Source organism: Triturus cristatus, chromosome 11 (assembly GCF_964204655.1).
Source record: "Triturus cristatus chromosome 11, aTriCri1.1, whole genome shotgun sequence".
In the NCBI taxonomy this organism is placed as follows: Eukaryota; Metazoa; Chordata; class Amphibia; order Caudata; family Salamandridae; genus Triturus; species Triturus cristatus.
In genome coordinates, this window is record NC_140594.1 from 927,259,832 (window position 1) to 927,331,920 (window position 72,089).

Genomic DNA, 72,089 nt, shown 5'->3' on the forward strand with positions numbered 1-72,089 from the left:
TGCCTCCAGTGATACATCAGGATATACAGTCCATCAAGAAAGCAAAGACTCGCCTGTTCTCAGTTAATCTCCAGTGAAAAAATCCCATGCAAGGAATTTTAGGACAGGATCTTTTCAATATAGTGCAAAATGAGGTACACCTCCATAAAAATCCCCCCATCCAAGCTTTCATTGATGGCATCACTTTGCTTCTGAATTTTTGTTTGACAGTGCTAGATTTTGACACAAACTCCCCACCAACCCTCCTGTTCAGACCATGAATAACAAACTGATGTCTGCAGAAAAGTGGCAGACTCTGGCTGCCTTTAATCAACTCCCCACCTCACAATTCAAGAACCCTGGTCGAGGCCAGCAGCTTGGCTGGGTCCCCCTCTGACCAGCATAATCCATAATGAGCATCTTACTGACCCCACCCCAGCAAGAACCATCCTCCACATTCCTCTAATCTCTGGTACCTACCACTTGAGACATGATGGAGCTAGTTATCAAACAGAAGAACCTCATTCCAGGAGAGCGGCCTGCTACCAACTGATTCTCACTGATCACTTTTTATGAAACTGATTCAAAAAAGCAGCCTTGAATCAGATTTGCATTATACAAGAAAATAAGTGACACTCCGACCAGCACTCTGGCTTCCATCCTCACACTGGTACCGATCAGTCCACCACCCATCCCACCAATTAAGGTTAGAACAATCTGGCATGTTTGGAGGTACCTTTACTGTAATTCTACTCCAAAATGTCTAACATATCGAGCATAATAGAACTCTCCCTTTCGTATTGGCTCCTTCCATCACCAGCTCTAGGATGCCTCAGAGATCCACTTCTTTTCAGTGACCACCTTAGTCCACTGCCTGGTTCTGGCAACAAGCTACAACTTCACCAAGGAGACACAGATCACCCTGAGCCAGGGAAAGTTGACCCTCTTAGATCGTTCTGAACTACACTATCGCTGTGCTTCAAAAAACTACAGGCCCTTTTTATCCGCCATTCTATTAGTTAGAAAGAAGCTTCAACATGTTTTAAAATATTGTGTTTTGTTTTCATTGCAAAATTCATACATTTAATTCTCTTCTAATAAGCGAACATCTTTAAGTCCTTCCTAACTAGTTATACAGGTAAATCATGTGGTTACTTAGGATTAAATGTCAGTTTGGGTGGAAATTCAGATTTCTTTGGGACGTCTATCTCAACATAATACCCACTACTGAAAGCCTTTTTATAATTTTAGTTGATAAAATTGCATGCATTTATTGGTCTGTGTGGATAGATGCCGGTATGTCTGATACACTTGATGAAAATAAGTGGCCAGGGGTTTATTTATCTCTGTACCTACTGTTCATGTTTGGGCAATCATTTGATCTGTGTGCATGCACTATACTGAAACCCAGCCCTAATTGCTGCTATGCAAAACCACAGGCCAAAATAGTTCATTGACTGGCCTGGTGGCAATTCTGGGTGGACTTTGTGAAATACTCTCCAATCATATGCTCCTGTCCCTCAAGCTAATTGAGCTCCCTCCTCATGTTGCGGGAGAGGGGAGGAAACGGCATGGTGCTATTTCTAGTGAGAGTTCTTTTGCCCCACTGAAGATGGTATGTTCAGGTCCATATTGGATGATGTATGCATAACTAAGGGGACTAGAACAATTATTTCAGGATATTGCCAACCGTATTAGATCAGAAAATACAATGACACGCGCGCAGTTGCGAGAAACTGTTTACTGATTGTGATGACTGAGGCAATGTTTCTGAGTTATTGAGTGCTCAGCCTCCATTTTTATTTTTTAATCGTGCAGTGTATTTTAACTCCTTTTAATGTACTGATTGTTTTTATGGTGATCTCTCCTACTTACCTGTATTTTGCTTATTTGCACATTTTTCTTTCCTTTGCTCACACCCCGGTCCACCGCGGGTTCTCCGTTTGTTGTGGAGGGCGTGAGCAATCCCGGCAAGTCTTAGTTCCGGTGGTTGTGGGCGGAGGCTGGAGGTCAGTTTCCCAGTGCTCCCGCCTATTTAAATCCCATGCCTTTTCCCGCGCGCTAAGACCGCGTCTTGCGCCGGGGAGGCTGGTAAATTTTGTACCAGATCAAACCCCCAAAGTGTTACCTATACCAGAGAGGAACTTGTGGCCTCGGGGCAGGGTAGAGTTCCTTGCTTTCACATAATGGACCCTGATTTCCTAAGTGAAAATCATTGTTTTTCCTGCCCATTGTGTAATTTATACCTGGCACAAGTAGGTGTTGGTGTTGCTCCTGTTGATTTAAGTAAACCTATGCCATTTCTCTTAGAGCCTCTGATTCAGGGATACCTTATTAATGCAAGAGCACTGATTAAAAACAAGACTGCTTTCCGGGATTTTGTTTCTTTGCATAAACCTGACTGGATGTTTATTACAGAGACCTGGGCAAGGGACTGCTCTGGTCCTGATCTTGTTGAAGCCATCCCCTGTCGCTATAGTTTAGCCAGGCTGGATAGGTAAGGTAAAATGGGAGGGGGGTTGGGCATTCTATATAGGGATACATACACATGTCGTACTGAGCCACTAACCACACCCGCTGATCACTATCGGGCATTATATTTTTCAATAAATGTTCTCCCTACTGAAAGTTTCTCAGGGGTTCTATCCTATCGGCCTCCTGGCTCTAGATCCTCCTTTAGCCAAGAGTTTAGTGATCTCTTGGAACCCTACCTGTCAAGACCTAACCTGACAGTGTTGGGTGATTTTTAATTTTCATTTAGACAAACTCTTATGTAAAGATACCCATTCTCTTCTGGAAACACTAGGCTGCTGTGGGGTCTCACAGTTGGTTACTAGTTCCACTCATACTGCCGGGCATATATTAGACAGCATTTTTTCTAATGACCCTCGGATTGAGGTGGGACTACCTTTACCCCTCTCTTGGTCAGATCATTACGCGGTCCCTATTAAACTTAAGATCTCAATATTAAATGCTGCCTCTGCTGATAAAAGGACTGGCGAGGAAAAGAAAAATTTGAGTCATGTTAGTAAGGATGATTTTGCTAAATACTTTTTGAATTTCCAATTTTCTGACCACTCAAATACCAACTTAGCGGCAGATGAACTGTCTAGAGGGTTGATAAGAGCCCTAGATACCTTAGCTCCCATTACAAAACATTATGTAGCAAGAAAAAAAACCCTCAGCTACATGGTACTCTGATAATCTTAGAAAGTTGAGACAATCCTGCCGCACACAGGAAAGAATTTGATGCACAGATCTGGCGCCGGCGGGCAGAGAGCTACATAAACAAAGCTTAAGAGTCTATAAAGCAGCCATTATGTAGGAAAAAAGACTGTATTATTCCAAGATCACTGAATCTATTAAATCTTCTAGCGAGCTTTTTAAGGTTATAACTCCCTTGTTTCCACGCCTGTTGCTGACTCAACTGAATGTTCTTAAGAACTCTGTGACAGAATGGCCAATTTCTTCCTTTCTAAGATCACAGATATATATTCCCTGCTGGAGGCCCATAACGCTGGGAATGCTTTGTCTGGTACTTCTATAAATGATCGTAATGTCTCACCATCTATGGAAGATGAACCGGAGCTACTCACCTTCCCATGTATTTCATCCGAAATAACGGATCATCCATTAGAAGGAGTCACCTCTGGGTCACCTTTGGATGCATGCCCCCTAGAAATCTTAAAACTTGTAAGGGAGGCCATTGTTCCCACCTCACCTCTGTACTTAATATGGCCATTACTGAGGGGCAGTATCCAACCCTTTGGAAAACTGCTGTGGTTAGACCAATTTTTAAAAAGCCATCTCTGGATCCCATGGAATTAAAAAAACGAGTGTCCCATTTCTTTACTCCCAGTCCCAGCTAAGATTATGGAAAGATACCTGAATTCTCATCTTAGCGAGTATTTATTGGACCATCAGTTGCTTGATGGCTCACAGCATGGCTTTAGGAGCCATCCTAGCACTGAATCAGCGCTAACGGCGGTATTTGATAACATCCCGGTCCAGGTTGATGCAGGGCATACTACCCTGCTGATCCTGCTTGACCTTACCGCCGCATTTGACACCCGGTCTCCTTCGAGGCTGGTAGAACGCCTCAAGGAGATAAGGGTTGGGGGCATGGCCCTAGGGCTTCTTTCCTCTTTTCTCAGTGAGGGGGCACAGATTGTGAAAATGGGCCAGTTCTACTCAGCTTCCAACTCGTCGATATGTGGAGTGCTGCAGGGCTCCTCCTTAAGTCCTACACTCTTTAATATCTATGTTGCCCCACTGGCTAGAGTCGTGAGATCCTTTGGATTTGAGCTATTGTCCTACGCGGACGATACTTAAATCATGGTGTCCATTACTAACAGCATTAGTGAATCTGCTGCAAATTTTAAAAATTGCATGCAGGCAGTCTCAGCTTGGATGGTGGAAAATTATCTTAAGCTAAATGGGGAAAAGACAGACATCCTGATTTTTGGCAATCAACAGGATATTTGGTCTAATGGATGGTGGCCTGACACCTTGGGCAGTTGCCCTTCCCCTGTATTCCATGGGAAAAACGTGGGTGTTATCGTTGACACATCTTTGTCATTGAACCTACAAATTAGAACTGTGTCCACCTGTTTCGGAATAATTAGGGTGCTTAAACATTTTTCGCAGTCTCTCCTTTGCATCACGAAAACAGGCAGTTACTGCCCTGGTAATGTCCAGGCTTGATTATTGTAATGCCCTTTATCTGGGCATGAACAAGGGTCTGGTGCGCCGCCTTCAACTAGTGCAGAATGCGGCAGCAAGGCTGGTGATGGACTTACCCAAGTACCATTCAGTCTCTGCCTCCCTTATTTCATTGCACTGGTTGCCTTTGGATCGTAGAATCCTTTTTAAGACTCTTTGCTTGACCCATAATGCCTATTATGGTCTAGGCTCTGATGCCATTAAAGCAATGTTTCATCGCTATGTTCCTACCAAGCAGCTTAGGTCTGCCAGCAAGAACTTGCTGGTAGTTCCCAGGTACAAAAAGGTTAGATGGGGAGGCAGGGACTTCTCCACCGCCACTGCTAGGTTGTGGAACTCTCTTCCTGATGGGTTATCAGGCCTTGTGTCTCACTCTCTTCTCCGTAGGGCCTTGAAAACCTGGTTGTTTACACAAACTATGATATCTCTATTCGGCTGTGCACTAGTCCTCTGTAGCGCCTTGATGCCCTTGGGCTAAGTTTTGCGCTTTATAAATTTAATATTCATTCATTCATTAATTCAATGAGCTTATGAACAGCACACTTCTTAAATTGACTAGGCTCATACGCCAACATAGTTCAAGGTGAAGGCCTACCAGAGTGTAAGAACCCTGATACGAAAAATGATAGTTCACTGAAAGCACCAGAGAACAAGCATTTGCAATGCAATCGGTCTCGCCTTTGCGACCCTAAATGTATTTAGCTATGCAGCACATTAGCATGGGTGCTAAAACATCTACTGTTCTTTAACATGGAGGGAAAGTAAGCATCAAACTGCGTGACACGCCAGGTATGGAAACACATGGAGAGAAATATTGCCTTTCAGTTGGAAATGGTATAGTCCAAAGCTCTGTTTTTAATATAAAATCAGGGCTTTCGGTGTTCATATCACTGAAAATTCAAGATTTGAATAAGATATTATTGTCTACGGGTGCTCGTGGAAGACAATTTCTATGGACTGGAATCTGGAGAATGCTAAAGTGATTCTGGTATTTTACCGACCTCTGCTGGTCGTTTTCTATTAAGAAAGTTAAATCGAGGCAGTTGCAAGAAAAATTTAAAAAAGAAAGTCCCTCAGCAGAAAGCAATTCTGGTATTTTACTGACCTCTACTGGTCGTTTTCTATCAAGGCAGTTAAATAGAGGCAGTTGAACAGAAATAAAAGTCCCTAAGCTTGAGCTGACAAGTCCTAGGGCTGATCTTCAAAGCCCACAAAGTACATACACCTAGTATATACTAAAGTATATACAAGAGGTCTTGAATGCTCGACCTAAAAATGGATGAGTAAAGACACCTGATCCCTATTTTCCTAGGTGTGGGTATAGTTTTGCATGTAGTAAATGGGGAATTTTGGATTTTTTTTAAATTTAATATATTAATAAAAAGACCTGCTTGAGAAACTGTGTTCATGGGACTGACCTAAAAGGGGCTTTTTCTCTAAACACACCGTATAGTTAATTATATGAAGTTCGAGGCTTTGCAAGTGATGTGGATTTGGCCCTAATAAGGGATAGACCTGATGCGCACCCTTGTTTGAAAGGAGGTTGTCCAGAATATGATGATGCCCATCAATCTGCCCATCAATCTGATTTGCTGCCTTCCCTGAAGGCTTATTTGAAAGTGAGAAGCTTAAGATATGTTTGCATTATTGGACTGAGCTGAAATGGCAGATTACAGAGGCCAGGGAGCAGACTTGTCATCCTACATTAGTCTGCTAATAAGACTACGTGTAAATATAAACATGAGAGGGTTGAGAGGATTTTGGGTGCAAATAACCAAACTCTACTTCTTTTTTTGGGGGGGAGGGGATGTTGTTGAAGTGATTGAAGACTTGTATCATTCCTCACTTCAGCCATTGTCCTGAAACATAGTCCATCACGTCTCTGCTCAGACGAGAAGAGTAATTTGGTCTCCGAGTCCTGCTATTTATTAGCCCCAGTACTTCATTGAAAATCATGAGTAAATATTGTACATACTAAAATACTCTCATCACAATTTTCGTTGGTCTAGTATCGGACGCTTGTTTTGTTTTTGTTGTGTTGCAGACTTTTTTTTCCAGATATATTTGTCACTAAACCTTTTTCCCTCTTCTATCCCTCCACTATCCTTCTCAATCCAAATAACTGACTAACCTATCCACCACTCAAATTACTTTCATATTTTCACTACTAATTCACGATTAATCCTTTATGCGTTCTGGTGTAGCGTTCTACTTGCCGAAAAAGCTCTTTGATGCCTCGTCAGGGGTAGTAAGTGCTATATAAATGCAATGACAATACAATTACAATACTCAAGTGTGAGCCTGACCTTAAGTTGGCCACCCCACTAGAATGTATGTTTTTTCAGATCAGGGCAGTCATACCTCATAATGGTGATAGTCTTGCAAGATCAACCTTCACCTGTGCATCATGGGGGTCAGACTGCCTGATTTGCAACAGTGTTTTTGCTGCCTACATGGCTGGCAGCTCCTTTTCATCTAGTGCATTGGTAATTGCTCCTGTTCCTAATTTTCTTCTACCTACTCCTCGTTTAACTTTGCCTCAGTTAGCTACTGCTTATTGCTACTGACTCCTGCCCTCACCTACAACGATGCTACAGACCTCGCAAAGACCACACAGATGTCATGGAGCGCTGGCTGCGAATTGGAAGGCTGCTCCAGTTACCACTGTACTCTACTGCAACCGCTATGGAAGCAATCTGTATACTAAAAAGTAATAACAATTACTACCTGACCTCAAGCAGGGCCTTCCATTGTGTGCAGTACCTTATTATTATCTTGCTGTTGGCCACTGCTAACGAGCACTGGCTAAGCCAGTGGGTCTGGCTTGTAATTAAAATGCAAGTGAAGACTATTGGCTTAGCCAATGCTTGTTAGTATTACAAAGGTGTTTGGTGAATGAGGCATGTGCTGTTGTATTCAGAGCTAGAGAATCTAGCCAGTATCTCTGCAGAGGGTCTTCTTTCTTGTGATGCTCCATAGCAGGCATGGTCCCATAGGATGATTAAGATGTCTACAATGTGAAAATGGCCATACTTGCCACTAGCCTATCCTTGCAGGAATGTGCAATATTGTGGCCCTGTGATAGAAGGGAATGTGCAGTGTTCATCTCCAGAATTGGATAAGGTGTTTGCTATTAAATTTGGCAATGGATATCCATGTATGCTATTTTCTCCAATAATGGTAAGAAATATGCAGTGGGTCTGCCCTGTAATAGGATGGAATGTGCACTGTGGCATTCAGTAAAGGAAATGTCTTAAAATGTGCCATATTCCATCATTTGTCTTGGGAATAATTTTCTGGGTAGGCACAAAGTAATCACACATGTTAAGTTTGTCTCTCAACAATGTCCTTATTTTGATGTTAAAAATCTCTCTAACTTTCCTTGATTTTGACACTGATGAAACCTAGAATTATTAGTGAACCATGAGCAAGCCTAGACCATCCCCAAGTGTTGCATAGCTTGAGTGGTGATTGGCTATTGTGCGTATGACTAACATATGTCTGCCCCTTCCCTCCTACTTAGGTAAGCTTTCAAGGTATTTCAATGAGCGGATCTGAGAAAGAAGTGTTGTTTACCTACTTTGAACCATCCAAAGCTTCTGCTAATTGTCCACTCCAGATCCCCGAAAGATGGACAACTACAACCTCATTCCATTTGTCTCGTGTTGAATTTGTCACTTATTAGTGGCAAGGAGACCCTCTTTGTATAGTTAAATATCCAGAAGTCTATTGACATGATTCACAAAACAAAACAGTGGAAAAACACTCTTTAGGTTCACTTTTACATTTGGTGTGAAACTCTTCTCTTCTGAGGAGTCGCATAAAATGCCCAGGCTTGTTATAGGAAATCTACAGCAAACGTCAATTACCAGGAGCATGCCTACTGGGCAATCTTTACCTATACAGATTTTTCACAAAGTAGTAATCCTGCATGAGTAGATCATGCAGAAATTTGCAATTTTATAACTAACTTCAAAGTTTTTTTTTTTTTTTCCCAGAGGACATCTTATTTAGCCTGCAGAGAATCACCTTCGTCTACACCCCAGTGAAGCAGGAGAGTCTAGCCTTCCATTTCTCACCCCTGAAAGGCACTTAAGTCATGCCTTTCGAGGGGTAACGTGTTTTTTCGGAGTCCTGCGAAATGTTAAGTGAATAGTCAGACTTGGAGTCTGTGGGTGGTACTTGCAACTCTCCCACATAATGCCTTTTCTCCCTTTCATAACCATAAATTCATGAAAGTGAAAAAAAATCACAATAATGGAGTATTTGTATAAATGTTGCCATCATGTGCAATGTTGTATCCCAGAAAATTGAACCCATCATTTCTCTTTCATAATTCTTCCGGCTAGAAAGTCAGATGCGCATTGATTTACATTTAAGTCTGTGATTTCTTTTTATGGGGGGCGGGGGTGTCAGTAGCTTATAGTGATCCTGCTTGCATCAATTTCAACCTCAAATTATTATATATATATATATATATATATATATATATATATATATATTTAGATTTATATATTTATTTATTTTGTTTTAACATGCGCTGCACTGCCTGACATACATTTGTGATATTGTGTAATTAACTTTTGCAACATTTTTCCCTTTTAATGGGATTTATTGGTGACGAATGGTGATAAAGAAGGAATACTGCAGATATTTCCCTATATTTACAAGGTCCTTTCTCTGCACCTGCAGATGCAAACATGGCAGATTTACATATTTGCAAATTTAGGAGCAAGGAATGGAGAGTTCACGAGAAGAAGCCGAACCCAAATGCTGCTAGATACACAGCTACCAATATAAGACACATCTGTTCAACAAGAGAGGTGGTTTATTGGCAGCAATGTCAAATTGTATGGATGGACTTTATTACAGAATAAATGAAAGTGCAAACTCACTTTGGGTAGCCAAGGTTAGCCACTGCTACACCTGGCTTGTCCTCTGGCAGTGTCCTTGCTACCTCTGGCATCAATGGTTATGAAGGTAGAGGCAGAAAAAAGGTAAACCGGGCTGGTTGAGCTCTCCATACTCTACCAGTGGTTCTTGGCTTTATGCCTTCTGGCCACTTATCCCCAAACCCAAAGCGGTACTGGAAACGGAGCTAAGCAGTTTCCAAGATTTGAAACTCTCCACAATGCACAAAAATACAGGTAAAATTATACATCAAACAAATACAAAAATTATGAAAGTTTTGATGTAATTCACAAACAAAAATACAGACATTTTAATGAGAAAGCTTTTCAAATGTAGCTATTTCTACAAGATGAAGCAGTACGGTAGCCCCTACCATGTCTGTCTTTTTTGTTTCTAATACATGCTTTCTTTTGTCAGCACTTACTGAGGCCACTGATCATCCCTATTTGATTTTGTTTGCTTTCACTAGTCAAGCTAAGGAAATATAGCCACCAATACAAATTCCATAACATCTTCTCCGTTTTAAAATGTTCTCTATCATATATATATATATATATATATATATATATATATATATATATATATATATATATACACTGAAAAAACCATAGGTTTCACACCTGTTATAGTTAGCTGGACATTTCACTCGTACAAAACCATTGAAATTCCCCCGTTCTAGTTAGTTCAGCTAACTATAACTAGCGCGCCCGCAATCCACTGCAGATGACGTCACATATTACATCACTCATGACCTGGTCAGTGACATCACTCATGACATCACTGATGACATCTCAAATGACATCACGGATGACGTCATCCATTGAGTATGTGTTTCTGAACAATTTTAATATGTTTAATATATATAGGGAAAGGCCTGTTGAAGAATGAGTGGCTGTACAAGTGTGTAAATGGATGATTATCTTTGGTGCGTAACAGACTCTATAAGTGAGTCATTAACTGTATCTTACTGCAGACTAGTGACTAAACTGTGTAAATGTCTGTATGTTTCTGTATGTTGGTGTATAAGTGGTGGCATGGTTTTGTGAATACCTATATAAGTGTCTATACGAGTTATTGATTGCTTGTCTCAGTATCTGTATGGGTTCCTGAGTGTTTGTGTGGGTAGGGTGTGTGTGAATCTATGCATAGATGTGTGAGTGGGTGATTCTATGGGTGCATGGTTTTAAGAGTGCATCTGTGATGCACTGTATGGTTGAGTGAGTGTATGTATGGGTGTGTTAGGGACTGAATGTATATCTCAGTGGTGCATTTGTGACTAACTACATATGTGTAAGGCAGCATATATGCATGTAAGAGTATATAAGTGGGTATATGTGAGTGTGTGATTGTGAGTGACTGTATGGATGAGTGTGTGCTTGTATCAATGATTCTATAAGAGCGTAAGAATGTGATACTATTTTCATGAGTAAGTGAACTTGAGTGTGTATAACTGCATAGGTGAGTAAATGGGAGTGTGATTTTTTGCATGACTGAGTAGGTGTGAGAGTACGTCTATGGAGGATTGGTAGTGTGTGACTGTCTAGATAGGTGTATAAATGCATATGATAGTCTTGTATGGAGTGACTGTAAGTACGAGTGACTGTACAGGTGAATGAGTGGAGGTGTATGTAGACCTAAGAGTTTATAAGTGGGTATGTAGTTCTTGGTATTGCAGTATGTACGGTTTTGAGAATGAAACTCTTAAATTTTGAGTCGGTGTATCAAAGGCTATATTAGGGTGTGAGAAGATGTGGTAACTTATCGATTGATTGATTGATAGGCTTTATTTCGATACATAAAATATCTTAAAAGCAATTCAACAGTTAAGAAAAACAGCAGAAAAAACACTTTTCCAACAAGACAATAAAAACAATACTTAATAAATACAATTAGTACAGTAAGATCAGAATTAAATTGATACAGAAAGCCTTTTTGAACGAATCAACCAGGACCACTTTAAAAATTTAGACACAGCACAAACCACCAAAGTGGATGTGTCAGACAGTAAAATACGCAGGGCGACTGTGTGATTGCGAGTTCCCAACTGTCTACAAAGTGGTCTGAGCCAATACCTCCTGGGAGAGCAATAGTCAGGGCATTCAAAAAGAATATGTGCCACAGTCTCGACCCGCGTGGAGCAGAGGGCACAAAAGGGGGAGGGCTGAGGGGACAATTTCCACCGGGATATCAAATCACCTACAGGTAGGATCCCTACTCTGAATTTAAAATATAAGGCACTATCAAAAGGAATAGAAATCATATTGAGATATGGTTCGTAAGCTACCACGTCTTTAATCCTCAAAAAGGCTACAGTTGACTTACATTGGCGTGGATCAACAGTAAGTTTAAACGAAACCCAATCCCAATACAATTTCTTTAGAGTGGTTTTGGGAGGGGCAGATCGAGTAACCCAAGCTTCACCTAGGCCCAACTCCCCCAAAAGATGTTTAACGTCCCTCAACCATTTAATCTTACACCAGCCCCCCATAGACATCACTTCGGACAGTCCCTCCGCATAGGAGGCTAGTTCAGGGACCCTCCACAAGCGGGCCCACAAGAGCAAGGGACGTAGTCCAGCTTGGTCCACAATTGATCTACAGCCTAAGTCCAATAAAACTGGAACTGTGGGTGTACTCGAAGGGAGAGCCATCAGATCTTTCAAAACTTTGCTCTCTGATTTTGCAAGCACGTCAAGATTGCCTATGCCCCACAACTCTACCCCATATAAATCAGCACTAATCCCTCTAGCTTTATAAATCTCCACAACTGGGGCAATAAATTGTTTTGTGGAAATACGATGTTCCCTGAGCAAAGCACCACCCACCCTTTTGTGGTTAAGGAGCATCTTATTGATGTGCGGAGTCCAACACATAGAATCACTAAGGCGGATTCCCAGGTAATCAAACTCTGATACCCTCTCCAGGTAAGCAGAGTTCAACACGGGAGGGCGCCCCAGTTTCCCAGGTGGATTCATGATCAAATATTTGGTCTTATCGACATTGATCACCAATCCCCTAAGGGAACAAAACTCCTGGAAGCGTTTAAGAAGTTTTTGGAGGCCCTGGGGGGACTTTGCAAAAAGGAGGGTATCATCTGCAAAAAGCAGTGTAGGGATCCGAGTGCCCGCCAGGGACGGTGCATCAGCAGGTTCTTGTAGCAAATACTCAACCACCCCATTCACATAAAGAGAGAATAGGGTGGGAGCTAACACACATCCCTGGCGGACACCCCTACTTACTGGAATTCTATCTGTTTTCTCCCCATTCTTACCCCACCGCACCTGTGCATAATTGTCCGTATGTAGTTTTATCAGAAGTGATAGGATATAGGACGGCACCCCCAATCCCTCAGGACCCTCAACAGTTCCTCCCTAGGTACCAGGTCAAAGGCAGTCTTGAGGTCAATAAAGGCCAAATAGAGACTGCCCTTGCCCAGCACCACCACCTTCCAATACAAGAGGGCCAGTCTGAAGACTTGCTCGATAGTCCCGGTTCCAGACCGAAAACCAGCCTGGAAATCAGATAAAATCTTATTGTCATCTACCCATTGGAGGATTCTCCCCAGAATCACCTTCCCTACCACCTTTTGGGATGAATCAATAAGGCTTATGGGCCTGTAGTTGGCGGGGTTGTCCCGGCATCCCTTCTTGAATATCGGGACAACCTCCGCCCCTTTCCAAGATTCCGGTACAGATGCTCCCCCCCCCCATAATTGCATTCAAAAGGGTGGAAACCAACTTCCCCCATTGCTTAGGATAAGCACGTAACAAATCACCGGGTAACTCATCAGGCCCAGCAGCTTTTAGGGGGACCAGGGACTTGATTACGAGCTCCACTTATCTGTCGGTAAAGGGATATGCCTCAGTGTCCACTGCCTCAACCATCAGGGTAAAGGAGTCATTAAGAACCCCCTCGACAGGGGTATAAAGAGACAGGAAGTGGCTAAACCAATTCTGGGCTGGGATATTACATGTCAGCAAAGTGTCAACAGGCCTATCCCTAGATCTTACCAAACTCCAAAATCCCCTTGCATTCCTTTCCAGGCTTGCAGCCAGGAGGTCCTCCCAGACCTTCTCCTCCCCCTCTCTTTTTGCTGCCTTTAAAGTCTGGGAGTAATCTTTCCTTGCAAGCCTGATAGCTACCTGGGATTTAGATTTAACAGCCCCTACCAGCGCTTTTTACTGGTAACTTATCACATGGATGACGTCATCAGTGATGTCATTTGAGATGTCATCAGTGATGTCATGAGTGATGTCACTCACCATGTCATGAGTGATGTAATATGTGACGTCATCAGCAGTGGATTGCGGGCGCGCGAGTTATAGTTAGCTGAACTAACTATAACGGGGGAATTTCAATGGTTTTGTACGAGTGAAATGTCCAGCTAACTATAACATGTGTGAAACCAATGGTTTTTTCAGTGAATTTCAAAGGTTTTTTAAATGCTAATTTTTTATTATATTTTTAAATATATTTTTTACAACAAGTTACCTATGTATATATTTATAGATTATCTGTATCCTTTAATTTGGAATGGCTCAGCTTTTGTTTTGTATTTGGATAAAGTTAAACAGCATAGTTAATATCTTCTATTAACATATACATTTTAATTCATTCATTTTTTTTTTTTTACCATGCGCGCTCGGCGCGCGCACCCAGTACGCATGCTTACGTTTTTCGTGTACGCATGCGTACGTTATCTATGTACGCATGCGTACGTCATAGTGCGCGCTCAGTGCGCGCACTAAGTACGCATGCGTACTTTGTGATCCTTTGTGATCCTTCAGGGACTCCCTGACAAAGACTAGGGGTTCAGGAAGTCTCTACCATGCCCCCTTTCCATGTTCTCCACCTTTGTTTTAAATTTAAACACATTTTTAAATGTTTTTTTTAATTGCAAATAAAATGGATTACATTTCCTAAATTTTCTTTCAAGATCTGAAAAAAAGAAAAAAGTATTAATATTCAACAATACATTTTCTTAAGCAGTACATATTTTTTCATATTTATCAAAGCAATTTTTTGCCCTTTTTTTGCTGTTTTCAGAATGTATTGAATTTCACTGAAAATAGTGAAATCAATTGTTTATCATTTAACAGCGGGCAAAAAAAAACAATCTGAAAGATTGTTTAAAAAAAGCCCTGAATCTCTTCTCACTAAAACAGACCTTGATAGAAATGTCACAAATATATTAAAAATACCTTCTAAGAACAATAACTATTTGCAATAAATAACGTCTGTAAATCTTGCTGCTTAACCACGTACACCAAAATAATATCTGTCAAACAAGTCCACAATTGTTACCTTTACCTTTCCTTGAGGCCAAATGGTAATTTTAAAATCCTTTGTAAGTGAAATATCCAATGTTAATCCTATAAAATTGAAATAATGGTTTCTTCAGATGCTGGAATTTGTATCTAAAATTTTGGTTTTAGAAAAATTAAGTAACAATTTGGTAAATCATAAGGCAAACGTTGCTTGAAAATCAATTGAGAATCATTACACAGTGTCCGTCCTTTTTCACATTTAAGAAAACTGTGTAATGACCAGAAGTTATAGAAGGTCCATCATGAAAAATAATTGCAACTGCAACAAAAGTTTTACCTGATATTGATAATTGATTTCCTACAAACTTCTTTAGTAAAGTTTCCATTTTAGTTCCATCTGCTCTACAACGTTGCATCATTAAAATTACATACTGTCCATATTTATGTAAAAATAACGTTGATAACATGTCTGATTTACATTGAGAACATTCCATGTTGTGATTTGCATCTTTAACTAATTTACTAAAAGTCACTGTTTTACTCTCTGGTAATGTTAAATAGATTAACCTTTCAGAATCAACATTACTGCTGCATGTGTTCATACAGTTTTCACAACAATGTTCCCATTTATATGAGACACCTAATATATTTTCTATTTCTACCCCTTCATCTTCCAGTACGATAAGCATATACATCAAGAATTCCTGTGCATCTTGCTGGACATCTTGTGTAAACTGTGTACATCCAGAACATTCATCTAAAAGATTTCTAACATCAGATGCACTTTCTATTTTAGTTTTATCATTACTCAGCTTCTCATAAAGGAGACTCAGCAGAGAACAGAATCTTTTTTCATGATTTACTATTATCTGCTCTTGCAAAATTTGAAGATAAAATACAACATTGAGCACTACATTTGCGTAGCAGTTGACACCAGAGCTATTTTCAAAATGACAACCAACAACCTCTTGAACACTGTCCTTTTTCTTTTTGCTTGCAGTCACATCACTCTTTTTGTTTTCTCTTCTGTACATCCTCATTACAGATATTCTCAAATCTCCTTTTCCGACAAACACGTTTTTCAAACACAGGATACTGACCTAAATTAGGAGCATAGCTTCTTCTTAATCTATTATACTCCTTTACACAGTTTGCATCAGCACTTACTTTTGAGTCATCAAAGTCTATCATGAATAAACCAGATATTTTTTTCACGCGTGACAAAGCAACATATGCCATACCTTCTTTAAACACACTAGATCCAATGTTTACAAATGCACTATCTACAGTTAATCCTTGAGATTTGTGAATAGTTACTGCATATGCTAGAGAAAACGGAAACTGCTTCCTACGTACATATAAGTCTTTCACAAGCAAGAAACGAACTGAACAACGACAAATTTCTTTAACCTCTTCAATCTGATCAAATTTGATTTTTTTAAAATTCAATTCCAACTTTTTTCTGGTAATTAACAAAACCCACAACTTTACCCATAGCTCCGTTCACTAAACCTTTTTCTACATCCAAATTAAGTCTTAAAATTACTCGACAGTTCATACATACATAAAGATTCTTTTCTAAACCGGCTGTTTGAGATGTTTTTCTCTAGAGAATCTAATTTACTTGTCAATTTGTTTGTCAATATAATAGTTATTCCTTCATGTTGTATTTTATCCACAGCTTCCAGTTTGACAATCTCTTAATTTTCCAATTTCAAAAGTTCTTGATTGAATATAGAGCATTCATGTAGTGTTGGCATTAAGCAGATTACAGTATTTTTTCCAGCAATGTTCTTGTATATTTTCTCTGGAACTATTTGTTCTGTTGGAAACACATTACATAGCAATCGACTCTGTAAAGCTTTTCTGCCATGTTCTGTGAGTAGTCCAATTCTGATATCTTTGAGAATACTTGCATAATCCTCATCATTGGCTTGCCGCATATTGAGTTCTTTATACTCAAAAGTATGTCCAAATATTCACATTACCTATACTTCCTAATGACCTTTTCGTGTCTTCATGTGTAAGGGTTTGAAATACTGGTTGTCCTTTAACTGGAGTAAGCTGCAGAAGATCTCCAAAAACTATAACATGTTTTCCTCCAAATAGCACGTCATAGTTTGTCTTTAGAATTTGCTGCATTCTTAAATGCACAAAGGCAAGCCTTAAGTTTGATACCATGCTTACCTCATCAATGATGAGAACTTTCATTTTTTTCAATACTTTTGCAACTTCAAAACATGCTTCTCCTGTTAGCTTGTGGTATTCTATTTTGTTCTTGTGCTCTACTGGTAACATTAGCAAACGATGGAGGGTAATTCCTTTTATGTTATATGCTGCTAACCCAGTTGGAGCAGTAACAACACAAGACAAAGTAGAATCTGTTTTTTGCTGTAGGTAGCTTCTAATTACTTTAATTAAGAAACTTTTTCCAGTTCCGGCTTGTTCACTCACATACATTCCGATTGGTTGAAACGATGTGCATGAGCACTCTTTATTTTCATGTAGTAATCCGTGATCAATTTTTTTTCTGACTTCCTCATAAATTTGTTGTTCATCATTCAGTTGTTGTTCCATATTTGGTTAGTTTATTAAATCTTCCTGAGCTTGATTCATAGCTGTTTCGACTTCAGTCATGGCTATTGCAGCTTCATTTTCTACGATTGGTTGTCCTAGAGGATCTTGACTGAACGTCCCAGAACTTTGACTGTCTTGAGAACTGTCTCTAGCTACTTCAGCTGCAATAGTTGCTTCTTGTTCAATTTCTTCATTTAACATTTGAACATAAGTTGAGAAAGTACTGCATTCTATGCTATCTTTGCAAGCATTAAAGGAATCTTCATAGCTCTGAAAATCTCCAAGTAGTTTGTCCTCTGAACGCCATGGTTTAAACAGCTGTAAAAGAGCCAAGTAGTAAAATTCCTTTTTGTCAGTAGTGTCACAACTCAGCTTCCGGTGATTAATCAAACTTCCTTTTGTTTGTTTTACCAAACATCCTTCCTCACCAGTGACTTTATATTTTCCATTGTTGATGTCTTCTGTGGTATTCAGTTTATAAATGTAGTTCTGCAGCACTTCATATAGACACATGTTCTCAAGATGATGACTTCTTTGTGGGTAATATGTGTCCAACATGTTTGTTCTTAAAATGTCTGTACTTTCAGGTTCGTTCTCTGCTAAATATTCAATTTCTCGAACAGATTTCAGTACCCGATTTCTGATTCCTGCAAGGCCTAAACTTACCTAAATTATTCTTCTGGATTTGGAGTACAGACTTGCAGATGATAACCTATCTGAGCATTCGTAGGATCCAATTTCTCAATGCGATAACATCTTTAAACTGAAACTATATAGCTTTTTACTGACAGTCTTCTCGTGAGAAATCTCTTACCACATTTCTTTCAATTCTGTTTTCTCAGATTTAGTGATGCAAGATGTGACATACCGAGCAACCGCAATAGAATTGTCAGCTACATACTGTATATCCATGTTAGCATTCCACATGGATAAAATGACTGGGTTGTAGTCATTTATATATTTTGACTCTTCTTTTCTTCTTAGGTTGTAGGTATTCTTAGGCGATTTTCTTGTAATAGTATGTCGCACAGCTGACATAAAACTGTTTACTCTTCCTTTTGAAAGAACAGGTCGTGGAAATCCAAATCGACATTTTGTGTAGAATTTATCTTTACTCTTGTACTTTCGTTGACCGTATTTTCCACACCGATGTCTTTGGAAACGTAAAACTTGCTCTTTTAAGTTTTTTTCTTCTGTGCTTTTAGGTATAGCACATGTTGCATATTCTTCAATTAATGATAAAACTGCATCATCAGATTCTGTTCCAAATTTTGGGGCATCCTTGATCCACAACAGCATATGAATATGAGGAGCACCTCTTGCTTGGTACTCTTTTCTCCAAAAGAAATCCACAACTTCTCCAAGAGGTGGATTTTTTTTTATTGCAGATGAAGGACATCATAGCCTCAAATCTACAATTGAAATATCTGCAAACATTAACCGGATCCAATGAGCACAATTCCCCTGCTGTCTTGTATTGGATGTTTTCAATATTTGAATTTGCCTCTCGAAGAAGATCCAGTAAATCATCCCAAGCGTACTCAGCACAGCTTAGGGTAAGGAACCATGTAGGAGTTCCTAAATTCCGTAACATACATTTCAATTCTCCATGACGTCGGTACCAATATTCATTAGTTCCTCGCTGACAAGCCATCAAATTTATCAATTGAGATTCCAAATGATCATCTCCCTGTTGCACTTTGTTCATAAAATCCTTTGCAGACACATTATGTAGATGTACTCCAGTTTTTAAAATGTGATTTACTGCGTAAGATAGTGCAGACAAGTCACTTTCAAATAAAAGATGGAACAAATATGGAATACTTTGACGAAATCTTGGATCTTCTGCATATAATCTTGTAGTCCGATACTCAGAAGCAGGAATCTGTACTAGACGTTCATCATATTGTCCACCTTTTCCTGTAGGAAACAGCTGGGGAAAACAACGAGCTTCCAAGCTCTCCTTCCCATACACTCACGGGACTTCCTTGTGCTTTTTTTCATCTGAAACAGTGTTTAGAATGAAGAGGATGTATGCTGAAATGTTCATAAATGTCTTCTTCTTTTGACTTATCCACTTTTTCAATTTGCCCAGCTGGTATTCCCGAGTCTGCTAGTAAAACTTTTTCTTCTTCATCCATATAAATTGTTTCATACCATTTATTATTTATTTTCAAATATAAATTTGCTCTTTGTACTTTTCGTACATCTACCAGCTCCTGCCAAATTTTCTTATTCTTTGTTGGTACTCCATTAACCAGAATAACTAATGGTTCAGTTTCCAATCTATCTGCATCAATTGTTTCCATATGTTTTTTCAAATCCAATGGCAAATAGACAACTCTTCCTTTTTAACCTCTTTGTAAATCCAAAGGAGGTAATTTACCTGTTTTTGGCTCCATACGCACTATGGTCTGAAACGGATGGACACGTTGAATGAGTATAGACTCATACGTATTTAAATCGGAGAGTTCTGCAGGAATATCAACCAATTCTAAATTATTATGTACAGCTCTGGCTGGCATTCTATTTTCTTCTAACTTGTTATAACAGTATTTACAAATACGCTGATCTTCACCCAAATCAAAACAATTTTCCTGAAATATAGATGTTGCTAAATCCTTCCACTTATAATTATCTTCATTTTCACTTTTTTTATACAGATCAACATTCCTCGTTTTAATTTTGTCATGGCTTCTCCGGCAACAAATACAAGTAATATTTGGTCTTTCATTAGAGATGATAGCAAATTTTGTCATTTCATCTTCAAAAGTTTTACTAACAGTGAGTTCTACATTCTCTTCCACATTTTCCTCAATAACTGTCATTTCCTGCACTTTCTTCCTCTGGACCAAAGTAACAAAACTGAGTATCATCAGTAACCTTCACTACATCTGATACAGATCCACGGAACAGAGCACTATTCAACTCATTTAACTTTAGTGCTGGACTTTTAGCAAAATACAATGTTCTCACAAACTTTCTCATTTCAGTATGAAGAACAGCCAGCATCCTAAAATGGTGAAAAACACTTTGGCAAACTTTCCTAGATTGACAAGCAAGAGAATGTCCTTGCAAACCAGTATTCTCTCTCACTCTGCATGGGTCTAGTCTTTGAAGCACCTTAATCTTCTGTTTAACACTCTTTTTTACTATAGTCTCTTAGGAAGTCACGTAATTTATCAATAGATTCCTGTCGCACAGTGCAAATACTACTACAATTCCAAGTGTACACTGGGGCTTTAGGACGTCTCCCCATAACCTCATCAGCTAACACTTCTTCCTCATTTCTTGGAACCATTTTCTCCTTTTCCATTACACAACCATCTTTAACTTCATAAGCTCGACCATCGGTGTCAACTGCATGCAACAAACTATTACTTTGAAGATAACTCTCTTCATTATAAAATGGCTCAGTACTTGAACTATGCTTCCATTCTCCTAAGAACACTTTACAAAAGTTATTTTTTTTCACTACTCTTTTCCTTTTGCTTTGTGACTTCATTGCTTTTACTAATTTTTCTAATCTACGCATCCTGTTCAAAATTAAAATGAATAGTTTTCGTTTTATTTCCAATGCCTTAGCAACAATTGTTTCAATATATTTCTTTTTTTATAAAATTTGGTTTTCTTCTTATATTTTTTCACATCCTTTAGCAAATTTAACATCCCTCTTCTCTGAAACATTTTTCTACGAATGTTTTTAAAATCTATTTTTTGTGTTAAGTCACTCTTTCTTACTTCTGATTCAGCATTGGCTTTTCGTATTTTCTGTCGACTGTCGTTGTTTTGTACTTGAAACACTATTTGCAGGGCATATATTCATAACATTTTTTCTTTGTTTGAAGATATTTTTTAAAAAAATCCTTAGTCTGCTTACCAGAAGACTCTCTTTTTTCCAACATGAGGTTCTTCAACTATTTTTTTTTTGGTCCAGTTTTCTTCAAATAAAGATGTTGTTGCTGTTCTTTTCTCTTTCTTGACTTTATAGGCATCTTTAATTAATTTCACTGTTGTTCAGCAATACCTGAAAGAAACTAAAAAAAAAAAATACCTTTATGTAATTTTAATACATTACGATTTTTTTTCAGAGCTTTTCAAATCCTATCACATGACCTGTCCCTTTCCTACAACTGCAAGTCTGACAGAACAAGAGCAACACGTATTAAATCTGTAACATCAATTCCTGAGTGCACACAGACTCCTGGTGTGATTCTAGGCAAAAAACGATTTTAGTTTGGCAATTTCAAAGCACATTTAATACTGGGGAAGAGTAAGTGATAATTACTATGGCAGCCTGACACATTTTCCTTTATATTTTAGAGAGGTAGAAAAGAGTACACGTCCTAACAGCTACTTGAGACCATCAGCATGTGTTACAGGGTGAGTGATTAGAGTAGAGCAAAGGAAATGAGCCTTGGTGACGTTGAATAGGTTAGCATTACACACTGCTATCTGAAATACCACACAGAGCTGAATAGTAAGCATGAGAGTGCAGGAGAAGCACCTGTCTGTGTGCTAAGGGCGTGCTTCTGGAGACCATGTATTGTCAGGTGCAACACAGATCTGCATGGACGCTTGCACAACTGCATGAAGACTGCAGATATGTATGTAAGAGTACATGTGTGGTAAAGGTTAATTGGAGTTTTAAACATGTAGGATCTACCTCACCCATTGCAGGAGTGGAAGGAAAATGTACCATGCTATTTTCAAATGTGTTTGCATTTGCCTTTCATTTATGAGAAAGTGATTTCTGCTGAATGCTAACCATCACAGTTCTTGAAAACAAGCTTCCCCTTTCCTGCGAGTGAGAGTCTAACAGAGCAAGAGCAACACAAATTAAATCTCTGAGAAGAATTCCTGTGTGTACACAAACTCATGGTGTGATTCTAGGCACAAAACAGTATTCCTGGGTGATACCTGTACACCTTAACTTATGGTGAAGACATACCCCATAATATCTGTCATGTTCAAGGCAGTTAAATATCTTCCTTAACATAAAATGTAAAACACAACTTTATAAGAAGAATCACATTTCTATTATTTTTACCCAACTACACCACATACATCCCCTCTCAAATTCATAACTCACCTTTAAAAGTAGTTAGTTGAGAAAGAATTGTGCCACTCACACAGCAGATTATCAGAGCCAGAATCTCTGAACTGTACACCTCTCAGCAGAACCAGTAAATGGCAATGTTTCCCTCTCTTTTTTCACACATATACATGTTAACTTCAAATCACAGTGTTTCCCACATTTTTTCAAATGGAATCACACATTTCTATTGGTTGCAAATTTCAACCCTTTTCCAAATGATCCCTTCCCCCAACATGACTTCTGCCTGCTACCATAGCAACAGCTCATGGAACACTGGTGTGAGCAGAGAGGTCAGAATTTCAGCACACAATGTTTCAAATCCAAAGAGCAAGAGTGCTTGACTTTTCAAACCTAACAGCAAATCCAAACTAATGTTCTGTGGGAACATATTTTTCTGAACCAATACAAAACACTTTTTAAAAAACTTAAATATACAGCCTAGTTTTTAGTGTTGAATGGTCTGAAACAGCCAATGATTTCTTTTTATTTTGAAAAACGTATGTAAGCCTCCATTTTACAACTATCTTTCTTTTCATATTGCCATTCTACTGAAAGACACCTTCTGAGTGCATCCAGATCTCCTTGGAAGATGTTCACAGTGTGGATTATAGGTCACAGCTATGTCTTCTGGAGTGAAAAGTTTGCAGAAAAAAGAGGTATTGTGAAAGATCTTGCTTTGCCAAATGTAGACATTAAATGGATTGGTCAGAGAGGGTTAAAGTGGCACCAATTAATGCCTTTGGTGAAAACCTTTCTACATCTCCCACAGCCTAACCTTATTATTGTGCACTGTGGTGGAAATGACCTAGGCACTTTAACTGGGGTAGGTCTGGAAATGCTTATTAAGGACACCTTTGTGCAATTGATGTCACTTTTTCCACAAACTGCCTTTGCATATTCTAATATATGCCAAAGGCAAAAGTGGAACTGGTCCAACCAACATTGTCCGCAGATAGACAAAGCAAGAAAGCACGTCAATAAGTCTGTTTCTGCTTTCCTCAGAGACTATGGTATGGGTTCTATATACCACAACAACTTGCGTTACAACATGCAAGGCATTTATAGAGGAGACGGTGTACATTTCAATGATGAAGGGAACAGAGTCTTCCTCTTGAACTTTAGACTCTGCATCGGTACTTACTTGTAGGTACCCAAAAACACTCAATAAACACAACGGCTCTTTTTAGAGCCAACCAACATCCAAACACTTAGGTGCCAATTCCGATCCGGTAAAAACCGGGTACGAACCGTCGGACGGAGCCTTTTCTCCGTCCGACTCGTACCCGGTGCGAAATCCATCCGAAAATGCAAGTACGATTCATACGGAAACACCATTTCCGTACGATTCGAACAAAACACCGACCGAACAGAAACTAAACACAATTCCGATCCTGAAAGGAGCCGACGTGACGTCGGTACGCATCCAGCCTACGTTTCACGAACCAGGAAGTACGATTCGAACCGACGTCATCCCGCACGGAAAATATTTACCGGCTGCCAAAAACTGCCGGGAAATCAGGACGACACACGCAAGGAGCAGCTGGACGCGACGAACAGACATGGACCCGAACCTACGTGCCATCCCTGCCCTCCTAGCAGTCCACCTGGCGTACAGGAACCGACGCAGACGCCGCAGAAGGTCAGCACAACAACCAGGGGCAAAGGGGGGGGCAGGGGCAGGACACACAACACCAACACATGGTACCAAATCACACATGGCCTGGACATACCTGACCATCAGGGCCTGGTCACTTCCAGGGGGTGGGGGCAAGGCCAGCAACGCAAGCGTCCGCCACAACGGAAGTGGATGGTCACGCGAACCGGTACGTACCCTACCCAGGCCGCAAGAGCGTGGGTACGGAACGTACCACGCGTCCCCCTACGTCACTCCAACAATAGCGGTACGGCCCGTACCCACGTCAGAAAGGCCTTGGTACAGCTCGTACCAGCATTGCTGGGGTCATGTAGGGGTACGCGTGGTACGACCCGTAGCCACGCCCCCAAGGCCTGTGTACGGTGCGGACCCCACGGCCCGCAACAATGGTGGGACGCACCGTACCCACACACCAAAGGCATGGGTACGGCCCGTACCCAGGCACGCAGAGCGTGGGCAGGGGTATGTACGGACCGTACCCCCACCCGTGGAAGTACGGCCCGTACCCCCACCCGTGCATGTACGCCCCGAACCCCCACTCGTGTATGTACGCCCCGAACCCCCACCCGTGTATGTACGCCCCGAACCGCCACCCGTGTATGTACGCACCCAAGCGCCACCCGTGTATGTACGCCCCGAACCCCCACCCCACCCTGGTATGTACGCCCCGAACCCCCAGCCGTGTATGTACGCACCAAACCCCCACCCCAGCCGTGTATGTACGCACCGAACCACCACCCGTGTATGTACGCACCGAACCACCACCCGTGTATGTACGCCCCCGAACCCCCACCCCAGCAGAGTATGTACGCCCCGAACCCCCACCCGTGTATGTACGGACCGAACCCCCACCCCAGCCGTGTATGTACGCACCAAACCACCACCCGTGTATGTACGCCCCCTAACCCCCCCCAGCCGTGTATGTACGCACCGAACCACCAGCCGTGTATGTACGCACCAAACCCCCACCCGTGTATGTACGCACCAAACGCCCACCCGTGTATGTACGCACCAAACCACCACACCAGCCGTGTATGTACGCACCAAACCCCCACCCCAGCCGTGTATGTACGCACCGAACCACCACCCGTGTATGTACGCCCCCGAACCCCCACCCCAGCAGAGTATGTACGCCCCGAACCCCCACCCGTGTATGTACGGACCGAACCCCCACCCCAGCCGTGTATGTACGCACCAAACCACCACCCGTGTATGTACGCCCCCTAACCCCCCCCAGCCGTGTATGTACGCACCGAACCACCAGCCGTGTATGTACGCACCAAACCACCACCCGTGTATGTACGCACCAAACGCCCACCCGTGTATGTACGCACCAAACCACCACACCAGCCGTGTATGTACGCACCAAACCCCCACCCCAGCCGTGTATGTACGCACCGAACCACCACCCGTGTATGTACGCACCGAACCCCCACCCCAGCAGAGTATGTACGCCCCGAACCCCCACCCGTGTATGTACGGACCGAACCCCCCCCCCAGCCGTGTATGTACGCACCGAACCACCAGCCGTGTATGTACGCCCCGAACCCCCACCCGTGTATGTACGGACCGAACCCCCACCCCAGCCGTGTATGTACGCACCAAACCACCACCCGTGTATGTACGCCCCCTAACCCCCCCCAGCCGTGTATGTACGCACCGAACCACCAGCCGTGTATGTACGCACCAAACCCCCACCCGTGTATGTACGCACCTAACACCCACCCCAGCAGAGTATGTACGCCCCGAACCCCCACCCGTGTATGTACGGACCGAACCCCCACCCCAGCAGAGTATGTACGCCCCGAACCCCCACCCGTGTATGTACGGACCGAACCCCCACCCCAGCCGTGTATGTACGCACCAAACCACCACCCGTGTATGTACGCCCCCGAACCCCCCCCCAGCCGTGTATGTACGCACCGAACCACCAGCCGTGTATGTACGCACCAAACCCCCACCCCAGCCGTGTATGTACGCACCGAACCACCACCCGTGTATGTACGCACCGAACCACCACCCGTGTATGTACGCACCGAACCACCACCCGTGTATGTACGGACCGAACCCCCACCCCAGCAGAGTATGTACGCCCCGAACCCCCACCCGTGTATGTACGGACCGAACCCCCACCCCAGCCGTGTATGTACGCACCGAACCACCACCCGTGTATGTACGCACCAAACCCCCACCCGTGTATGTACGCACCTAACACCCACCCCAGCCGTGTATGTACGCACCGAACCACCACCCGTGTATGTACGGACCGAACCCCCACCCCAGCAGAGTATGTACGCCCCGAACCCCCACCCGTGTATGTACGGACCGAACCCCCCCCCCAGCCGTGTATGTACGCACCGAACCACCAGCCGTGTATGTACGCACCAAACGCCCACCCGTGTATGTACGCACCAAACCACCACACCAGCCGTGTATGTACGCACCAAACCCCCACCCCAGCCGTGTATGTACGCACCGAACCACCACCCGTGTATGTACGCACCAAACCCCCACCCGTGTATGTACGCACCTAACACCCACCCCAGCCGTGTATGTACGCACCGAACCACCACCCGTGTATGTACGGACCGAACCCCCACCCCAGCAGAGTATGTACGCCCCGAACCCCCACCCGTGTATGTACGGACCGAACCCCCCCCCCAGCCGTGTATGTACGCACCGAACCACCAGCCGTGTATGTACGCACCAAACCCCCACCCGTGTATGTACGCACCTAACACCCACCCCAGCCGTGTATGTACGCACCGAACCACCACCCGTGTATGTACGCACCAAACCCCCACCCGTGTATGTACGCACCAAACCACCACACCAGCCGTGTATGTACGCACCAAACCCCCACCCCAGCCGTGTATGTACGCACCGAACCACCACCCGTGTATGTACGCACCGAACCCCCACCCCAGCAGAGTATGTACGCCCCGAACCCCCACCCGTGTATGTACGGACCGAACCCCCACCCGTGTATGTACGCACCAAACCCCCACCCGTGCATGTACGCACCGAACCTGCTATAAGAATGGGGTGTGCAAAACACCCCCAGCAGTGCCCAGACACAGGAGGGGTGGGTGCAGGGTCCTCCCAGCAGTGCCCAGACACAGGAGGGGTGTGTGCCTATCACTCCCAGCAGTGCCCAGACACAGGAGGGGTGTGTACCTATCACTCCCAGCAGTGCCCAGACATCGGACAATATACCCCATCAACAAGTTCAGTGACCTACAAGGGTGATACCCCAGATGCAGGCGGAGCCATCGCTGAGCCAGCATGGCCATATTGAAAGGCAACCCTCACACATCCAGGAAATGTAGACACAGCACAGCACAGCATTTGGGAGACACCCTGCAGGAAAAATGGCCTGGGCCACAGAGGACGGAACACACCTTGGGACAATGTCACCATACAGTGAGAGCAAACATGACCAAATACCATTTGCAGAGACCTTTGTGATGGCACGCAGATGGCAGGGTACACCCCATGAGCAGCACACTCCAACATTTCACAGACCCCTAACACATTATCACCACCCCAACGCAGGGAGCACCAGCACCAACAGCAAGTCCAGGAAAGCATCAGTGTGCAAAACAAAAAGAAAAGGCTTTATTCAGCAGGAAAATATATCAGAGAAAATGTCCACTATGTACAAGGGCCATGGGCCAGCCCAGCAGCAATGTCCGGGGGGGGGGTACACATCGGGACGTGTGTCCCCTAGCTTGCCTGCACAGTTCACAAGTCCATTTCATCCACAGAAGAGGGGGCATCAGGGGGGAGGGTGGAAACAGGCACCGCAGGGACAGGAGGGGAAAGGGTAGGTGTTGTGGGTGCAGGGAGGGATGAATCTGCCACAGGGGGGGTGCCAGCGCCAAAGGTGGAGGACAGAATGGCGCTGCACACGTCGGCAAGTTCCCCCAGCGACTCCCCCGTACCCAATCCAACCACAGGCCCCAAGGAGGGGGGGGGGGCAAAGGGATGGGTCGCAGCGCCACTGGGGGAGGGTGTGGACAGGGTGGGGGACTCAACTCCCCTGGCCGGGTCCCGCCTCCACCGCTTGCGGGGTGGTGTCATCCTGGGGCTGGGGGGCACACTCGCAGTGGATGATGCTGTCACTGACTGTTGGCCAGGAGAGCTAAGGGGAGTGGATTTGGAGGGAGTGGGTTGTGTGGAATGCGGACTCCCACTGTGGCTGCGTGTTCTACGTTTCCCCCCCGACCCAGTGGGTGTGCCTTCCTCACCCTGTGTGTGCGTGACAGGAGGTGTGCGCTTCGACTTCCCTGGTGGTGTGGTGCCTGTGTCTGTTGGGGTGCGTGCACGCTGACGTCTGGATGTGCGTGGGACAGGCACGGGAGTGGGAATTGTGGATGGGGCAGGGGTAGGGGGTGTTACGCAGCGCTGCAGGAGATCCAGTGCTGCAGTCAGTGTGGAGTCTATGGACCTCAGCAACTGCCGTTGGTCAGACTGCGCAGCCGACATGCCCTCCATGTATGCCTCCATCTGGGTCAGCACCTGGGTGTGGGCATGGAGGACATTTAGCATCGCAGTCTGACCAACCTGCAACTGCCTCAGGATGTCCACAGACTCCGCACTCACCGCAGCAGTGGTGACAGGGGCAGGGGGTGCGGTGCCTGGCAGGAAGGAGACATGTGGGGACCGAGCACGGAGGGAAGGGCCACGAGCATGTGGGAGGCCGGTGATGGAACCTGAGGTGGCGGGGGGATGTGGAGGGCTGCCATCAGCTGGGGGGGCAGACTCCGCCACCTCTGGGAGCTCAGCCTCGGACCCGTCTGCGTCATAGTCTGTGTTGGCAGTCAACAGGTCCTCCGCCTCACTCCCTTCGGCCTCCGTGCCACTCCATGTGCCAGACAGGACAGCACTGCTGGTACTGGTGCTCAATCTCTCCTCCCGGTCCGTGCTAGTGTCTCCTTCCGTGTCCCCCGGCGATGCTGTGGGCAAGGTGAAGAGACAGGAGAAAATCAGACACCTGTACACTTATGTCACATGAGTCAAATATACATAGGTCACATTGCATAGCCTGAAAAGCAACAGGAGTAACACCTACAAAACAATGTACACATGTAGGCCATGGAACACACAGTTTTTCTACCCACCATGCCACTGAGACACAATGGAGATCATGACACAACAGCAAATCACTGCACCTGAAATTTTAGAGAGGAGTCAGCCTCTGGGGACAAATGTGCACAGCACCTGCACCACACTGCGTCGTCAAAAAGGGATGAGCATGAATCATATCCATTTACTCTTGCCGCATGCTGCAAAGGCAATACATGAAACCAGGCCACACATGACAGGGTCACTGCACCTTGAGCGTATGTCCAGTCAAACATCACACACAGGCTAAACCCAGCAAGGAGGATGAAGCTTCTGACATGTAGGCCTTGTACGCACAAACCACCCACACCTGAGACAATCTCATTGAGACGGAGAAAGTATGTACACCTCTTACTCTGGGATGGAAACACATGGCCTCCACTAATTCATGACTGTAAACACACAGCCCCTGGTGGCCATGTCCACACATCATTGACAGGCAAACATCATCAGATTGTCTCAACAACACACACAGGTAATGCCCACTGTGAGTATGCACAAGCAAAATGGGTCCCCCTGTACAGTGGACACATGTAGCAACCTGTAGGTCCTAACAGTTGAGCCCAGGGTACAATGCCACCCTACGCAACCCATGGCAAAGACACAGTGAATGGCCATATTGTTGGATGACGCACATGATACCTAGGAAGAGGTGCCCCAGGGCACAGTAGTGCCCACACTCCTCCATGGTCCAGGATGGACATGACTGCAAATTAAGCAACCGTCCCTGCACTTAGCAGGCATCCCACTCAGGCACATCATGTCAGAGGGCACACAATTGGACATGCATGCTGGAAGGCTGTACATTTTGGAGACACACCCCTATGTCGTGATTCACAATCAGTGCCAAGTGACATGGACACCACAATGACTGAAATTGGCCATGGCACACGCAAGGTCCCCATACCTGTGGCACATCACCCCCACACATGATGCTGATAGCATAGGGCACCTGCATGAACTGCCTGCATAAATAACCTTGTGCAAGAGTGGCGACAGACCAGGGAACACATTGCAAGGAGGGGAAGGGAGGGAGTGAGAACAGCACTGTGCTACTTTGTGGAGAAGTTGACGCACTGCACAATCAAACCCTGGCAGTGTATCCATGCAACTGCACACTTACATTGGCTGGGGACACACAACTGACACACATGTACCTACCCCCTTCCTGCTGCTGCCTCTCCTGTAGGCGCCTGTCCATATCGGGGAAGACCACCGCCAGCACACGCTTCTGGATGTGGGTCAGACGACGGCGGCCACGGTTCTTACGGCTCTCAGGTGAGTCCCCCAGCAGGAGCCGTGCAATCCTCCTCGTCCAGCACCGGATGTCCTGCCAGCGTTTCCTCACCTGAGACAGGCTCCGCCTCCGACCCTCTGTACCCCTCACGGCACTGACGGCTTCCCTCCAGATCTCCCCCTTGGCAATGGCGCCTACCTGTGAGGATGCAAAAGAGAGAATACATTAATCCACATGAGCAAAGACACAGAGACACACATATAGAACAATCCTCATTATGAACAGGCCATGGTATGCATGCAACTAATTGCACCTTTGTCATAGGGACATTATCCACTGTGGAAGGCCAAATGCACTACGTGCCAGTGGAAGCACACGGGTGGCATGAGGGGTACCACACACTCACTGACCAGGGATCACACTGTGCCTCACAGGCTACACCAGGATTATGTACAGCACCTCACAGCAGTCACCTGCCCCAGCACACTGATGCTACCTCAGCAGAGTACACAGACACACACAGGTACAGGACAATCACATGGCATTGCCAACTGCGGGTACACACCTCACTCTGCCCATGTGCCAGTAGACGGGGGTGTCACAGGTGTGGGGCTGGCTCAGCACGGCATGCACACAGCACTGCTCCCTGCTCACATCCGATGGCCAGGCCATATCCATCCCTCATGCTGCTTGTGTGCAACACTCCCCATATGCACTCACCCACATGACAGGGGACTAACACACACACCAATGTGCAGGGGACGAACACGGCCTTTGGACACTCACAGCACAGGTACACTGAACAAACACACATCCATGGGTACTGACACCTGTCACACTGGGGGGAACACAGGATCACATCAGGACTGTGGAAACAACATCCCCAGGAGGAGTATGCAGGCAGAATGTGGCATGCACCTTGCATTCATTGTCACAGTAGGCACTATGCAAGTGAGGAGTGCACACAGGAAACACAGCATGCTCTGCATGGGTGACATGAGGCCTTCCACACCCTGGGACCCACTCCAAACAACAGTGCATGTCTGTCACACATGGACACAATGCCAGAAGTCACTGTCACACAAAAGGGGCACAGTCTAAGCTAGTGGAGTCTGCACTCACCTGAACCCCTGGTCGACCATACAGGCTCTGGAACTGTGGGAGGATCACATCTATCAGGGCAAGGTTCTCCTCCTGGGTGAATGGCTGTGACCTCTCCACAGTCCTGGACATGGTGCCAGAGGAATCACTATCAGCAGCAGTGGTCATGGATGAATGGATGTGCAGGCAAGTGCTCTCTCATGGGACCTGGCTGCCTTATATATGCCTGGCTGGCCTGTTCATGTATAGGAGTACAGATTGATTGGTCAGTCACATTAGCATCCTACGTTTCATCCAATCCCTTCAAACCTACCCCAGTGTGTGGCTTTGCATGGTTTCAGTTTTGATAATGATGTCAAGTCAACATCCACATTGCAACAATGTAGATTCTTTCAAACTGACTTCTGCTGTGCACCTGGTGCTCAAATTCAAAAATTTAACTCAGTCTCCATGGCAACCATCAGGCATTTCGGCCCTTATACTTGTCCCTCATGTGTCCCCTATGTGTTTTCATACATTTACACACAGGTACGGTGCGTTCCACGCCCTAGGGCACCCCACAAGCAGTGATACCGACCGTACATGCGCTTGTACGGTCCGGATCACAATATGGGCGCTGGCGTATGCGTACGCCACAGTAGTACGGACTGTACACGCGCTTGTACGGTCCGGATCACAATAAGGGCGCTGGCGTATGCGTACGCCACAGTAGTACGGACCGTACAAGCGCGTGTACAGTCCGTACTACTGTGGCGTACGCATACGCCAGCGCCCATATTGTGATCCGGACCGTACAAGCGCGTGTACAGTCCGTACTACTGTGGCGTACGCATACGCCAGCGCCCATATTGTGATCCGGACCGTACAAGCGCGTGTACAGTCCGTACTACTGTGGCGTACGCATACGCCAGCGCCCATATTGTGATCCGGACCGTACAAGCGCGTGTACAGTCCGTACTACTGTGGCGTACGCATACGCCAGCGCCCATATTGTGATCCGGACCGTACAAGCGCGTGTACAGTCCGTACTACTGTGGCGTACGCATACGCCAGCGCCCATATTGTGATCCGGACCGTACAAGCGCGTGTACAGTCCGTACTACTGTGGCGTACGCATACGCCAGCGGCAATATTGGCCCAGGGACCCTATACACGCGCTCCGAGCGTATGTACGGTGCGTATAACAACTGTCAGTGGTGACAGGCGGCACACAGACAGGAATGGAGCGGACAGGTATTGCCAAGGGTGGACACCAATGCATTGTCTGTGCAATACCACCTGTGTGTGACACAGGTGTGTCAGAATGTGATGTGGCACTTTACCCCTGAGGTGTGGGCAAAGCACATGTACGATGAGCTGTGTACACATGTCGTGTGTGATGGTGCGCATTGTACCACACATCCCCTGCACTCCTTTGACATGTGTGCATGTCGTACACACTAGTGGAGCCATGAGTCACTTGCATGTCCCAGTCACGGACACCCGCACCTGTCCCCTGATGCCAGGTACACGGAATATTACATATGACACGTGTATGGCTGCGTTGCATGCTGCAACCATGTCATGTGTGTGGCATGTCTTTCCATGATTTTGCTGTAGGTGTGTGATTCAATGTGTCAGCAGTTGCTGCTGCCAACATGTGTCTGTGTGTCGATGGGCATGGCACACTGTTCCGCACACCAGCCCACATATGTGATTTGCCATGAGGTGTGTATGTATCCAACTACACGGAGTATCAACACAAGTACATATCCACATGCTCCCTATGTATGTTCTGTCTCGACATGTACTCCTCAAAGGCAATGTGTGTGGCCTGTCCTATTCCTATGACATGTGACCAGTGCATATCGCATCCAACTACCTGTCTGTACCATACGCATACTACTTCTGCACATGTGTGGATGTCTGTGAATCCTGTGATGCGTGTGCATGTTCACTTACACTGGCCCACAGCTAGTCTCATGCCATGTCATCGTGATCTTGCCCCCCTCCGTTAGTGGCTGTCCCTTGGTAGGAGTGTAACCTGACTGGCGTTCGTGTCCAGGAACTGTGGCACAGACCTGACTCACAACGTGGCATATGTGTATTGGCTGTGTAACATGTGCTCAGTGCATTGACGATGTTGTTGTACAGTGCTCACTCTTAGGTGTTCCTTCCATTTCACTGCAGGGCTCCGCCTCTCCCTCGACGTATGCCAGACATTGCTGCCCTGCATGAACGGGACTGTATACGCCGCTACAGATTCAGCCAACGGTTGATTGATGAGTTGACTGGCCGGCTGGAAGCACAACTCCTCCCGCGCCACAGGTATCCAAGTGCACTGACACCCAAGTTGAAGGTGATGGCAGCCCTACATTTCCTTGCCACGGGTACGTTCCAACATACCATTGCTGATGTCGGGGGCATGTCCCAGACGATGTTCAGCCGTGTTCTGCATGATTTCTTAGAGGCCATGTTGGTTCACCTGGATGAGTACATTAAATTCCCAAATCGTGAGCAGTTGACAGATGTCAAGCGTGAGTTCTATGCCCTGGGAGGGATGCCCCATGTCATTGGGTCCATAGATGGGACACATGTTGCGTTGGTACCACCACAGGCACAGGAGGTGGTGTATAGGAATCGCAAACATTATCACTCCATTAATGCCCTTGTGGTGTGTCTGTCCAACATGGTGATTTCACATGTCTGTGTTCGCTTTCCAGGATCAGCACACGATGCCTTCATCATGAGGCGTAGCAGGGTGCCAGAAATGATGCTGCAGCTGCGGAACGAGCGAGCATGTATTGTTGGTGGGTAGACTCTGGCAGTTCAGTGTTTGGCGTCATCTTCCAATCTCACTGCCTGTGCTGACACACTTCTGTCCATGATGTTTCCTTGTAGGGGACGCTGGCTATCCCAACATGCCATGGCTGATGACGCCTGTCCGCAACCCCAGCACGGCTGCCGAGCACCTCTACAACAACGCACATGGGCGGACCAGGAGAGTCATTGAGAGGACGTTTGGACTTCTGAAGAGCCGATTCCGGTGCCTCCACAAGACCGGCGGAGCACTCCCATATGCCCCGGTGAAGGTGTGCAAGATCATCATCGTCTGCTGCATGCTGCACAACATGGCAGTGGAGGAAGCTGTTCCACTCATACTGGATCAAGATGACCAGGACCATCCACCCGTGGAGGATGAAGGGCTTGGTGACGGGGCAAGTGATGTGGAGGAGGAGGAGGCTGTGGAGGACATGCGGAGTCGGCTCATACGCAACTTCTTTGCTTAGTGGTGAGTTCCAGTGTCTGAGTGTGCACGCATTGGGCCGTGTGTGGCATGTGTTGCAATGTGTGTGTCCATCTGCATGTCTGCCAAGTGAGTCAGTGGTGTGTATTGAAGTGTCACTCAAGTGATGGCGCAATGGAAGGATGTTGTCTGAGGGTCATCATTGTCACCTGTCATGTTAACAACATGATACGTGTTAAGTACATGCTTGCGGATGTGCTCCTTTGTGCTGAATCCTTGTGTGTCTCTCTTCCACAGGTCCATGTGCATGCTGTCTGCTGGTGGCATTGTTGTGCTCCTGCTACTCCTCATGAACACAGCGACATGTGCTGATTCAGCGTCACATGCACGGGCAAGTGTTGAAATCTCCTCAGGGTAAGGGATGCCTCACGTCGTTTTGGGTGTGTGAATTGTTTGTAGTCTGTGTGCACTTCTCCGGTTCATGTGTGTTCCATTTGCATACATGGTGATCCTACATGGGGAACATGACATGGGGCAGGCTTCACCTGGAGCCATGCTCAGACTTGGTGACTGTCATGTGGCAGGGGATTGGGGATTGTGATGAGGCCATCATTGTGTGTAACACTGGCCTCGGAAACATACAGGTTGCACCGGGTTGACATGGTGTGTGATTGCCCCATCAGGGCCTCAATGGTGTATAGCGGCCTCTCCGTGGCAGCAGGGGGTGTTTAGCTGTTATCCGTCACTTGTGTGCCAGGTCAATGGGATGCCAGCATCTGTGTTGCAATGGGGGGTGCCAGTGTTGCTCCCACATGTACATCCACATGACCTGTGTATGTGTTGACAGAGTATCATTGTCATTCCAACACACATGACTAATAAATTTGTCCCTCTGTCTCCAAGGTGCCTCTTCCCTGTCAATGGTGCCCTGTTGCCACTGTGCGTGCCGCAGGTCTGGCATAGTTTTCATAGGTGGTGCATATGTGTCTATGTGTAGAGTGACAAGATGCTAGGGGTTTGTCAGGGAGTGGGAACTGTATTATGCACAAGATGCACAGTTCCATCCACCTCAAGGCAAGAGAGACCATCCCCCAGGGAAACTACAACATCTGTGTAGAATCCTACCCTGCAGTCTACGGACATGTGCCTCACGACTCCCATGGTACTTGTCCATATCCGGAGTGCATCTGCACAGCTCTGCTACTGCGTCGGGCAACCAGGCCACATCAACGTCCTAACGGGATGGGGGGAATGTTTCACAGCCAGCTGCAGGATGACCTTCTAGATCCACGCCCACACTCATGATGCAGCCCACAACCCCAACACAACCATGTGGCACAGTGATCCTAAACTGCATTCTGGCATCTCCATGCATCCAACCTTGGCCTAGCCACCATTCTCAACATCCGCCTGACGCAAGCATGCTGCACATTGTAGGGACACATGTCTAGACATACCTGGGAGCGGCAAGCCAGGTCACTCCACATGATCCCTGACCTCTGCGCATGACTGTTGCTCCCCTGAATGTGTCTGTAGCCACAGTTGTGCGGGAACCACTCAGCTGGTTGGGCCCAGCACAGGTGAGTTTGGTACTCCATGTCTGTATCAGATGAGACATTGGGACCCATGTGTGTCCTGGGCAAGACTGCGACCCCACGGTTTGGATGGTTGGAGTTAATTCTGAGATCAGGCATGCTTTGACTGTACGACACACACATGTATTGTAATAATGTAGAATCACGGCATCATCTTGTAAGTGTGATTAATTTATTTGTGGTGGGGTACGGGTTTGTGGGGATGACAAGAGGTGCACAGCGGGAGTGTAGAATCCAAAGTTCACTGGGGGAGTTGGTATCCTTGTCGTAGCAAAATGTCAGAGTCCATGCCACAGTCTTGGTCAACATAGGTCAGACAGTGACCAGCAAGTCCATGTGGCAGAGAATGTCATGTGCTGCTATTGGGCCAGAGGGCCAGGTGCCAGGCCAGGTGACCTGGGAGATGGTGATGTTCTGCTGACTCTCACAGTCTTTTTCGTGGACGACCCACCTTCCTGCGGGGACCCTCGGAAGCAGTCCGTGACGATGTCTGTGACGCTCCGTCGGATGAATCCTCCTCCTCCTGATCCCTCCCTGTGTCTGGTAATGGCCTTCGCCTGGTGCCACAGGGAGGGTTGCCCATGTTGTCGGCAATCCGACGGAGTACACCGGTCATTTGGGTTTGCACCGCCACGAGCTCAGCCTGTCTATCCTCCATCCTTCCTTGGTGTTGCAGTTGACAGGCATGTTGCTGGGACTGCAGGGTCTTCATCTCCTGGAGGGTCCCCTTGATGTCATTGAGGGTGGACGCAATCTGGTCCATGCCCCTGGTGTCACGCCGGTATGTATCCAGGATGTTGCTGACCTGGGACACTACCGGGTCCTGAGCTGCCTGGTCAGGTTCGCGCCTCCGCCGTCCTCCACTCCCGCCACCCCTGCCCACGTGCACCTGGCCTGCCGTTGTGGGTGCATCGGGTCTCCGGGACCCCTGAGGGATGGCATCTGCGTTGCCGCCTGCCTCCTCCTGGGTGCCCGGAGGACCGTGTCCCTCCTGGGCAGACTGGCTGGGTGGTCGTGTGCGGGCAGGGCTCCTGGACGTCTCCTGGGATGTGGCAGGAATGGGGGTGGTGGTTGGCACAGTTGTACCTGACGCAGGTGCTGCAGGTGGTTGGACACCAGAGGGGCCAGGTTGGTCTGGGTCATCCACGGAGTGGTGAGAGTCATCGCTGGCGGTGGGGTCATCATCCCGCGGAGCCTGGTCCTGTGTGACTTCCCCCCCCAGTGTTGGGGGGTGTTCGTCGACGTTGACCTGTGTGTGAGAGAGACAATGTTAACAGTGTCACATGTGGCATCCATGTTGCATGCATTTCTGATTTGGCACTCTTCCTCTGGGTAGTTGGATCTGTCCTGCATTCCTCTCACAGTGCACTTGTGCATGGCTATGTCCCTTGGCCACAGCTGTCAGGGCTTTACGCATGTGTGAGACACAATCTTAGTTGATGCATCTATTTGGGTACACAGTCAGCAGTGTGGTGTGCGGGCGTAGCGAGCCATGCAGAGGCGCCTTACGTGTTGCACTGTACGTGGCCAAATGGTGTTTTGGCAAGGCAATTTGATGTTGCAGGTAGGGGACTGAAGCATTTGTGACAGGGTTCTTACCGACACGGTGGGTGGGTATACTGGGTGTGTGGTTAGGTCTGTGCCTGCAGCACGGATGGACTCGTGCACAGATTGACACATGGACCGGTCTTCATCTACGGAAGGGGGGGTTGAGGCACTGCCAGACCTGGTCTGCATGCACACAGTCCACCGGCTGACGAGTGGACATGGCCACACCACCCAAGGGTGATTTAGTCTCCCTGTGTCTCCCTTCCTCCCTCCCTCTGTCACCCTCCTCCCTCCCTCTGTCGGTCTCCCTCTGTCACCCTACTCCCTCCCTCTGTCTGTCTCCCTGTGTCCCCCCTCTGTCTCCTTCCCTCTCATTCCCCCTCTCCCTCCCTCTCTTTGTCACTCTCTGTCACCTCAGGCCAGCTTCCTGGGCACACACAGTTAGCCGGTCTTTGAATGGCCATTGGCTTGTTCATGTGAGTTAGTCCCTGTTCTCCGGGCACCCATTGGGCAGTGTGTCTGAGTGTAGGCTGCTGCTGTGGCGGTGTGTGCTGAGACTCTATCAGAGCGATGCATCTTCATTGTCTGCTGTTATGTGCAAATTGTGCCTTCAGACCCATGGCATCCTGCATGGCAGCCATCATTTGCAGGCAAGACAGTACTGTGTGGGTACACACAGTTTGTATGGCTGTGCCCTGGGCCATATGGGCTGAGGGCATTGTTGTGTGCTTGTGAGTTGCTCAATGTTAGTTTTGCTGCCCCCACTCCCAGCATCGACCACATCCTGTGTTGTGTTGGTGTTTTGTGTGGCCTGTGACTTGGCATGGCCCTGATTGATGCATGGGGCATGGAGGTGCCAGTGGCATGTGTGTGTTTGTGGAGTGTTGTTGTGTCCGGTGGTGGCTTGGGGGGGGTGGCATGCATGATTGATTGTGTATGGCATCCCCCCCATGTGAGGTGAGTTGTTTGTGTACTCACCAGGGTCTGGGAGTCCTGGCAGTCCGTGTAGTCCCTCCACCGCCAGCGTGGACATCACCTTCTCCTCCCAGGGATGGTATTGTACCGGTCTGGGGGGCGGCCCTCCTCCAGTGATGTTCCCCTGGTTGTGATTGTCAGTCATCTTCCTCTTGACCGTCCTCCGCAGATCGTACCACCTGGATTGGCACTCGTGCCTGGTCCTTCTGGTTGTCCCAACAGCATTCACAGAATCGACGATCCTCTGCCACATGGCGGTTTTTTCGGATATGCTGGTCTGTCTGACCAATGTCCCAAAGAGCTGTGGCTCGACTCTGAGGATTTCGTCGACAAGGATCTCCAGCTCCTCCTTTGTGAACTTTGCATTCTTGGTGGTGGACATGGCGTGGGGTGTGGTTGTGGGGGTGTGGGTGTGGATGGCTGTGGGTGTGTGGGTGTGGTAGTGGAGGTGTGTGTGTGAATGTGATGAGGGGGTGTTTGTGTAGGTGGTTGTGTGAAGGTATGCAAGTGTGAGGTTCAAGTATGGTGGTGTGGGTCGTCTGTGGGCTCTGGCAGCAGTGGGTCTGTTGCAAAGGCTCATGGTTTGTGTGTGTGGTCCATTTTTATTGGTCCATTTGTGGGTGTGGCTGTGTTTGAAATTTGTGTGGGTGTGTTATGAGGAGTGATTGAGTTTTGGGCCTCTGTTTGGCAGTTTGGCAGTTGCAGGTGAGTGTATGTGATGTTTGTGGGGTTGTTGGGCCTGTTTGGTGGTGTGGGGAAACTCTACTTGACTCTCCTTGTGTAAATATGGTTTGTCCGGGTTCAGTACGTGTTTTTTTGGCGTCAGTACGGTCCGTACATGCACTGGTGGGGGTGCGGTCCGTACATTCCCTGGTGGGGTGGTGGTTAGGTGCGTACATACACGGCTGGGGTGGGGGTTTGGTGCGTACATACACGGCTGGTGGTTCGGTGCGTACATACACGGCTGGGGGGGGGTTCGGGGGCGTACATACACGGGTGGGTGTTTGGTGCGTACATACACGGCTGGTGGTTCGGTGCGTACATACACGGCTGGGGGGGGGTTCGGGGGCGTACATACACGGGTGGGTGTTTGGTGCGTACATACACGGCTGGTGGTTCGGTGCGTACATACACGGCTGGGGTGGGGGTTTGGTGCGTACATACACGGCTGGTGGTTCGGTGCGTACATACACGGCTGGGGGGGGGTTCGGGGGCGTACATACACGGCTGGTGGTTCGGTGCGTACATACACGGCTGGGGGGGGGTTCGGGGGCGTACATACACGGGTGGGTGTTTGGTGCGTACATACACGGCTGGTGGTTCGGTGCGTACATACACGGCTGGGGGGGGGTTCGGGGGCGTACATACACGGGTGGGTGTTTGGTGCGTACATACACGGCTGGTGGTTCGGTGCGTACATACACGGCTGGGGTGGGGGTTTGGTGCGTACATACACGGCTGGTGGTTCGGTGCGTACATACACGGCTGGGGGGGGGTTCGGGGGCGTACATACACGGCTGGTGGTTCGGTGCGTACATACACGGCTGGGGGGGGGTTCGGGGGCGTACATACACGGCTGGTGGTTCGGTGCGTACATACACGGCTGGGGGGGGGTTCGGGGGCGTACATACACGGGTGGGTGTTTGGTGCGTACATACACGGCTGGTGGTTCGGTGCGTACATACACGGCTGGGGGGGGGTTCGGGGGCGTACATACACGGGTGGGTGTTTGGTGCGTACATACACGGCTGGTGGTTCGGTGCGTACATACACGGCTGGGGTGGGGGTTTGGTGCGTACATACACGGCTGGTGGTTCGGTGCGTACATACACGGCTGGGGGGGGGTTCGGGGGCGTACATACACGGCTGGTGGTTCGGTGCGTACATACACGGCTGGGGGGGGGTTCGGGGGCGTACATACACGGGTGGGTGTTTGGTGCGTACATACACGGCTGGTGGTTCGGTGCGTACATACACGGCTGGGGTGGGGGTTTGGTGCGTACATACACGGCTGGTGGTTCGGTGCGTACATACACGGCTGGGGGGGGGTTCGGGGGCGTACATACACGGCTGGTGGTTCGGTGCGTACATACACGGCTGGGGGGGGGTTCGGGGGCGTACATACATGGGTGGGTGTTTGGTGCGTACATACACGGCTGGTGGTTCGGTGCGTACATACACGGCTGGGGTGGGGGTTTGGTGCGTACATACACGGCTGGTGGTTCGGTGCGTACATACACGGCTGGGGGGGGTTCGGGGGCGTACATACACGGCTGGTGGTTCGGTGCGTACATACACGGCTGGGGGGGGTTCGGGGGCGTACATACACGGGTGGGTGTTTGGTGCGTACATACACGGCTGGTGGTTCGGTGCGTACATACACGGCTGGGGTGGGGGTTTGGTGCGTACATACACGGCTGGTGGTTCGGTGCGTACATACACGGCTGGGGGGGGTTCGGGGGCGTACATACACGGCTGGTGGTTCGGTGCGTACATACAGGGCTGGGGGGGGGTTTGGTGCGTACATACACGGCTGGTGGTTCGGTGCGTACATACACGGCTGGGGGGGGTTCGGGGGCGTACATACACGGCTGGTGGTTCGGTGCGTACATACACGGCTGGGGGGGGTTCGGGGGCGTACATACACGGGTGGGTGTTTGGTGCGTACATACACGGGTGGGGGTTCGGGGCGTACATACGCGGCCGGGGGGTGGTGGGGTGTTCGGCGCGTATGCGGGCACATGTCTCCATGGTTGCTATGGGAGTTCGGTTCGGACGGTGTTTTTTGCGTACGGTTGTGAAATGGGGAGGACGGGAGGGATCGTACTTGCGCAGTCGGACTTTATTTTTCCGCACGGTGGGTTTCTCGCCCGGGGACGTGTCGGTGACTTTTCCCGACCCGAGGACGTGTGGGGAAATCTTCCCAATGCGATTCGTATGGACTTTTTTCCGTTCGAATCGTACTTGGCAGTTTGTACGCTACTTTGACGATTCGGACGGAAAAAAATCCGGATACGAGTCGGACGGGGAATTTTTTTACCGGATCGGAATTGGCACCTTAATCTTTTTTAAATCTTTTTTTTTTTTCTTTTAAATCTTTTGCCGTGCGCGCACCTCGCGAATTTAAAAAAAAAATTAAAATCTTTTTCCCACTGTGACCACCTGACAAACGCTAGGGGGTAAGGAACTCCCTACCCTGCCCCCTTTTCACGTTCTCCACCTTTCCTTTTCAGTGTGACAGACAAAATGGCGGCCGACACTTCCTGATTTCGACCGATTCGAATGTTTACAGACATATAACAACCAGTCAAAATTTCGCTCTCGCACGTTAGGGTGCGCGCACCGTTCGCTTACGGTGCGCGCACTGTGCGCGCTTATAGATATTTATATGCTTTTAAATGCTATTTTCTCAAGAACTACTGAACAGATTGACACCAGACCTGCAAAAGGCACTTCCCTGACCTGAGGACTACTTCTCTGCCAAATTTCAAGTAATTCTGTTCAGCCGTCGGGCTGTACCCTCGACTAAAGGTCCTATGGAAAAATGCATGGGGAAAACGCGTTTTGGGACCCCCCTTTTTTCTCGGCCCCCGCTTGACGAATCGCCCCGAGACTTTAAGGGTAGGAGCTGAGCGGAGCGCCCCATTAGTTTTGAAATTTTCGTGAAGATTCGTCAACCGGCGCCAAAGTTATTCAAAATAGAATTTTGAGATTTCCTATAGAAACACGGTCCTAACTATAAAACTATAACTATGTACTGGCGACCAGTAGATTATATATATATATATATATATATATATATATATATATATATATTTCAGCTCCACACTGTTAGTCGGTAATCGTACCAAATCACAGAAGACAGCACTCACGGGGGAGAGTTCCAACGGTACATTTATTTCAGGAACTCTGGGCGTATATATATATATATATCTCCAAAAACGTATATGTATATATATATATCACCCAAGTTTGCCACAGCAGATTGAGGGCGCTCACAAACTGCAGTTGAGGAAACTTCCTTTATTTACGAACTGGCAGGCAAAATCACAAGCATTGTTTAATCCGTTGGCTTGACGCGTTTCAAGGAATTCTCTCCTCTCTTCAGAAGCCTCGCTTTAAAATCGGGATTGTTCTGTGCTTTCCGCATCGACCTGCGCATTTATAATTTGCAACATTAGCCTCAGGTGTGCCTCATTTACAGATCTTCCTGTTGCACGCCGGTCTTTGTAGTCAGTTTCTGCACCTTTTGAAACCCTCCAGTGGGTCCGATTTTGCAGCGACATTAAAAGGATAATTTAAAGCCCCCATTGAGCTCACGCCTGGGACTGTACCTGCCTCATTATTTGTTCACTGCAGCGCCATCGCTTGAGGACACAGTTCACCTCGATGGCCCCTTCATTCCCTAGAAGGTGGTGCGTCCTCCACGGCCTGAAGCGCGCCGCGTATATATCACACAAGTTTGCCACAGCAGATTGAGGGCGCTCACAAACTGCAGTTGAGGAAACTTCCTTTATTTACGAACTGGCAGGCAAAATCACAAGCATTGTTTAATCCGTTGGCTTGACGCGTTTCAAGGAATTCTCTCCTCTCTTCAGAAGCCTCGCTTTAAAATCGGGATTGTTCTGTGCTTTCCGCATCGACCTGCGCATTTATCATTTGCAACATTAGCCTCAGGTGTGCCCCAGTTCGTAAATAAAGGAAGTTTTTCAACTGCAGTTTGTGAGCGCCCTCAATCTGCTGTGGCAAACTTGGGTGGTATATATATATACATATACATATACACACACATATATACATACAAAAAAATATATATAATTTCACTGAAAACACCATAGGTTTCAGGGGCGTTATAGTTAGTTGGACATTTCACTCGTACAATACCCGTGAAATTCCCCCATTATAGTTAGTTCAGCTAACTATAACTTGCGCGCCCGCAATGCACTGCTGATGACGTCCCATATTACATCACTCATGACATCACTGATGACATCTCAAATGAAATCACTGATGACATCATCCAGTGAATGTGTGTTTTTCTGAAAATTAAATATGTTTTATATATGTATACCTCAAGGTTGATGGAAGAATAAATGGGTGTATAAGTATCTAAATGGATGATTGTTTTTTGTTGTAAAATTGATTGTATAACTGACTGATTAAGTGTATCTTAGTGAATACATGGGTTAGTGAGTAATGTTTACATATGTAAATATCTGTATCAGTCTCTCACTTTGTGTATAAGTGGCTGCATGGGTTGGCGAGTAGCTACATGAGTGTCTATATAGGTTATTAGTTGTTTTTTTAAGTATCAGTATGAGTGTCTGAGTGTCTGTATGGTTCGGTGGGGGGTATTACGTAGCACATAGATGCATGAATGAGTGACTCACTGTTTGTATGTGTTGAAGACAGCATGTGTGCAGGACTGTATGGGTGGATGAGCGTGTGTATGGGTGTGTTAGTGAGTGAATGACTGTCTCAATCGTGTCTTTATGAGTAACTACATATGTTTTAAACTAGTGTATGTGAGTATTGTTGCATATAAGTGAGTATATGTAAGAGTGAGAGATTGGAAAAGTTCCTGTATAAATTAGTGTTTCTATAAGTGATTGCTTAAGAGTGTAAGTATGTGTAAGTTTCTGTAGAAGTAAGTTTGGTGGTGTGTGTATAACTGTATATGCAGGTAAATGGATGTTTGATACTTTGTTTGCATGTGTGACTATGTGTGTGAGTATCTATGGAGGAGTGTCGGTGTGTAACAAGATGTATAAGTACATATGATGAGTGACTACATGTATGAGTGACTGTATAGGACTATTGCTGAATGAGTGGATGTGTGTGTGTGTGTAGATCTTGGAATTACTGAATAGGTGTGTTGTAACTGGTATTGGTGTGTCCATTGTTTTAAAAATGTTAGTTCCTATATTTGAGTGTGTGTATCAAAGGTATATTAGGGTGAGAGGAGGTCTGCCACTCTATCACAAGGATGATGTCATCAGTGATGTAATTTGAGATGTCATGAGTGATGTAATATGTGACGTCATGAGCATTGCATTGCTGGCGCACGAGTTATAGTTAGCTGAACTGAATAGAACGGGGAAATTTCACGGGTTTTGTACGAGTGAAATGTCCAGCTAACTATAACGCCCCTCAAATCTATGGTTTTTTCAGTGAATTTCTAAGGTTTTTTAAATGCTAGTTTCTAACTATGCCTACAGAAGTAGGACGTGTGAAGAAAGAAGAAAAAACGCACAGAAAGAAGCAAAAGAAATGCAGAAAGAAGCAACAGAAGTCCCCAAAGACGAAGAAAAGTGCAGGAAGAAGCAAGACATGTACAGAAAGAACCAAAAGAAGAACAGAAAGAGGCCTGGTTACAAAATCATCCTGTGCCCACAACTTTCAGACGGGTACTGGTTTTAACTGACTGACTAACCAGTCCTAGAGCCAGTGCTATGTTAAAAGACACTTAGAATACAGTGAAAACACCTACATACACTAGGGAACATTATGCGTTGGGGTTCCCCTGTGATTAGCATGACCTCCTCTGTAAGCCCCTAGTATATAATCTGGCAGGGGGATTAAAACTACCTCTTAAAACAGGCCACAGGGCGTTTTTGCACACGTTAACTCAGGCCCCGTCCCCTCCCTTCACCACTGTGTAAACATGCCCTGTGTCCGTTTTTAGTTGGGAGATTAAGTTCATTTGAATCCTAAGGGTCCCTAGGGTCAAACTAGGCCACTAGGTACCTCCAGTTAGCGCCACAGAGCTGCGTTGCAGAGAGGTGTAAAAAGGGGCTTGGCCTCAGAACACCTGTCTGCAGCGCAGCTCCCTGGTGCATACTGGAGATGCCTGTTGGGCTAGTTGGCCCTCAGGGACCCTCAGTATTGAAGAGGAATTATTTCCCCAACTTACAACTCGCCAGGGGGCGTGTTTGCAGAGTGCTGCAAGGAGGGGGCGTGGCCTCCGGCACGATGCCAGTCTTTTATTTATTTTAATTTTTTAAGAAGGGGGGCTGTGTGGTTCCCCTTCTTATTCTAATTTATTGGCCCTGATGACCCCATCCCCCAGGGCCTGTCTCCTAATTATATTTTTTTGACCACAATCCCCAGGGCCGGCCACTGTTTTTTTATTATTTTAAAATAATATATATTTATAGACACACCTAGGACATGCTGGACAAACCGTACGTACCTATCACCATGACGATATGCGTGAGATTCATTAAAAGGCGACTATGCATACAATGAATCCACGTGGAATGTATTTACACCACTAGTGAAGCTCTGACATGTCTGATGCCCTACCGTGCCTAATCCCGGTAGACACCCTTGTCGTTTATTTATACAAACATGGGTAGCTATTGACGGGCACATTTAATACACATGCACACCAAGCCATTCAAAGGGGATTCGACAAAAATTCGACAAACTATGCAAGAAACCCCCCTCACGGTTAATAAAACACACATCCACTGCCGGATGTGTAATACTTTTTATTTTACTCTCTGGAAAGGGGACGAACATCACTTGAGAGTCACAGCGCACTCCTGGCAGAGCCCAATGCTGTGTTACACCCACCATTGCCTGCTGAGTGCCACACACCTCTGTGTTGTATTCCACTAGCTAGTGCATATGCTATGACACTCTCTAGCCCATGTGCACTGTAACACCACCCCGTGAATATGTCATGCCACACTTGTCTTCGCACGGGTTATATTGCCCCATCTAACGTGCCTTCCTCGATGCCTATGTTATAACGCACAGTGCTATGCCATACATATTACAATCTGGGATCCATATCTTTGTCACAGTGCATATGCAACGTTACACTCCCCAGCACATATTTTATATTACAACTTTAGAGACTAGTTAGGTTACACAACACTGCCCTGTGCATATTACACTCCAAGGCGCATATCGCATAGCACGCGCTAGTGCCTGTGCTATCTCGCGCTCTCCAATGAATCTGTCATTGCGCACAATGTATTGCATATTATATTTCACGCCCGGTTCATCTTGTATCACACTTTTTGGTGCATAGTTTATACCATACACTATATCTAGTTTTCATTTTCAATCGTGCTCTCAGGACTATGTGCTATATAACACTGTGTTCACCTACCCTTTTCACGGGCATTACATTTTGCGATAGGGGGTGGAGGGTCAGGGGGTGTTTCTGCCAAGTGAGCCCGGAGTCACAGTCACAAACGTCCTCTTCTTCCTGAATAAAAGTGAGATTATGCTGCATACTTGTTCATATTTTAAGTAGTTCACACAGACACACGTTTTAAAAACAATAAAGTTCCTAATAGCCGCCTTCTCTGAACAGTTAGCTTGCTGCCCCATCCCCCTCCTCCCTATCCTCTGTTGTGTGAATCCATGGACTAGCCTCCTCCCTCCTGCCATGCATGGTCTGATGTGCTGCCACTGCCCTCAATTTAGTATGATGTACCAGTCCACTCCTCCTGCCCTCCATTGCCCAATTCTATGCCCCATCATTGACCTCCTGCTTAAACTCTGTGCTTAGCTTGCTGCCCCTATTCTCCTTCCCCCTGCCCTCCGATATCTTTGTGCATGCCCCTGCTCCATCCTTTTTGCCCACCATGTTCCATGGACCTGCCACTCCTATCTACTCTGAGTGTTCTGTTGAGCTGCCACTCCCCTCCCACCTGCCTAGCATTGTCAGATGACTGTAACCTGTCCCTGCCACCTCCACCCTGCCTGTCCACATGCCATGCCCCTATCCTCTTCCTCCTGTCCTACATGGTCCATTGTACTGCCACACCCTTCTGCCCTCCCTGATCTGTTGTGCTGCAACTGCTCCTCCTGCCTGCCCCGTGCGGTCTGTTGTGAGGCCCCTTCCCCTGAACTTTCTTGTCTGTGCACAGGTCCTGACCCTCCCTTCTATCCTCCATCGTCCTTTGTGCATGCCCCTGCACCCTCCTTCTTGCCCATCTTAGCCATTGTGCTGCCACTAACCCTCCCACTTGCCATGCATGGTCTTCTGTGCTGCCATGGCCCCTCCCACCTTCCCTGTGTGGTCAGTTAGCTGCCCCTGACCCCCTCCCACCTTCCCTCCATGGTCTGTGTGTATGCCATCACAGTCTCACTGTTGCTCTTCATGGTGTGTCTTGCTTCTAGTGCCCATCCTGCCTGACCTCCATGGCTATCTTGCTGCTCCTGCCCTGCCCCCTTGCCCCCAGACCTCTGTTTACATGTGCAGACCCCTACTCCCTCCCTCCTGGCTTGTCTGTTCCATTGTAATGCCCCTGATCTGTCCCTCCTGCCCTTTATGGACTGTTATGCTGCAGCTTTCTCTCCTGTCTGTCCATTATGGTCAGCTAGCTACCATTGCCTCATGCCCCTCTGTTCTCTGTTGTCCATGTGCATGGTCCTGTCCCCTCCCTCTTGCTTTCTATGAATTGTTGTGCTGCACTCCCGTCCCGCATGCCCTGTGTGGTGTATTGTGCTGCTGCAAACCCTGATGCCTGCCCTGCAGGGTCAGTTTGGTGCACCTCTCCATGTCCCTCCTGTCCTCTGTTATCCAAGTCCATGTCCCTACCCCATTTCCTTCCATGATCCAATGTACCATACTTGCGAACATTTTGAACTTGGTAAGAGGGAGATTTTGAAAAAAAACTGGGGTATTGAGTTACATTGAAAAAGAGGAGATAGGAGACCGATCAAATAAAGCCCATTTGAGCTTAAAAACATTGGACGTTTCCTGGCTGAATCGGGTCTGTGGGCATGTATGGTTGTACTACCATTGCCTCTTCCTTCTGCCCACAATGGTCTATTACATTGCCACAGCCTCTCTTGCAAGTCCTGTATTTTTGGTTTGTTGCCCCTGCCACCCTTTCCACTGCCCTCCATAGTCTGTTGTGCTGCCACGGCCCTTCCTGCCTGCTCAGTGTGGTTAAATTGTTGCCTTTGCACCCTCCTACCTGCCTTCAATTTTCAGAGTCCGTGCCCCTCGCCTCTGCCTCTCAACAGTATCCTAATGAACAACTAGATTGCTAACATTCTATATTGATTACAAAAGTGTGGAACGCCTGACGTCATCTTGATGTAATCAAAACTGTAATACCTAGAGCATTTCCTTTAGAAATTACATATATGAGAGGGTCTTATTGGCATCAAAATTATGGTTAGTGCTCTAAAAGACTAAAATAAGGACATATTTTCTGAGTTTTCAAATAGCGACAAAGCACTTTTAAATTATTTGTTATCTTTATTTTTTTTCTCCAGTTGTACACTTGATTAAATGTTGCACTTAGGGGAGAGGATGTGGTGTTACTTCCAGAACTGCAGACTTTGCAACTGGGGACCAGGTTGGAGTTTCTGCTTCAGCTCGACATCCTGTGATTCTGGTCAAATCACTTAGTCTCCCCATGTCTGCAACCAAAATGAATTTGTTCTTGTGTGATGTAACCAATGCTCATGTAAAGCACTCCAATACCTGACAAGTCTGCACTATATAACACTGCAAAAACACAAAATAATAATTGTTTTGCACACTTCTGTCATTGGGCTATATTTGGGCTACATCTGGGTGATTTTGGGCTACATTTGGGCTCTTTTGTCTCCGGTGGCCATCTTGGGAGATTTATTTGTTATGAAGTTTCCTAATTTCCTCATGTACTGCAGTCTCCTCAGTAGGAAATGCTTTCAGTTTTTTACTTTGATTCCATCATGAAGGTATTCAGATATGTCACACATTTGCCATAAATTCTGAATGTTAGCACTCTAGTTGCTCATTAGATCACTTTAGTAAAACTACTGTTCACCATGAAAGTCTGCTCCTGGTATTAAAAGTGCATGTTTCAGTCTGCATGTAAGAATTTTTTAATGAAATAGAAGAGGATTTGAGAAGTCACTCAAAATGTGCCCTCATTTTCTTTCTTCAGCATTAATCATAATTTCTATGGCAAAATGAACCCCCTCATTGTGTTCCTTTTTAAATTAAATGTTTTAAGTGTTACCAGTTTATTCCAAACAAGATGGCTTCAGGTGTGCCATACTTTTGTCATAATGAAGACAGTAAGCACTCTAGTTGTTTTTAAGAACACTCTGGGACATTGTCATTGGGCTATACTTGGGCTACATCTGGGTGATATGTGGGCTACATTTGGGCTCTTTTGTCTCTGGTGGCCATCTTGGGAGACTTATTTGTTATGAAGTTTCCTAATTTCCTCATTTACTGCAGTCTCCTCTGTAGGAAATACTTTCAGTTTTTTACTTTGATTCCATCAAGAAGGCATTCAGATGTGTCACACATTTGCCGTAAATTCAGAATGTTAGCACTCTTTTTGCTCATTAGATCACTGTAGTAAAGCTACTGCTCACCAGGGAAAACTGCTGCTGGTATTGAAAGTGCATGTTTCAGTCTGCATGTCAGAATTTTTTAATGAAATAGAAGAGGATTTGAGAAGTCACTCAAAATGTGCCCAAATTTTTCTTTCCGCAGCACTAATCATACTTTTTATGGAAAAATGAACCCCCTCATTTTGTTCCTTTTTAAATTAAATGTTTTAAGAGTTACCACTTTAATCCAAGCAAGATGGCTTCAGGTGTGCCATACGTTTATCATAAGTAGGACTGTTAGCGCTCTAGTTGTTCTTTGGAACACTCTGGGAAGCTGCAGTAGAACACAAAGGAATCAACTGACAGTCTCTGCCCTTGTTGGATGTAAATTTTTTACTGAGAATGTCATACTTCATTCTCACATGACTGAGAAAGATAATGTGAATTTACAGAAAATAAGCTCTCAGTTTAGCTTATAGATCACCTTCCAAACCTCTGTGGGAAAAGCATGAGAAAATATTTTTCTCTCAATCATGATATCCCAGCAGAAGGCTTTTTCACATGGTGAAATCACCTTAGAACATACCACAATTCCTAAAATGAGTATGGTATCATCAACAAATGATTTATAATGTAACTAAAGTCTTAAAACCTTCTATTAACTGCAATGCTTTTTAATGAGGTGCTATCATGTATATTGGTCCCAAGATGGCTGCCAACACTTCTTGGATGAAGTGCTGACAGCCAATCAGATCTCAGGATGAGATGTGTGGTTAGGCTCCGCCCACATATATATATGATTTTACTTTTGATTTTCTCAGGAACTACTGAACAGATTGACACCAGACCTGCAAAAGGCACTTCCCTGACCTGAGGACTACCTCTCCGCCAAATTTCAAGTAATTCTGTTCAGCCGATCGGGCTGTACCTTCGACTAAAGGTCCTATGGAAAAATGCATGGGGAAAACGTGTTTTGGGACCCCCCCTTTTTCTCAGCCCCCGCTTGACGAATCACCCCGAGACTTTCAGGTTAGGAGCTGAACGGAGCGCCCCATTTGTTTTGAAAATTTCGCGAGGATACGTCAACCGGCGCCAAAGTTATTCAAAATAGAATTTTGAGATTTCCTATGGAAAATAGGTTGTAACTATAACTATCTACTGGCGACCGCCAGTAGATAATATATATATATATATATATATATTACCTACTAGCAGTCGCCAGTAGGTAGCTATAGTTAGGACCTATTTTCCATAGGAAATCCGCTACATTCTATTTGGAATAACGTTGGCGCCGATTGACGAATCTTCGTGAAATTTTCCGAACTTTTGGCCAGCTCCGGTCCGCTCCTATCCTGAAAATTTCACGGTGATTTGTCAAGCGGGGGCCGAGAAAAAAGGGGGGTCCCAAAACGTGTTTTCCCCATGCATTTTCCCATAGGACCTGTTCACGCAGCTACAGCCCGAACTGCTGAACGGAATTACACCAGATTTGGCAAAGAGGTAGTCCTCAGTTCAGACTTGTGCCTTTTGCTTAAGTGGTGTAAATCTTTTCAGTAGTTCCTGAGAAAATTAGAGTTAAAAAGATATAAATAACTGGGCGGAGCCTAACCACACATCTCATTGTGAGATCTGATTGGCTGTCAGTACTTAATCCAAGAAGTGTTGGCAGCCATCTTGGGACCAATATACATGATAGCACCTCATTAAAAAGCATTGCAGTTAATAGAAGGTTTTAAGACTTTTGTTACATTATAAATCATTTGTTGATGGTACCATACTCATTTTAGGAATTGTGGTGTGTTCGAAGGTGATTTTACCATGTGAAAAAGCCTTCTGCTGTGATATCATGAATCACGTTTGAGAGAACTATTTTCTCATGCTTTTCCCACAGAGGTTTGGAAGGTGATCTATAAGCTAAACTGAGAGCATATTTTCTGTAAATTCACATTATCTTTCACAGTCGTGTGAGAATGAAGTCTGACATTCTCAGTAAAACATGCACATCCAACAAGGGCAGAGACTGTCAGTTGATTCCTTTGTGTTCTACTGCAGCTTCCCAGAGTGTTCTAAAGAACAACTAGAGCGCTAACAGTCCTACTTATGACAAACATATTGCACACATGAAGCCATCTTGATTGGAATAAAGTGGTAACTCTTAAAACATTTAATTTAAAAAGGAACAAAATGAGGGGGTTCATTTTGCCATAGAAAGTATGATTGGTGCTGCAGAAAGGAAACTTGGGACACATTTTGACTTCTCAAATCCTCTTCTATTTCATAAAAAAATTCTGAAATGCAGACTGAAACATGCACTTTGAATACCAGCAGCAGACTTCCCTGGTGAGCAGTAGCTTTACTACAGTGATCTAATGAGCAACTAGAGTGCTAACATTCATAATTTATGGGAAATGTGTGACCCATCTGAATGTCTTCTTGATGGAACCAAAGTAAAAAACTGAAAGTATTTCCTACTGAGGAGACTGCAGTAAATGAGGAAATTAGGAAACTTCATAACAAATCTCCCAAGATGGCCACCAGAGACAAAAGAGCCCAAATGCAGCACAAATATCAACCAGATGTATATCAACCAGATGTAGCCCAATTACAGAAGTGTGCAAAACACTTATTTTTTGTGTAATTGCAGTTTTATATAGTGCAGACTTGTCAGGCATTGGAGTGCTTTACATGAGCATTGGTTACATCACACAAGATCAAATTCATTTTGGTTGTAGACATGGGGAGATTAAGTGATTTGACCAGAATCACAGAATGTTGAGCTGAAGCAGAAACTCCAACCTGGTTCCCCAGTTGCAAAGTCTGCAGCTCTGGAAGTAACACCACATCCTCTCCCTTAAGTGCAACATTTAATCAAGTGGTCAACTGGATAAAAAAACATAAAGATAACAAATAATTTAAAAGTGCTTTGTCGCTATTTGAAAACTCAGAAAAGATGTCCTCATTTTAGTTTTTTAGAGCACTAACCATAATTTTGATGCAAATAAGACCCTCTCATATATGTAATTTCTAAAGGAAATGCTCTAGGTATTACAGTTTTGATTACATCAAGATGACGTCAGGCGTTCCACACTTTTGTAATAAATATAGAATGTTAGCAATCTAGTTGTTCATTGGGATACTGTTGAGAGGCAGAGGCCCGGGGCACGGACTCTGAAAATTGAAGGCAGGTAGGAGAGTGCAGAGGCAACAATTTGACCACACTGGGCAGGCAGGAAGGGCAGTGGCAGCACAACAGACTATGGAGGGCAGTGGAAAGGGGGGCAGGGGCAACAAACCAACAAAACAGGACTGGCAAGAGAGGCTGTGGCAATATAATAGACCATTGTGGGCTGAAGGAAGAGGCAGTGGTAGCACAACCATACATGACAGAAGACCCGTTTCAGCCAGGAAACGTCCAATGTTTTTAAGCTCAAATGGGCTTTATTTGATCTGTCTCCTATCTAAAATCTCCTCTTTTTCAATGTAACTCAAAGGGGAAAATCAATACCCCCGTTTTTTTTTCAAAATCTCCCTCTTACCAAGTTCAAAATGTTCGCAAGTATGGTACATTGGATCATGGTAGGCAGGAGGAATTGGGGTAGGGACATGGACTCGGATAACAGAGGACAGGAGGGACATGGAGAGGTGCACCAAACTGACCCTACAGGGCAGGCATCAGGGTTTGCAGCAGCACAATACACCACACAGGGCATGCGGGACGGGAATGCAGCACAACAATCCATAGAAAGCAATAGGGAGGGGACAGGACCATGCACATGGACAACAGAGAACAGAGGGGAAAGAGGCAATGGTAGCTAGCTGACCATAATGAACAGACAGGAGAGAAAGCTGCAGCATAACAGACCATAAAGGGCAGGAGGGACGGATCAGGGGCATTACAATGGAACAGACAAGCCAGGAGGGAGGGAATAGGGGTCTACACATGGAAACAGAGGGCTGGGGGCAATTTGGCAGGGCAGGTGCAGCAAGATGACCATGGAGGTCAGGCAGGATGGGCACTAGAAACAAGACACACCATGGAGAGCAACAGTGAGACTATGATGGCATAAACACAGACCATGGAGTGAAGGTTGGAGTGGGTCAGGGGCAGCTAGCTGACCACACAGGGAAGGTGGGAGGGGCCATGGCAGCACAGAAGACCATGCATGGCAAGCGGGAGGGTTACTGGCAGCACAATGGCTATGATGGGCAAGAAGGAGGGTGCAGGTGCATGCACAAACGACCATGGAGGATAGAAGAGAGGGTCCGGACCTGGGCACACACAAGAGAGTTCAGGGGAAGGGGCCTCACAACAGACCAAGAAGGGCAGGCTGGAGGAGCAGTTGCAGCACAACAGACCAGGGAGGGCAGAAGGGTATGGCAGTAAAATGGACCATGGAGGATAGGAGGAAGGGGATAGGGGCATGGCATGTGGACAGGCAGGGTGGAGGTGGCAGGGAGAGGTTACAGTCATCTGACAATGCTAGGCAGGTGGGAGGGGAGTGGCAGCTCAACAGAACACTCAGAGTAGATAGGAGTGGCAGGTCCATGGAACATGGTGGGAAAAAAACTGATGGAGCAGGGGCATGCACAAAGACATCGGAGAGCAGGGGAAGGAGAATAGGGGCAGCAAGCTAAGCACAGAGGCTAAGCAGGAGGTCAATGATGGGCCATAGAATTGGGCAATGGAAGGTAGGAGGAGTGGAGTGGTACATCATGCTAAATGGAGGGCAGTGGCAGCACATCAGACCATGCATGGCAGGAGGGAGGAGGCTAGTCCATGGATTCAGACAACAGAGGATAGGGAGGAGGTGGATGGGGCAGCAAGCTAACTGTTCAGAGAAGGTGCGTATTAGGAACTTTATTGTTTTTAAAATGTGTATCTGTTCGAACTACTTCAAATATGAACAAGTATGCAGCATAATCTCACTTTTATTCAGGAAGAAGAGGACTTTTCTGACTTGGACTCCGGGCTCACTTGGCAGAAACACCCCCTGACCCTCCGCCCCCCATTGCAAAATGTAATGCCCGTGAAAAGGGTAGGTGGACGCAGTGTTATATAGAAAATAGTCCCGAGAGCACGATTTGAAAATAAAAACTAGGTACAGTATATGGTATAAACTATGCACCAAAAAGTGTGATATAAGATGAACCGGGGCGTGAAATATAATATGCAATACATTGTGCTCAATGACAGATTCATTGGAGAGCGCGAGATAGCACAGGCACTAGCGCGTGCTATGCGATATGCGCCTTGGAGTGTAATATGCACAGGGCAGTGTTGTGTAACCTAACTAGTCTCTAAAGTTGTAAAATAAAATATGTGCTGGGGAGTGTAACATTGCATATGCACTGTGACAAAGATTGTAATGGGTATGGCACAGCGCTGTGCGTTATAACATAGGCATCGAGGATAACATAGGCATCGAGGAAGGCACGTTAGATGGGACAATATAACCCGTGCGAAGGCAAGTGTGGCTTGACATTCACGGGGTGGTGTTACAGTGCACATGGGCTAGAGAGTGTCATAGCATACGCACTAGCTGGTGGAATACAACACAGATGTTTGTGGCACTCGTCGGGCACTGGTGGGTGTAACACAGCATTGGGCTCAGCCAGGAGCACGCTGTGACTCTCAAGTGAGGTTCGTCTCCTTTCCAGAGAGTAAAATAAAAAGTATTACACATCTGGCGGTGGATGTGTGTTTTATTAACCCTGAGGGGGGTTTCTAGCATAGTTTGGTCGAATTTTTGTCGAATCCCCTTTGAATGGCTTGGTGTGCGTGTGTATTAAATGTGCCCGTCAATAGCTACCCATGTTTGTATAAATAAATGAGAAGGGTGTCTACTTGGAGAGTACCCACCGGCGGGGGCACCCGGATTAGGTCGGGTCGGGCGTCAGACACGTCAGAGCTTCACTAGCGGTGTAACTATATTCCACGTGGATTCATTGTATGCATAGTCGCCTTTTAATGAATACCACTCAAATCGTCATGGTGATAGGTACATACGGTTTGTCCAGCATGTCCTAGGTGTTTCTAAAAATATATATTTTTTTTAAATAATAAAAAACAAAGGCCGGCCACGCGGAATGGGGTCCCTGGGGCCATAAGTGGCCTGAGGAGGGGGGCAACGCAGCACCCCCTCCTAAAGAATTAAAAAAAAAGGCCATGACCCGGGGGTTGGGGTCCCCGGGGCCGATTAAGGCCTTGGGAGGGGGGGCCACGTGGCCCCCTTCCAAATTAATTTTTGTTCAACAAAAAAAATTAGGGTGCCGAAGGCCATGCCCCCTCCTTGCAGCACTCTGCAAACGCACCCCCTGGCCAGTTGTAAGTTGGGGAATTAATTCCCCTTCAATACTGAGGGTCCCTGAGGGCCAACTAGCCCAACAGGTATCTCCAGTATGCGCCAGGGAGCTGCGTTGCAGACAGGTGTTCTGAGGCCACGCCCCTTTTTACACCTTTATGCAACGCAGCTCTGTGGCGCTTACTGGAGGTACCTAGTGGGCTAGTTTGACCCTAGGGACCCTTAGGATTCAAATGAACTTAATCTCCCAACTAAAAACGGCCACAGGGCGTATTTACACAGTGGTGAAGGGAGGGGACGGGCCCTGAGGTGACGTGTGCAAACACGCCCTGTGGCGTGTTTTAAGAGGTAGTTTTAATCCCCTGCCCTATTATATACTAGGGGCTTACAGAGGAGGTCATGCTAATCACAGGGGGACCCCAACGCATAGTGTTCCCTAGTGTATGTCGGTGTTTTCACTGTATTCTAAGTGTCTTTTAATATAGCACTGGCTCTAGGACTGGTTAGTCAGACTCAGTTACCACCAGTGTCAGTCTGAAAAAGTTGAGGGTACAGGATGATTTTGCAACAAAGCTTCTTTCTGCTCTTCTGTTTGTTCTTTCTGCACGTTATCCTTCTTCCTGCCCTTTTCTTCGTCTTTGAGGACTTCTGTTGCTTCTTTCTGCATTTCTTTTTTTTCTTTCTGTGCGTTTTTTCTTCTTTCTTCACATGTCCTATCTCTGTAGGCATAGTTAGAAATTTGCATTTAAAAAACCTTTGAAATCCACTGAAAAAAACATAGGTTTCAGGCACGTTATAGTTAGGAATTAGCATTAAAAAAACCTTAGAAATTCACTGAAAAAAACATAGGTTTCAGGGGCGTTATAGTTAGCTGGACTTTTCACTCATACAAAACCATTGAAATTCCCCCGTTATAGTTAGTTCAGCTAACTATAACTCGCGCGCCCGCAATGCACTGCTGATGACGTCACATATTACATCACTCATGACATGGTCAGTGACATCACTCATGACATCACTGATGACATCTCAAATGACATCACTGATGACATCATCCAGTGAATGTGTTTTTCTGAAAATTACATATGTTTTATATATGTATATCTCAAGGTCGGTGGAAGAATAAATGGGTATATAAGTGTCTAAATGGATGATTTGTTTTTGAAAAATTTATTGTATAACTGACTGATTAAATGTAGCTTAGTGAATACATGGCTTAGTGAGTAATTTTTAAATATGTAAATATCTGTATCAGTCTCTCACTTTGTGTATAAGTGACTGCATGGGTTGGTGAGTAGCTACATGAGTGTGTATATAGGTTATTAGTTGGTTTTTTGAGTGTCAGTATGAGTGTCTGAGTGTCTGTATGGTTCGGTGGGGGGTATTATGTAGTGCATAGGTGCATGAATGAGTGACTCACTATTTGTATGTGTTGAAGACAGCATGTGTGCAGGACTGTATGAGTGTGCATGGGTGTGTTAGTGAGTGAATGACTGTCTCAATACTGTCTTTATGAGTAACTACCTATGTTTTAAACTAGTATATGTGACTATTGGTGTATATAAGTGAGTATATGTGAGAGTGAGAGATTGGAAGAGTTCCTGAATGAATAAGTAGGTGTTTCTATAAGTGATTGTTTAAAAGACTAAGTATGTGTAAGTTTCTGTAGAAGTAAGTGTGGTGGTGTGTGTATAACTGTATATGCAAGTAAATGGATCTTTGATTCTTTATTAGCATGAGTGACTGTGTGTGAGTAACTCTATGGATGAGTGGCATTGTGTAACAGGATGTATAGGTGTGTGAGTACATATGATGAGTGAGTACATGTGATGAGTGAGTACATGTATGAGTGACTGTATAGGACTGTTGGTGAATGAGTGGATGTGTATGTGGATATTAGAATTACTGAATAGGTTGTTGTAACTGGTATTGGTATGTCCATTGTTTTGAAAATTTTAGTTTCTATTTTTGAATGTGTATCAAAGGTTATATTAGGGGGAGAGGAGATCTGCCACTCTATCACAAGGATGATGTCATCAGTGATGTCATTTGAGATGTCATGAGTGATGTCAGTGACCATGTCATGAGTGATGTAATATGTGACGTCATCAGCAGTGCATTGCGGGCGCGCGATTTATAGTTAGCTGAACTAACTATAAGGGAAGAAATTCAATGGAGTGAAAAGTCCAGCTAACTAGAACGCCCCTGAAACCTATGGTTTTTTCAGTGAATTTTTAAGGTTTTTAAATGCTAATTTCTAACTATAACGTGCCTGAAACCTGTTTTTTTCAGTGAATTTCAAAGGTTTTTTAAATGCTAATTTCTAACTATGCCTACACAGATAGGACATGTGAAGAAAGAAGAAAAAATGCACAGAAAGAAAAAAAAGAAATGCAGAAAGACGCAACAGAAGTCCTCAAAGACGAAGAAAAGTGCAGGAAGAAGGATAACGTGCAGAAGAACAAACAGAAGAGCAGAAAGAAGCCTTGTTGCAAAATCATCCTGTACCCTCAACTTTTTCAGACGGATACTGGTGGTAACTGAGTCTTACTAACCAGTCCTAGAGCCAGTGCTATGTTAAAAGACACTCCGAATATAGTGAAAACACCTACAGACTCTAGGTAACACTATGCGTTGGGGTCCCCCTGTGATTAGCATGACCTCCTCTGTAAGCCCCTAGTATATAATAGGGCAGGGGATTAAAACTACCTCTTAAAACACGCCACAGGGCGTGTTTACACACGTCACCTCAGGCCCCGTCCCCTCCCTTCCCCACTGTGTAAACACACCCTGTGGCCGTTTTAAGTTGGGAGATTAAGACCCCTTGAATCCTGAGGGTCCCTAGGGGCAAAATAGCCCACTAGGTACATACAGTAAGCGCCATTGCAGAGAGGTGTAAAAAGGGGCATGGCCTGCACCACCTCTCTGCAACGCAGAGCAGTTGCGCTTACTGGAAGCACCTGGTGGGCTAGTTGGCCCCCAGGGTCCCTCAGGATTGAAAGGGAATTATTTCCCCAACTTAAAACGCGCCACAGGGCGTGTTTGCACACGTCACCTCAGGCCCCGTCCCCTCCCTTCCCCACTGTGTAAACACACCCTGTGGCCGTTTTAAGTTGGGAGATTAAGACCCCTTGAATCCTGAGGGTCCCTAGGGGCAAAATAGCCCACTAGGTACGTCCAGTAAGCGCCATTGCAGAGAGGTGTAAAAAGGGGCATGGCCTGCACCACCTCTCTGAAACGCAGAGCAGTTGCGCTTACTGGAAGCACCTGGTGGGCTAGTTGGCCCCCAGGGTCCCTCAGGATTGAAAGGGAATTATTTCCCCAACTTAAAACGCGCCACAGGGCGTGTTTGCACACGTCACCTCAGGCCCCGTCCCCTCCCTTCACCACTGTGTAAACGCGCCCTGTGGCTGTTCTAAGTTGAGAGATTAAGTCCCCTTGAATCCTAAGGGTCCCTAGGGTCAAACTAGCCCACTAGGTACCTCCAGTAAGTGCCACAGAGCTGCGTTGCATAGAGGTGTAAAAAGGGGCGTGCCCTCAGAACATCTGTCTGCAACGCAGCTCCCTGGCGCATACTGGAGATACCTGTTGGGCTAGTTGGCCCTCAGGGACCCTCAGTATTGAAGGGGAATTAATTCCCCAACTTACAACTGGCCAGGGGGCGCGTTTGAAGAGTGCTGCAAGGAGGGGGCATGGCCTCCAGTGCAATGCCGGTCTTTTATTTATTTTAGTTTTTTTTAAGAAGGAGGGCTGTGTGGCCCACCTTCTTTTTTATAATTTATTGGCCCTGGGGACCCCATCCCCCAGGGCCTGCAATCTAATTTTTTTTGTTGAAAAAAACTAATTTGGAAGGGGGCCACGTGGCCCCCCTCCCAAGGCCTTAATAGGCCCCGGGGACCCCAACCCCCGGGTCATGGCCTGTTTTTTTATTTTTTTTTATTATTCTTTAGGAGGGGGGCTGCGTTGCCCCCCTCCTCAGGCCACTTATGGCCCCAGGGACCCCATCCCCCGGGGCCAGCCTTTGTTTTTTATTATTTAAAAAAAATATATATTTATAGAAACACCTAGGACATGCTGGACAAACCGTATGTACCTATCACCATGACGATTTGCGTGATATTCATTAAAAGGCGACTATGCATACAATGAATCCACGTGGAATGTATTTACACCGCTAGTGAAGCTCTGACATGTCTGACACCCTACCGTGCCTAATCCCGGCGCCCCCGCCAGTGGGTACTCTCCAAGTAGACACCCTTGTCGTTTATTTATACAAACATGGGTAGCTATTGACGGGCACATTTAATACACACGCACACCAAGCCATTTAAAGGGGATTCGACAAACGTTCGACCAAACTATGTAAGAAACCCCCCTCACGGTTAATAAAACACACATCCGCCGCCGGATGTGTAATACTTTTTATTTTACTCTCTGGAAAGGAGACGAACCACACTTGAGTCACAGCGTGCTCCTGGCTGAGCCCAATGCTGTGTTACACCCACCAGTGCCCCCGCCGAGTGCCACACACCTCTGTGTTGTATTCCACCAGCTAGTGCGTATGCTATGACACTCTCTAGCCCATGTGCACTGTAACACCACCCCGTGAATATGTCATGCCACACTTGCCTTCGCACGGGTTATATTGCCCCATCTAACATGCCTTCCTCAATGCCTGTTATAACGCACAGCGCTATGCCATACATATTACAATCTGGGATCCATATCTTTGTCACAGTGTATATGCAACGTTACACTCCCCAGCACATATTTTATATTACAACTTTAGAGACTAGTTAGGTTACACAACACTGCCCTGTGCATATTACACTCCAATGCGCATATCGCATAGCACGTGCTAGTGCCTGTGCTATCTCGCGCTCTCCAATGAATCTGTCATTGCGCACAATGTATTGCATATTATATTTCACGCCCCGGTTCATCCTATATCACACTTTTTGGTGCATAGTTTATACCATATACTATATCTAGTTTTCATTTTCAATCGTGCTCTCAGGACTATGTTCTATGTAACACTGCGTCCACCTACCCTTTTCACAGGCATTATATTTTGCGATGGGGGTGGAGGGTCAGGGGGTGTTTCTGCCAAGTGAGCCCGGAGTCACATTCACAAACGTCCTCTTCTTCCTGAATAAAAGTGAGATTATGCTGCATACTTGTTCATATTTTAAGTAGTTCGCACAGACACACGTTTTAAAAACAGTAAAGTTCCTAATACCCATCTTCTCTGAACAGTTAGCTTGCTGCTCATCCACCTCCTCCCTATCCTCTGTTGTCTGAATCCATGGACTAGCCTCCTCCCTCCTGCCACGCATGTTCTGATGTGCTGCCACTGCCCTCCATTTAGCATGATGTACCAGTCCACTCCTCCTGCCCTCCATTGCCCAATTCTATGGCCCATCATTGACCTCCTGCTTAGCCTCTGTGCTTAGCTTGCTGCTCCTATTCTCCTTCCCCCTTTTGTGCAAGCCCCTGCTCCATCCTTTTTGTCCACCATGTTCCATGGACCTGCCACTCCTATCTACTCTGAGTGTTCTGTTGAGCTGCCACTCCCCTCCCACCTGCCTAGCATTGTCAGATGACTGTAACCTGTCCCTGCCACCTCCACCCTGCCTGTCCACATGCCATGCCCCTATCCCCTTCCTCCTATCCTTCATGGTCCATTTTACTGCCACACCCTTCTGCCCTCCCTGGTCTGTTGTGCTGCAACTGCTCCTCCAGCCTGCCCCCGCGTGGTCTGTTGTGAGGCCCCTTCCCCTGAACTCTCTTGTCTGTGCCCAGGTCCTGACCCTCTCTTCTATCCTCCATGGTCCTTTGTGCATGCCCCTGCACCCTCCTTCTTGCCCATCATAGCCATTGTGATGCCACTAACCCTACCGCTTGCCATGCATGGTCTTCTGTGCTGCCATGGCCCCTCCCACCTTCCCTGTGTGGTCAGCTAGCTGCCCTTGACCCCCTCCCACCTTCCCTCCATGGTCTGTGTGTATGCCACCATATTCTCACTGTTGCTCTCCATGGCGTGTCTTCTTTTCTAGTGCCCATCCTGCCTGACCTCCATGGTCATCTTGCTGCTCCTGCCCTGCCCCCTTGCCCCCAGCCCTCGGTTTCCATGTGCAGACCCCTATTCCCTCCCTTATGGCTTGTCTGTCCCATTGTAATGCCCCTGATCTGTCCCTCCTGCCCTGGTCTGTTATGCTGCAGCTTTCTCTCCTGTCTGTCCATTATGGTCAGCTAGCTACCATTGCCTCTTTCCCCTCTGTTCTCTGTTGTCCATGTGCATGGTCCTGTCCCCTCCCTATTGCTTTCTATGGATTGTTGTGCTGCACTCCCGTCCCGCATGCCCTGTGTGGTGTATTGTGCTGCTGCAAACCCTGATGCCTGCCCTGTAGGGTCAGTTTGGTGCACCTCTCCATGTCCCTCCTGTCCTCTGTTATCCGAGTCCATGTCCCTACCCCAATTCCTCCTGCCTACCATGATCCAATGTACCATACTTGCGAACATTTTGAACTTGGTAAGAGGGAGATTTTGAAAAAAAACTGGGGTATTGATTTTCCCCTTTGAGTTACATTTAAAAAGAGGAGATTTTAGACAGGAGACAGATCAAATAAAGCCCATTTGATCTTAAACACATTGGACGTTTCCTGACTGAAACGGGTCTTCTGGCATGTATGGTTGTACTACCACTGCCTCTTCCTTCAGCCCACAATGGTCTATTATATTGCCACAGCCTCTCTTGCCAGTCCTGTATTGTTGGTTTGTTGCCCCTGCCCCCCTTTCCACTGCCCTCCATAGTCTGTTGTGCTGCCACTGCCCTTCCTGCCTGCCCAGTGTGGTCAAATTGTTGCCTCTGCACTCTCCTACCTGCCTTCAATTTTCAGAGTCCGTGCCCCGGGCCTCTGCCTCTCAACAGTATCCCAATGAACAACTAGATTGCTAACATTCTATATTTATTACAAAAGTGTGGAACGCCTGACGTCATCTTGATGTAATCAAAACTGTAATACCTAGAGCATTTCCTTTAGAAATTACATATATGAGAGGGTCTTATTTGCATCAAAATTATGGTTAGTGCTCTAAAAAACTAAAATGAGGACATCTTTTCTGAGTTTTCAAATAGCGACAAAGCACTTTTAAATTATTTGTTATCTTTATGGTTTTTTATCCAGTTGACCACTTGATTAAATGTTGCACTTAAGGGAGAGGATGTGGTGTTACTTCCAGAGCTGCAGACTTTGCAACTGGGGAACCAGGTTGGAGTTTCTGCTTCAGCTCAACATTCTGTTATTCTGGTCAAATCACAAATCACTTAATCTCCCAACCAAACCAAAATGAATTTGATCTTGTGTGATGTAACCAATGCTCATGTAAAGCACTCCAATACCTGACAAGTCTGCACTATATAAAACTGCAAATACACAAAAAATAAGTATTTTGCACACTTCTGTCATTGGGCTACATGTGGGCTACATCTGGGTGATATTTGTGTCTCTGGTGGCCATCTTGGGAGACTTATTTGTTATGAAGTTTCCTAATTTACTCATTTACTACAGTCTCCTCAGTAGGAAATACTTTCAGTTTTTTGCTTTGATTCCATCAAGAAGGCATTCAGATGTGTCACACATATGCCATAAATTCGGAATGTTAGCACTCTAGTTGCTTATTGGATCACTGTAGTAAAGCTACTGCACACCAGGGAAGTCTGCTGCTGGTATTGAAAGTGCATGTTTCAGTGAGCATGTCACACTTTTTTCATGAAATGGAAGAGGATTTGAGAAGTCACTCAAAATGTGCCCTAATTTTTCTTTCTGCAGCACTAATCAAACTTTCTATGGCAAAATGAACCCCCTCATTTTGTTCCTTTTTAAATTAAATGTTTTAAGAGTTACCACTTTATTCCAATCAAGATGGCTTTAGGTGTGCCATACGTTTGTCATAAGTAGGACTGTTAGTGCTCTAGTTGTTCGTTAGAACACTCTGGGAAGCTGCAGTAGAACACAAAGGAATCAAGTGACAGTCTCTGCCCTTGTTGGAAGTACATGTTTTACTGAGAATGTCAGACTTCATTCTCACATGACTGAGAAAGATAATGTGAATTTACACAAAATAGGCTCTCAGGTTAGCTTATAGATCACCTTCCAAACCTCTGTGGCAAAAGCATGAGAAAATATTTCTCTCTCAAACATGATTCATGATATCCCAGCAGAAGGCTTTTTCACATGGTAAAATCACCTTAGAACACACCAGAATCCCTAAAATGAGTATGATACCATCAACAAATGATTTATAATGTAACTAAAGTCTTAAAACTTTCTATTAACTGCAATGCTTTTTAATGAGGTGCTATCATGTATATTGGTCCCAAGATGGCTGCCAACACTTCTTGGATGAATTGCTGACAGTCAATCAGATCTTACGATGAGATGTGTGGTTAGGCTAAAGGTCCTATGGGGAAAACACGTTTTGGAACCCCCCCATTTTTTCTCAGCCCCCGCTACACGACTCATCCCGAGACTTTCAGGATAGGAGCGGACCAGAGCTGGCCAAAAGTTTTGAAAATTTCGCGAAGATTCGTCAATCAGCGCCAAAGTTATCGGGAATAGAATGTTGCAGATTTCCTATGGAAAATAGGTCCTAACTATAACTATCTACTGGCGCCCGCCAGTAGGTAATATATATACACACATACATATTATCTACTGGCGGTCGCCAGTAGATAGTTATAGTTAGGACCGTGTTTCCATAGGAAATCTGAAAATTCTATTTTGAATAACTTTGGCGCCGGTTGACGAATCCTCGCGAAATTTTCAAAACTAATGGGGCGCTCCGCTCAGCTCCTACCCTGAAAGTCTCGGGGTGATTCGTCATGCGGGGGTTGAGAAAAAAGGGGGGTCCCAAAACGCGTTTTCCCCATGCATTTTGCCATAGGACCTTTAGTCCAGAACGGCTGAACAGAATTACTTGAAATTTGGCAAAGAGGTAGTCCTCAGGTCAGGCATGTGCCTTTTGCATATATGGTGTCAATCTGTTCAGTAGTTCCTGAGAAAATTGCATTTAAAAGTACATAAATATCTATAAGCGCGCACCCTAACGTGCGCAAGCGCAATTCTGATTGGTGGTTACATGTCAGTCAACATTCGAATCGGCCGCCATTTTGTGTGTTTGGTGTGTGACAGTGAAAAAGAAAGGTGGAGAACGTGAAAAGGGGGCAGGGTAGAGATTTCCTGACCCCCTAGCCTTTGTCAGGGGGTCCCTGAAGGTCCCCGAAGGGTGAAAAAAACATTTTTTTTTTCTTCAAAAAGTCGCGGGGTGTGCGCACCGTGTGCACACGGTGAAAAACCTTAAAAAAAATATATATATTTTAAAGGAGACATTCCATATTACAGGATACAGTCAATCTATAACTATATACATAGGTAGTTTATTGTAAAATAAATATATAAAAAATATAATAACACATACATAAATTAGCATTTACAAAAACCTTACAAATTCACTTAAAAAACCATAGGTTTCACACACGTTATAGTTAGGAATTAGCATTTAAAAAACCTTGCAAATTCACATGTTATAGTTAGCTGGACATTTCACTCGTAAAAAACCAATGAAATTCCCCCGTTATAGTTAGTTCAGATAACTATAACTTGCGCGACCGCCACTCTATCACAAGGATGATGTCATCAGTGGTGTCATGAGTGATGCCACTGACCATGTCATGAGTGATGTAATATGTGACATCATGAGCAGTGGATTGCGGGTGCGCGAGTTATAGTTATCTGAACTAACTATAACGGGGGAATTTCATTGGTTTTTTTGCGAGTGAAATGTCCAGCTAACTATAACATGTGTGAAACCTATGGGTTTTTTAAGTGAATATATATATATATGCATATACATGCATATGTGTGCGTGTAGCGAGAGATAGAGAGGTAGAGGTGTAGAGAGTAGTAGAGAGAGAGGTAGAGAATGAGTAGTAGAGAGTGAGTAGTAGAGTAGTGGAGAGTGAGTAGAGAGTGAGTAGTAGAGTGTGTAGTAGAGAATGAGTAGTAGAGAGTGATTAGCAGAGACAGTAGTAGAGAGTGAGTAGTAGAGTAGTAGAGACTGAGTAGTAGAGAGTGAGTAGTAGAAAGCAAGTAGCAGAGAGTGTGTAGTAGAGAGTGAGTAGTAGAGAGTTGTAGAGAGAGAGTAGTAAATTAGTAGAGTGAGTAGTAGAAAGCAAGTAGTAGAGAGTGAGTAGTAGAGAGAGAGTAGTAGAGTGAGTAGTATAGAGTAGTTGAGTGTGAGAAGTAGAGAGAGTAGTTGAGAGTGAGTAGTAGAGAGTAGTAGTGAGTGGTAGAGAGAGAGGTAGAGAGTAGAGATTGGGTAGTAGAGAGAGTACGAGAGAGTGAGTAGTGGAGAGTGTGTAGTGGAGAGTGAGTAGTAGAGAGTGGTAGAGAGTGAGTATTAGTAGAGAGTAGTAGAGTGGTAGTAGAGAGTGAGTAGTAGAGAGTAGTAGATAGTGAGTAGTAGAGTTGTCAGTCAGTCAGTGTCAGTCAATCAGTGTCAGTCAGTCAGTGTCAGCTAGAGCAGCTCTGCTGACCTGGTTCTCTGGCTCTAAAGCAGCTCTGCTGACCTGGTTCTCTCCCTCTAAAGCAGCTCTGCTGACCTGGTTTCTCTGGCTCTAGAGCAGCTCTGCTGACCTGGTTCTCTCCCTCTAGAGCAGCTCTGCTGACCTGGTTCTCTGGCTCTAAAGCAGCTCTGCTGACCTGGTTCTCTGGCTCTAAAGCAGCTCTGCTGACCGGGTCCTCTCCCTCTAAAGCAGCTCTGCTGACCTGGTTTCTCTGGCTATACAACCGGTCTGCTGACCTGGTTCTCTGGCTCTAGAGCTGCTCTGCTGACCTAGTTCTTAGGCTACAGAGCAGCTCTGCTGATCCGGTTCTCTGGCTCTAAAGCAGCTCTGCTGATCCGGTTCTCTGGCTCTAAAGCAGCTCTGCTGACCCGGTTCTATGGCTCTAAAGCAGCACTGATGACCTGGTTTCTCTGGCTCTACAGCAGCTCTGCTGACCTGATTCTCTGGCTCTAGAGCAGCTCTGCTGACCTAGTTCTTAGGCTCTAGAGCATCTCTGCTGACCTGGTTCTCTGGCTCTACAACAGCTCTGATGACCTGGTTCTCTGGCTCTAAAGCAGCTCTGCTGACCCGGTTCTATGGCTCTAAAGCAGTTCTGCTGACCTTGTTTCTCTGGCCCTACAGCAGCTCTGCTGACCTGGTTCTTAGATAATCTCTTGCCCTAATATGTATATTAAAGACCCATACATATCATTTTGGAACATACATTTTTTTTTGTGGTAGTCACGCCCCAGCATGTATGACGTCACGCGGGACCCGCCACCACGCAAGCATCTTGTACTGTAATGCGCACGTGTCGCGAATGCGCGGGAGCAGGAGTCGCGGACTGGTCGCATACCAATCGTGCACATCACGTAATATTAAATGTATATGATGTAAATGAAAAACATGCAGCCGTCGCACACCGTACGCGGATCCTTCACAACTTTTCTAAAATGGCGGCTAGAATCCGCGCACCCACCGTGATGTGTACGCTTTGAGTTAAAAAGAAAATAATATAAATATATTAAAATAAAAAATAAAAACAAAAATATTTATCAATATTTCAGTTTGAATGTTTTTTAATTTTTTCTTTGCAATTTTCAGAAAAATGTTATTTATTGAATAAAATATTTATAAATAAACAGTTAAACTGTAGAAAATCAGTACAAAAAAATAGGTATAACTACTATCACACTTAAAAATTAGCATTTAAAAAATCTTTGAAATTCACTGAAAAAAATATTGGTTTCAGAGACGTTATAGTTAGAAATTAGCATTTAAAAAAGCTTTGAAATTCACTGAAAAAAACATAGGTTTCAGAGACGTTATAGTTAGAAATTAGCATTTAAAAAACCTTAGAAATTCACAGAAAAAACTATAGGTTTCAGGGGTGTTTTTGTCAGCTGGCCATTTCATTCGTACAAAACCATAGAAATTCCTCCGTTATAGTTAGTTCTGCTAACTATAACACTCGCGCCCGCAATGCACTGCTGATGATGTCACATATTACATCATTCATGACATGGTCAGTGACATCACTGATATCACTTATGACATCTCAAATGACATCACTGATGACATCATCCATGTGACAATCTGATACACCTCATCTTACACTAGTATAACCTTTCATCACTCACTGTAAAATACAGAGTACCATATTTGAAACCAATGACACACCAATACCAGTTACTACATACCCACTCACTGATTCCTAAGTCTACACACAGAACTCCCCGTTCAACAACAGAATCATTTATACATGCAGTCACTAATTAATAGAACACTATCAAATGCACTTATACACATATATAGACATTGACACATCAGCAGTCATCTTAGTCGGTTATGCAGTCATCCTACTCACTCATGAAACAAATTAATCACACTTACATTTACTCACTTACACAATTATCCAACAACATCTCATTTATTCAAACACATAGTAACTCATAGTTAATAAGTTAAAAAATCACCATTGCAATTATACGCTCATTCATATAGTTACTCTCACAATCACTGACTCTTACACGTACTTATTTATATACACCAACTCTCACATACAATGCCTTTTATTTTTTTACTTTGTTGAAGATGTACAACTAAAACATATATTCGCTCACCAACACACAAATAAATACACTCAGTCACCCAAACAACTGTTTCCACATGCACTCTTAAGCCTATACACCTAGTCAATCAACCATTCACACATCTATGCATAGAGTTACACACACCCCATCCAACCACACACAAACTCAGTGTCCCATACAAATACTCACCCCACTAATCAATAACTAATATACACACTCATGTAGTTAGTGACCAACTGATCTAGCATGTTATACAACTGTGGAAATATGAATTTTGTGATCAGTTATGTCCCCTATCTTAGACCCCAACGGCTCCATGTATATGCTACAAGTACATGTATGTTCCCTCCAGTTCCAGTTATGAAGACGCAAATACATGTGCGTCCACCGTCAACATGTCCTCTTTCAGATCCGCCATGAATGGGTCGGATATTCCGCTCCTAAGTATGAAAGGCCACCGACTTTATGTGGTTCACTTTCCCCGTTTTACAGTTCAGGCGAGTAGGCCCTGAATCCTGTCATCAAGTCTTTTCCTGCCTCTTGTCTCTGAAAGCCCCGGCCTGAGCCTGTATCTGTATCCATGAACTTTGTCCTACTCCCTGCGCGGCTAACGGTGCCTGACTTCGGCCTGTCTGCCTGCCAAAAACTGTATTTCACCTTCAAGATTATCTGCTCCGCTCCTCATCCAATGCATTCCTGTCTAGTAGTTTAGGTAAACATTCTTCCAGCTACCGAGCGAAGAGCCCGGCCTTGCTGTCCTTGTGCAAGTAATTCATAGCCCCTGTTACTATGGAAGATTTCTGCCCTCGCATCTCATATAGACACTTAGACGCTTGTACACGCACTCACAGCCAGTATAGAATAGATTCTGCCCGAGAAACCTTTCCTTTTGGATAACATAGTTCTTTAAACATAGGATGTTAGATATGATTCGGGATTAGGTTGACTTGACCCCCCAGACTTCTGTCTCCACATGTAGAGCTAAATGTCAAGTCCCCTTCACCCCCTAGTTGCACGTCAATCACATGTCATGCGGCTGCGCGCGCATCTCTGCCAAATATTTCTGCTGATGTTGCAAGATTCTTTCATGGATCCACCCATTTATGACATCATGTATAATGACGTTTTCTAGTTACGCCTAGTTACGCCTATTTTTAGTTACGCATGCATATCTTTACCTGTTTTATCAGTTGTTACGCCTCCTGCATCTGTTTCATTGTAATGCCTTTTCTATAAAAATGCTTACTTGTCAATAATGTATTGCGCTTTTTGCCATTGCCCTTGCCTTTTACCTTTTGGCCCTTCACTTCCTGAACCTCCGTGGTGATGGAATATGAGGCCTACAATTCGAATTGTATAAGGAAAAAAGCCCTTTCAGAACCTCTAATACCACGGATTCTGCCTCTCATTTTACTGAGTTATTCTTAATAGTTTTCCGTATCAAAAATAGTACAGGTAATTAAAATATTTACCACATAAATTGGCGCCCGAATAGGGACACTTTCTCATCTCACGCGCCGGAGGTGCGTTGCAGGCCCGGTCTCCTGCCACAGCTGGACGGACAACAACGCGTACCCGCAGGATTTCCTGTATCTCCCTCCGGCCAAGCGGGGGCGACTGAGGCTGCGATCAACACCCAGACGAGGCGGTGAGAAGTGCGAAGTATCCCGACCAGAGCCTAGCAGAGAGAGCAAGATCCGAGGTATACAGAGGCCCACCAGGTTCCGAAGTTCCGAAGTTCCGCGTCGAGTCCAGTCCGGTCCAGTCCAGTCCAGTTCAGTTCCGTTCCGAGGCCTTCCGTTCCGAGCTACCCGGTGAGTACCGTTGCCGGGGAGGCGTTTAGACGTGCACATAAGTCGTGCCGGTCAAGACGGGTTTGGGTACACAGATCCGGTCTGCACTGTTTTAGCAGTGTATCTGTACTGTTTAGCAGTATATCCAGTATGTCTCGTATATAATTCAGTATTATCTAGTATTAAGTATTATGCCGGTAACTAGTTTTCTTCTAATCATTATTGTTCGTCAAATGTTAAATGTTAAATGTTAAATGTTTTAAATACGCTCTACATATTGTGGTATGAATGACTGTTCATTATTTTGTTTATCGTATTAAGTGTGTTCTATATTAAGTAACCAGTTCTCAAAATGCCGCTCTTCTCGAAATTAAGACAGATCAAAACTAGAAAAGGGGTACTCGAAGAAGCTGTTCCCATTCCTCCTAGGGACACTCCAGGGTACTTCATGTATCATAAACATGGCCTAGACGCCGTATTATTTCTTGATTTATGGGTGGACTACACCAAGGAATTACCAGAAAGTCAGAGGTGGCCCGCAGCTGGGACCTGGGATGCGGATTGCATCATGAAAGTAGAAGAAGAATTATGGAAAAAGAAAGCTAGACAATCACAGAAAGATGCCATTGAATTATGGCGTAAAGAATCGTATAGACGTACAGAAAAAGCACTCAGACAGGAAGAGAAAAGTAAGGAGAATTTAAATAAAGCCCAAGAAAATCTCTTAATTGAGGAAGGTACTCGAGTAAAATCAGAACAAGTAGATAGACAAAGAAACGCCCTTATGAATGGTATGTATCCTCTACTAGCTGAAGGGTTACCTAAAGCTACCTCAGAAATACCGAAAGACTTGCCCCCCCCATTATTTCCAATAAAAGTACATCCCAAAGGGCATCCCAAAACCGCAGAAGATGTTTTTCTTTCCTCTTATTTAGATGACGCAGCTCCCGAGTATGTTAACACCGCACCACATAG